This window comes from Vanellus vanellus (genome assembly GCF_965231255.1).
Source record: "Vanellus vanellus genome assembly, chromosome: 1".
Lineage (NCBI taxonomy): Eukaryota > Metazoa > Chordata > Aves > Charadriiformes > Charadriidae > Vanellus > Vanellus vanellus.
This window is the reverse complement of record NC_138905.1, coordinates 122785417-122857170: the sequence shown is the minus strand read 5'-3', so window position 1 is coordinate 122857170 and position 71754 is coordinate 122785417. Positions and strand designations below refer to the sequence as shown.

Genomic DNA, 71754 nt, shown 5'->3' with positions numbered 1-71754 from the left:
TAATATTGGTTTTTATTTCAATAAACTTTTCAGTTTTGCTTGTAAGCTGATGAATAGTGAGATCTCTTTGTTGTAGTAGCATATATCGTATAAATATCTAAAGAGTAGTTTCTCAATTCAGTTGTAAAAAGGAGATAATAGCTTTTAAAAGACACATCATTGACTTGTTTTACACAGAGGAAGGTAGTGTAAAATTACAATTCTGTTCAAATTAACCTACAAGAAAAGTATCCATGGAAATAAAAGAAAATTGGATATTGCTGACTTCTCTGTGTGTGTGCATGTGCACAGATGTATACATTTCAATTCATGCCACAGAAGTTGTTTGTTTAAACTGACTTAAAATATGATTCTCTTCTTTTGTTAAGATCTAACCAGGGGCAGTCTATTGAGTTATTGAGACATCCTGCAGTACGGGGTAGGCTGTGTTTTGAAGCATATGGAACATGGGGATTTCTGCATGGCAGGTTAATTTATGCTTATTGTACTCCTGGATGCACCTGAGGGTAGCTGTTCCTCAAGTATATGCATTGTGGGCATAAAGTGCTCTTATGCTAGTGAATAAGATGAGTTGTTCAGTTTTCTGGTTGCTCTTAAGCTAGAACAAAGCAACGCGGGGATACTTCAATTATAATTGTGAAATTTCCAAGAAACCAGATGCTGTCAGTGCAGTTATAAGTGACACATATTTGATAGCTAGAAGTATATATTAACAACACTTATTAAGCATAAGCAAACATTATTAGTTAATCTAGATTACAGACAATAATCCTGTTTCCCTCTCCCTTCCCAGTATTAATGCCCTTTCCATCATCCTATTAAAAATGACAACAAAACCCTGTTAATTTGTTTAGTCAGCAGGAGACTGTCAGGGTTGCTTAGCCTCAGAAAGGTGGCTTAGCATAACTAAGCTTTAAATATCAGTCAAGAGTTTATCAATACAGTTGTCAAGATAGATCCTCATAAAGCTGAGAAAAAGATGATCAGGAGTGAAACAACTGAACTGTTCCTTCATGTGGACAGGTGTATTGCAGGAAGAGAACACAGCCCCCCCCCCCCCCAGTTAGTTAGGTGTAATATTCTTGGTGTAAGATCAGCGATTAACAGTGTACTTGAAAGTGTGTATGAGGTGGTTATTCTTGTGCCTGTGCATCTGTTGGAGCCAATAGTGTTGTTTTAATTCCCATACCTCTCCTCCAAACAAGCTTTTTTCTTCATCACTGTTGATAGTGGTTTAGCCAGTTTATGAAGTACAGAGGGATTACGTGTGTTTACTTGATCTCTAAGAACAGTTCACATAAGGCAACCTACAACTTTTTTTTTGTTGTTCTTTTTCAGAAACATCAGAATCATGGAGGGGCTCTTGCATTACATAAATCCAGCACATGCCATTTCACTTCTAAGTGCACTGAATGAGGAGCGTCTAAAGGGACAGCTGTGTGATGTTGTTCTTATAGTAGGAGACCAGAAGTTTCGAGCTCATAAAAACGTTCTGGCTGCCAGCAGTGAATACTTCCAGACTCTGTTCACAAATAAGGAGAATGAGTCTCAGTCAGTGTTTCAACTCGACTTTTGTGAACCAGATGCTTTTGATAATGTGTTAAACTACATTTATTCTTCATCCTTGTTCATTGAAAAAGGCAGTCTTGCAGCTGTGCAAGAACTGGGCTACAGTCTTGGAATATCTTTTCTTACAAACATTGTTTCGAAGAGTCCTCAAGCTCCTTTTCCAGCTTGCCCTGTTAAGAAAATATTGTATCAGGAGGAAGATGAAAGTAGTTCTCAGAAGAGAAGCGTCATTGTCTGTCAGAACAGAATTGAAGCACAAGTGAAAAGTATAAATCAAACACAACATGATTTAAGCCATACTTCTAAGCCTTCACCCTCTGTTGCTGTCAAAACTAGCAGTAGACCACAAGCAACAAAACCAACTGAAACCCTTCACAACTTACCACTGACTGAAAGGAGATGGCTGAAAGACAGCCCTGTGAGCTATACCAAGCTTCATGAAACTTCTGTAACTGTGGAGGATCAGAGCAGATGCAGTTTAGTGAAAAGGAACACAGCACTGCCTCAAATGCCTTTAGCAGAGAAAGAAATTACAAGGGATGAACCGGGAAGCAGTGGTCAGCTTTTAAGAGGAAAGGCTGCAGAGATGTCATTAAAAAGACTGCGTCCACCAGTCTTGTCTCTGCGTGGCACATCAGAATCTACATTTTTGTTGCGAGAGGCAGGAAAAGGAAATGGTCAAGGTGAAGACAGGAATTTGCTGTACTACTCAAAGTTAGGGCTAGTAATCCCATCTAGTGGATCTGGTCCAGAAAACCAAAGTATTGACAGAAGTGGGCCGCTTGTAAAAAGTCTCCTTCGAAGGTCACTGTCCATGGACAGCCAGGTTCCTATTTACTCACCTTCTGTTGACTTAAAACCTTCACAGGTATCATCGTCCTCCTCACCGGGAGCTAATGATTCCCAGAAGACATTTAATGTTGTATCTCAAAAGTCATCCTTGAAAGAGTCATCAGAGAAGTTAGTCTTAGATGAAAAACCACAGGTAATACACCCACATCGCCTTAGGTCTTTCAGTGCCTCTCAATCAACTGATAGGGAGGTTACTTCCCCTCTCACAGAGGTGCGAATAAAAACCGAACCTAGCAGTCCGCTTTCAGATCCAGCTGAAATAATAAGAGTTACAGTGGGTGATGCTTCAGCATCGACAAATAAAGACTTTCCTTTTAAAACTGAGGATGATCATAAGGAACCAAGCAGACTACCAGCAAAAAGGAGATTTCAAGCTGATAGAAGACTACCATTTAAGAAACAGAAGGTGGATGAGCAGGGTTCTCCTGGGTCAGAAGATAACTTTGAGGAAGGCTCAAGCCCTATGCACCTTGATGCAGATTTTCCTGATTCTGATGTGAGTAAAGATGAATACAGCGAGATGGAAGAAGCAAGACCAAATAAAAAATTTAAATGCAAGCACTGCCTTAAAATTTTCAGATCAACAGCAGGTCTTCATCGTCACGTAAACATGTATCATAATCCAGAGAAGCCCTATGCTTGTGACATATGCCACAAGAGATTTCACACAAATTTCAAAGTGTGGACGCACTGCCAGACACAACATGGAATTGTGAAGAATCCCTCACCTGCTTCCAGTTCACATGCTGTTTTGGATGAAAAATTCCAAAGAAAACTGATCGATATAGTGAGAGAGAGAGAAATAAAAAAAGCTCTAATAGTTAAACTAAGACGCGGCAAGCAAGGTTTTCAGGGACAATCTGCTTCACAAGCACAACAAGTCATCAAAAGGAACTTAAGATCGAGAACCAAAGGAGCCTACATTTGTACCTACTGTGGGAAAGCTTATCGCTTCCTCTCGCAATTTAAACAGCACATAAAAATGCACCCAGGGGAGAAACCAATTGGAGGAAATAAGGCTCCTAAGCAGAAGGATCATGCTCATATTGAAAGTCCAGTAGAAAGCAAAGAGGTTTATCAGTGCCGTCTCTGCAATGCTAAGCTCTCTTCACTTATTGAACAGGGAAATCATGAGCGACTCTGTAGAAATGCTACTATCTGTCCTTACTGTGGTGTTAGATTTTCTTCTCCAGAGCTGAAGCATGAGCATGAAAGCAAGTGTGAATACAAGAAGCTTACTTGTCTTGAGTGTATGCGTACCTTCAAGTCATCCTTTAGTATTTGGCGTCATCAAGTTGAAGTTCACAATCAAAACACAATGGCTCCATCAGAGAACTTTTCTTTACCTATTCTGGATCACAATGGAGAAATAACTAGTTCATCAAGATTGCCCCCTCAGTCAGAGTCCAATAAAATGAACAATTTTGTTGCTGCAAAGGAAGATGGTGTATTCAGTGATTCATCAGAACAAATAAATTTTGATTCTGAAGATTCCTCATGCCTACCTGAAGACTTAAGTGTTTCCAAGCAGTTCAAAATTCAGATCAAAGAAGAGCCTGCAGATGATATAGAGGATGAGGTCACTGAAACGAGCAGAGAACCTAAGGAAGTAGTCTCCAACAAAGATGCTGGTTTGTGGCCCTGTGAAAAGTGTGGGAAGATTTTCACTGTACGCAAACAGCTGGAGCGTCACCAAGAGCTCTTGTGCTCTGTGAAGCCGTTTATTTGTCATGTGTGTAACAAGGCCTTCCGAACCAATTTCCGTCTGTGGAGTCACTTCCAGTCTCATATGTCACAGGCTGCAGAGGAGTCCACAAATAAAGAGCCTGAGATATGTCCACCAGCTAATTCCCCATCACCACCACCCTTACCTCCACCCCCACCCCTCCCCAAAATCCAGCCTTTGGAGCCTGATAGTCCGACAGGCTTGTCTGAAAGCTCCAGTACTACTGAAAAATTATTTGTACCACAGGAGTCTGATACACTCTTCTATCATGCTCCACCACTTTCAGCAATCACGTTCAAAAGACAATACATGTGTAAACTCTGTCATAGGACTTTCAAGACAGCTTTTAGTCTTTGGAGCCATGAACAGACACACAATTAGCTTTAACAGATACCTTAAAAAGCTAGTTCAGTGGAGGCTGTGTTCAGGATTTCAGATGTATGCCATATAAACTAGAAATTTAAGAGGATCAAAACAACAACCATGACAAAAAAATTGTAATTTGTGATGCTGCTTGGATTTGAAGATTAAGGTAAACTAACCTGGTTAGTAGGGTAGAAAGCAGAGTAATTTAAAATACTGTGGTCTGGGATCTAATAGTAACAGAATAATTTTTATTTCATTTAACACTGAAATACGATCACATCTGGATTGTATGCATGGATCTTCATCCTGTGATGATGGTGTGTGCGTGTGTATTATATATAAAGTTATGTATTAAATGAAAAGAGCAACAACAATTTGGATTCTAACTGTGAGTTTATAGTAGTGAAATACTGGTTCCAACTTCATTAATTTTTTTTTAAATAACGAAACCAACACACAAGCTCCATATAAATAGTTGCCATAGACTTGCAATTAGGGAGGAAGTGGATGGAGTGTCTTGCTGTATTGACTTAGGTCTTAGAAACCTTTAGCAATAACAAACAAACCTCAAGTTTGAGTAATCCTAATGTTGTTGGATACAAATGTTTGATATTTTAAGGGAACATAGAATTGTTTTGTTGTTATATGGAACTTGTGCAAATTAAAATAGAATCTAAAGTCAGCAATATTATTCCTAAGATTTTATATAAAAAAAGTAGCAGCAAGTCTGCTTTCAGCCATTTAATTATGTTTCTAAGGAAAATTGGGGAAGGGGGTACTTTGCTTTATATAATGTCCCAAAGACTAATTTACTATAGATACTTCAGTAGCTAAAGTCATTTTAGTAACAGCCATCATAATGCAAATGGTACTGTTTATAATATGAACTAGGACGGAATGGATGTCAGACAAGTTTCATAATTTTGTTTCCACTATTTGTACAACTGTTTGTAATTCTAACTACAAAGAAATGTATAACTATTAAATGAAAAAAAAAGAGAGCTCATTAAAGGACAGAAGATGAGTTGTGTTCCTACATACAGTAATAAGCTTGGCCGTGAGTACAAAGATATGTTTTAACAAAAACTAAAAATGTAAATATTTATATAGACACCTGTATAAATGAAGAAGTATGTATTTGAAATTTGTATTAAGCATACATATCCAGCTCGAAGCAGAGGATAAAACATCACACTACAATCACTGCATTTTATGAATACAATGCATAGAATATTTCTTTCTGCCGCTTTCTATAATTTGTGAGATGTGTTGCAATTTTATAATTTGTTGAAAATCGTGGTAATAATGGGCTGCAGATATTCTGTGTAGTTCCATTCTTTTACCTCAAATCACAACTGGAGCATTTAGTGTAAGTAGGATCATAGATATTTACCAGAAGCTATAGTAAGGGTCCAAAATTACTGTGTCAGTAAAAGAAATAATTTGCCTAGAAGTAGGTGGTAAACTAACAATGAAAAATTCTTCTGCTAGAATTCAATGGAGTGGTGATGGATTAAAGTGAATGTAAATGATGCAAACAGTATTTATGATTCTGACCAACTTTCCGCCATGTGGGTTGGGAGAGAGGGACTGCATTCCACACTACCTAGTCAGAGCCCAGTCTGTGTTTGCTGAAAGCAACAGGAATTTGGTCACCAGTTTCGGGGGGATCAGGAGTGAGGCTTTCATTGTGTATGTAACCATGAATTTTTTTTTTCAGCATCCCAAACTCAAAAGTAAAAAGAATTGCAAGCTGACACTAAGATTTAGCAAAATTAAGCACAAGTGTGACTCCTAAGAATCTGAGGATGAGCATACTTTGTTAGGCATGCATAGGGGTAGATTTTTCTCAGTGAAAGCCCAAGTGTGCTACCATTTTATTTTTTTTTCCAACAGATTTTTTTGTTTAAAAGAATTGGCTCAGGATGGACCTGTGACTTTTTTTCAGCTTCCAAAAAAATTACATTGTTAGTTTCATGCATCTTCTCTTTCATTTTTTATTAAAACCTAAAATTGTTACTTAATACTTTTAATAGTAACTTGTCCTTTTTAGTCCTCTTTCAGGCAAATTGTATCTGAATATGATTACACTAATTTGTTAGAATATCAGTCAAACTCTTCCAATGACATTGCAATTAAAATAAGGTACTTGTTTAATAGTGACATTTCTAGTTATTGACTTTTTTATTCCACCTAATGAGACTAAATTTCTTTCTAACCAGAAACAATTTCAAAATAAATTGGTTATTGTGTTTAACCTGGTTTAACAAAATTGGAAAAACATAAAGCTGTGTTAAGTGTTCTTTAAATATACTTAAGAAATCTGTGCATATAAAAGGAACCATTTTACAAAACTGTTCATATAAGTTTCACCAATGATTCCTCTACACAACAGTCTGAAAGTGTGTATGTAGCCTTTTAAAAATCAGTGTGCTTTCTAAAGGAAGATGGCAACTAGTTCAGCTATGTCATAATCATCTAATTTCTAACTGGGATTCTGCTATGTAATATGATGATAAATTCCACACACTTTAAATGAAAAGCTTGTGCAACGTTTTTGAAGAAACCTTGACCTTTTTCCTAGTGTACTATGTATTATAAAAAATCCATAACATATTTTTTGGTCTAAATAGCCTCCTTCTAATTTTTTCTTTAGTTGTTTGTTGGGATTTTTTTTAAGTTTTCACTTTGAGCGTGTTCTGTGGATTTTTTTAAATTCAGTCCCTGTTGTTTAGTAAAGGAATTCAGGATCTCTGAAGTTTAAATATGAGATGTTTATATAGCAGTTCTGGTTTTCTATTAGCTTTTATACAGTATCTTAAAAAGTCCTTGATAGAAGTGTTTATTTTGGAGGATATGGAATAAATATGCATCCACTTATATAACTTTAATATATGTTTTAAAAGTTAAATTATGGAAAAAATGTTAGTTGCTTGTTTATAAATAAAGGTCTTTTTGAAGAGTGTCTAGTTTGGCCACAGACAAAATAAGAGGCAAATTTATTGATACAAAAACCCGTCTTCATCATATCTTGTTTAATTTTGTAGCTGTGTACTAAGGAGACACAAAGTTAGAGGTCTTGTTAAATATAAAAAGTGTTTTGCTTTTTTTCTTTAAATTTGTGACAGGAATGTGCAGATGTTTTAATATATAGATTAGAAACTTTAATTCTTTCTTATTTTGCTATTTTTATAATCTGTCGGATAAATCTCAGAGAACTATCCTGCTTCTGTGGAAGTACAGTGGAAACTTACATTGCATTTAAGAGGAGCAGGGTTGAGCCATGAAATGTATTTTGTTTTGGGACTCTTTTTCCTTTCAGGCACTGTGTTGGCAAAGCATCTAAGCCTATGCTTAAGTTCCATTGAGATCAGTCTTAAATTTTTTTAAACTTGTGCTTAAATTCTTTGCTAAACTGGGACCATGATCAGCCATTGAAAGTGAGCAATGGCAGAAAAATACATACAGTTGTTGTTTTTTTTTTAAGTCTTAGAACTAAAAGTTAAAATTAATTTTCCTCTACATAAAAACTGCATATACAGCTAGGGTATAATTTTGTCATTTTACAAAAACAAAGGATGTGAACCAGTAATAATACGTCTCTACTTCTTTTATTTGTGCTGCTTTTTCTTTCTTTTTCTCTCTCTCTTTTTTTTTTTTTTTTTTTTTTTTTTTGTAGGGGGGAGTGGAACATCTTGTGACAGTGAATTGAGCAAATAAGCTGCTGAAGCAGTGGGTGACGCTAGGGTTTGTCTTGTGTATTTCAGAATGGAGATGTAGCCTTATCTGTGAACCAAAACACAGCTGTAAGAGACTTGTTCCTGCATTTCTGATTTAGGCAGGCCTTCTAGTGACATCCAGTGACAGTGATTTTTTTGTCTGATGTTATTTGTTTGTTTTCCCCCAAGTAGGGCATGCGGGTTTGGTCTGAAGCTACATGTACTCTGTTTTTGTTCCAAACTTCCAGGGATAAAACTAGAAGTTCCTCACATGGGATAAGGACAGACTATGCCTACCTTCTTGGCACTAACAGTGAGGGTGCAAATACATGGCATGAGCCTGTAGTCTGGCGTGTGCCTATACTGTTCAATGAAATTGTTTACATTTTCCTACCAGAAGATTTAGATAAAAAACAAAGCAAGCTTAGGGGTTTGGTTTTTTTAAATGTTGCTGTTAATGAATCAGTGTTAAAATCTTTTTTTGTTGTTGTTGAACACAGCCTGATAGTATTTTCTAATGTCATTGATTCTTGTTTATTTAAAAATGACTTGTGAAAAACTGTACTATAACTGTTGTACATAAAGGGACACTATCAAGAGAAAGATTGTATACAGTAAATGTACTTATCTGTATTAAGAATACTTGATATTAATAAAATCAAAGAATTTAAAAACATGAATTGACTCATAACACTTGCTGCTTGGGCATGAAAACACCTACCAAGGGCATCCTCAGTTGTTGCAAGGATGTCTGGAAAACGTGTCTGAATTCTGTGGGCTGAGCTTATTTTTCATGTTGCTTTTTCTCTCTCTATTCCCAAATAAAGGACTCAATCCACTTTTCCTTTTCCAGTTTCTCAGCGATACACATTACCTTTTAAAGACACAAGCGTCCCACTACTGGAGCAGCATCTTTTTAATTAAAATATGTACATAACACCAGAACAAAATACCTTTTTGCAATGTAACATGCAAGATACATATAAAGTACACATTTAAGGCTTATTCTTGACAGTGTCCCTTTTTAAAAAGCAGGAAAATGGGATCACTTTTAGTGCTTGGGTACAGGGGAATAGTTTCCTACAGTTTCTAGAAACTGGAATTATCCAATATATTTGCTATAGGATTTTCCAATTAGTTATACAAAATCACTTGTCATTTTAAAGGATTATAGAGGTAAGACAAAAGAAGCTGGTTTTATAATCCTGTATACCTTATAGTCATTGTATAACAATTCAATACATCAGTGTTGGATTTTAATTAAGGATGGGTTTTTACTTTTTTTTAGGACTGAGACTTAATAGCTTAGGGTAACTTTTTCTTTAATGTAATGTAAATCCATTGCTGCTTTGTACAACTTTTTCTACTGTGTGTTTTCTTTACTTAGATCTTGACTAAGAAATATTGGCGTCCAATAAACTTACACTTTGTTCCTTTTGAATTACTGTGTCTTATACTGGAATCTCTTGGCAAAGTGTGATGTTATTGTACATACCGTTGTGTCTGTGGGATGGGAATTTTGTTTATAAAAGAGCATCTTTTGATCTGTTTGTTGGATGTAAATGATAGTTTTTACATTACTAAAATAATGGCTTTTTGTTTGTTTTAGTAAGTGCCCCACTGAATCCTTCACTGCAATATACAAGAAAACCAACTGCTCTAGACGGGCTCTTAAAAACTTGAGCGCAGCCCAAATCCTGCGTCCTATGCAATCGTTAACTAAATAGGGACTTTGTGGAAGCAAGGTTATTTCAACTAAGCATCTCTTTCATCTAAAACTGGATTGAAGCAGATGTTTGAAAATACATTGTCGGGCATGTTTGTGGTATTTTGCAGTGCTGTCATCAAAAGCAGTTTTGCTGCATGTGTTTCCCTCTTCAAAAACCCTTGTGTGGGAATGTAGCGTGTGGATTCCTATGACGCAGAAAATTATTTCTGTATCTTTTGGGAACAGAGTTTACTAGGCTCCTCTCATCAAAGTAGATGAGACCTACCATTGAAAACTCTTAGGCCGGTTTTCTCAAATTCTTGGAGTCCATATTTGCTTTCCTTTGCCAATTTTAATTTGTGCAGTTTGGTTGAATCCATTGACCGATTTCACTCACATTTAATAGAGGAGACAAGGTCTCAAGAACGAATCTCCAACAAGTTTCATAAAAACCACTGACGGGGTAGCAAAGAATGGTCTCAGTGGGAGGGATAAGATTTGCAGTGAGAGCATGTAGTGAACAGTTTTCTGTGCTTTTTACCCCAGCGCTTGTCACTGTGTGCATGTGTACTGTCTTGTCAGGGTAAGTGGGGCAATAGGTCAGGTGAAACATATGGCAGAGCTGAAGTACCCAGTCTGCCAAATGGTCAGAAGCAAGGGTTGAAAGGGATTGAGGATTTGGGCCTTTGATGCTCCGTAAATCTCTTTGAAAATGGGGACAAGGGGCTCCTGGCCTGTCCCTCCGTAGAGTATCCCTGCACATCAGAAGTTACGTGAGCTGTGGAAAAGGAAAAGAGAGGACAGAGAGCTGCTGTCTGGCTTGTTCAGAGTCATAAATCACTAAAGGTTTGGCTCCCTCTTTCTCCTTTCAGCGTAAGGAACTCATCCAGCTCTTTCTGCATCCAGTTAAGATCTACTTACGGTCCTCTCTTACTGTTTCAGGGCGGTCTAACATCTGTTTAAATGCTTCACAGAAAATGTCTGCTCTAGAGACCATACAACCTATATTTGACATAAAAGCCAAGAAGTAAACCAAAATGATAAAAAGGTACTGATAACGCCATGAGCACTGTGCCTGTTTTCATGGTTATTTTTTGTTCTAATTCCAGCCATCCACTTCTAAGATAGTTGCTCTGCAAACAAATCTAGTAACTTTTACTTACTTTTCCATTCATAGGATGCTTCCAGTTATCACTTTTTTTTCAATATACAAACACTAACAGGATAATTTTAACTATTAGACCTACATGGATAATATTTCCAGTCCTGAAATACTCTGGCAATAGACATTTTCAAGGTGTTGGCTGCAATGAAGCAACATACAAATCTTTTATTTCCCCTTAATTTTATGTGTTGAACAAGTTGCATTGAAAGCAAAGCCAGTTTCTGCTAATAGTATTTGCTTTCAATCGCCTCTGCAGTTTTGATACAAACCTTAATGATTTCTTAATGTCTTGTCAGTCCAAGACCTAGGATGTCATGGAGCCCTGGCTGTAGTGCCTAGCTTAAGCTGGTATTTGAAGGCACGGGCTCTTGTACAGCGACACACACCTCTCCAATGACGTCCACTGGTGTTAAGAATGAGGCAGTAAGACCTGCTGGGATTACTAGCATCCAAAGATGCATCTGCTGGAAGGAAGAGACCACGCTGAGATTTGCAGGCTCCACAGGCAGGTATCTGAAGGAACAATGGTCAATGAGCCAGAAGAAGAGGTGGGAGAAAGTAGGATGAAGCAGCAGAAGAACATAATATGTAGAAGAGAGCACGCTGTGGCCCTGCCAAAAACGAGAAAAAAAAATCTGCCTCTGTTTTAAGTGTCATTTGTGATGAATACGGCTTTTTGGTTCCTGCTTTTTCCTTTCTTCCCTAATGAACAGCTAGGAGTCCCTTGGGGTTTGACACCTCCTAACCCTTTTTGGCCGAGAAGAAACTGCATCCATTCCTCTATGCTAGAAAGTCTATGAAAGAGTTTAAGGGAAGAAAAACTTCTCAAAATATTGATTAATAATATTTTCCCTACAATATTGCATTGGAGGAAGTTTGGGTCCTCTTGGAGCAGGCTTTGAAAACTGCATGTCCTGAGAGCTTCACCAGGTATGGCAACTATACCTGTGGAGATACATTTGTACATTTTCCAACTCGCCACCTGCACCTGTAGGTCCTAAAAAGAGGAGGATCTAAAACTGGAGGAGAACCTGTAGAACAGTAAATACAGCTTTGTTGGCCACCAACCTACTTACTCCTTCCTCAGCTGGGTAGTCCTCGGCTTCACACACATCTCTTGCTCTGCAGGGCAGCCTGCATGGAGCCCAGTTTAATGTCAGAACGGACACAGGTGTTCCCACCCATAGAGGGAAAGGCAAAAACTTCCTCTCTGCAGGGCAGCCCAGGGCTGGGATTAACAAGGCAACTGCTACTTGCTGATGCCTCTTCTCCACTTGTCACTCAACTGAACAGCCAAATGCCACAAGGAGGAAACTTAGCTTTGTTAGCTTGCATTCAGATTAGTTGTTTCAGGAGAAATTTGACTGAGGCCTGTAAATGCATTTTTTAAGAGCATTGAGGAAAAAAACCCTAAAAATACCAAACTCTTATTCTGAATATGTCTGGAGGAGAATACTAAAAATGAGATTTGAAATTGGTTAGTTTTTTAGCAAGTACTAGTAAAGGCTTAGGTGAGGAAGAACCACATAAAGCCCAAGTTTTATGGAAATGATCCTATGATTTATTACATGCCTTTAACACTGTGTACAAGCACTAGGAGGAGCCAGAAACAAAAGACTGCAACATCACATCCACCTGAAGAGCCCCACTTGAAAACATCACACAGGTGAACCCCTCTCTCTAGATACATGTATGTAAGTACATAAAAATGTGTGAGTGTGTTTAAATACTGCTCAGTTACACGGCAATTGCTGCATTTGGAGAAAATTCCGTTAGGTCAAAGGCACGTCACAATACACTTCTATCTAAAAGCTGTCTTCTCTGGTATTTCCTTCACTAGCCAGCATGGTTTCTGCCTAACTGACAGCTACTTGTGGAGAGATGAGGTGCATCTCCAGACTCTTGAATCCTTGGCTCCCTGTTGGGACTGCCAAGGAGGAGGCCAGTCTAACCCAATGGTTTCTGCAGCGCAGACAGTTGTCTAAGAAAACACAAGAGCACTGGTTGTAGCTTAACACCTATTATGACAACATGTAGTCAATACACTTGAACATAATATGAACTGATGACTGAGGAGTTAAAAGCTTTTTACTCTTTGTCAGTGGCATAACACATTGCATTCTCCTTCAAGTAACTGGCAGGATTCGCATAACCATATCATGAGCCAGCCTGTACCCATGGGCTCCAGACTCGAGGCATTTTAGCCTTAGCACAGTACCCAGGGGGGTGTGCTCTGGGATGACACACAACGCAAAACTGGTGCATGCCCTTGGATTTTCTTAGCCGTCTAGCTGAGTTGGAGCATTTTCACTGTTCTTCTAGAGGAAGGTGTGGGTTCTGAGATTTTTCAAAAGCCTTTATTTTATTTTATACTCTTGCTATTGATTTCCTACAACATTGCTTGAAATGCCGTATCTCCCAGTCCAAAACTTGACGATCTCTTTTACTACTTACCAAGTCTTTTCTTCTTTTTGATACCCAACATTCCCTAAGCCGGTTGGTTTTAGTGTCCTCAAGCATGTGTCTGAGGGGCATATGAGTCTTTGCACTGCATGGGAGAAGTACACATCCCTGGGAAGTCAGCATCTCCTGGGCTGGAGCCCAAGGTTCAGAAGGAGAGGCAGGAATCCCCAGTAGTTCCTTGTCAGGAGATTCTTCAGCTCTGTCTTGGACACGGGAAGCCTTAGCCATTTGGACACAATGTTAACTCTCAGCCTAAATTAAGCCATAGGCAAGAAACTTCATGTAGCTGGAATTGCCCATCATGTCTAGGGTGCCGTCCTTGGGGAAGGCAGCTTGCAATACTGCTTAGAACAGCAATCTCTCCCTCCCAGCACCATCACCTCTGGTGATACTTGCGCTCTCTGGTGGACAGAATATAACTGGCTCCAGCAGGTGAAAATATAGAAAAAAAAAATATATCTTGTCTGTCATGTTTTAGTTTCTAAAAACTCACAGTATTCTACTGAAGTCTAGTAAATATATTTTTGAAGAGTCATCATCATAGAAAAAATAATAATCTCAAAAATATTTTTCCTTCTTCCATTGCAGTGCCAGATACAAGTAGTAAAAGAAACAATCAGCAGTTCCAGATAAAATGTCTGTTGTTAGCCTTTATTCCTTTTGCAAAATCGTGACCACTTACGAATAGGTTATTTACCAGGTATTGGAGAGAGGGAAAAGTGTGATTCTACAGAGAAAAGCAAAATAGTTATAATACAACAAAATTATACGAGACTTCTAAAATTAATGGGTGGAATACTGATGTGCTATGATGAATACAAACACCATGGTGCCATTATTTGTATGCTTTCTCATGTTGTTTTTTTTCCTTGATAGGCTGTATTTCTGGTGCGTGAATGGCTTCAAAAGAAAGTACAAGGATCCAAGGTGTACCAACTTGGGTCCAAGGTTGCTCTAATAGAATTGAAACATGGCTTTGCAGTTTTGCTTTATATCTGAATACATAATTCGAAATTATGATTGGTCAAAATAAAATATTGTGACCCATTTGTTTTGAAACTTAGCCAATTTGTCAACAACTATATTTATGAGGCATGGCTGTTTTTTCAAGATTTTTTTAGGACCAGGCCTGTATATTAATAACATATATAATAACAAAGCTATAAGAGCAATTTTCTGATCTAATGAAAAACATAGCTCCTGGCAGTACGCCTTCGTAAGCACTTAAGAGATGTAGGCATTTGGGCAAAAAAGAACTAAATGACCTAAATGAATTGAAGTTTTTCTACTATGAAGTCATGGTGGACATATTTTTTCTTCAATAGAGATTGGTGTTTGGATAGGTCAGATATCTCCTCCTTTTGCAAAAGAATCAAAAATAAGACCAATTAGTCAAAGTGGAGGTCTAATGATGTCATCATCTCAGAGCCTTTTTTATATAGCGCAAGACTCCTTCATTAAGAAGAGGATGTTCTCTGGAAGACACGAGTTGGGGGGAGTTACTCCAGATCAAGAGCCAGCTGAGTATTACCCTCCTTGCCCCCATGCTAGCTCCTAGTTATGAAAGCTTGCTTAGTGGCACCTCCTTGGTACCGGACTGCTGACTGTCTTCCTACGAGCCTTCTCCGGGCATCCCACCTGGGCCTTGTTCCAGCTCTTTGCACACCCATCACTCCCTCAGACAGCTGTCACAAAGCAGGGGACGACATTTCTGGTATGTTGAGTCACATGAGACCAGATGGGTCACACGTGCTGAATCTCACCTAGAAGGAGGCTACAGAAAACAGACTGGAAAGTACATATAAGGGCAGGACCAAATGGAGGTGCTCATCTTCTGGCTTTAGCATTGTGCCTCTCCTTGCCTCACAACTCCTGAGCAAACTTGCTGCAGTCAGGAGGTAAAAGGACATGCTTGTTACCTGCCTCTGGCACAGCAGGTAAAACAGTGGGAGAGGGGCTGAAATGCTACATGTGAAAGGGGAAATGGTCCCCTCTTCCCTGAGAAGTAACATGCTGAGGCGTCACTTTTCAGGTGTGAAGATTAACGGGTCTACTTCTGCCAACAGAGCTGTCAATGAAGAGTGTGTGGTGGTATCACCTCAGGCTGACTGTTGCGTGAGCAAAATCTCATAATGAAGACATGGTTATAGCCACCTCACTGGTAAGAGTGGCATCACGCAGAGTCCTTGGACACTGGAAAAAGTTCTGCTGGCCAAAGTGCAGTTTTGCCAAACTAAGCATCTCTTACACTATTATACTGTCCTGACAAAGCACTTGTTTCAGACTTCATGTCAGATTGCATGTATGGCCTCTTAGGAATCTTTTCTCTTTCTGTCACGTGTGTAAAAAATACTCTGGAGCTCAGAAGCAGAGAATTAGTGGGAAAGGTTTGGATTGATTTTATCTCTGTGCATTGTAATTGTGTAAGTGATCAGTTAATTGCAGTGATTGAATGTACTGTGCTGCGTTTTTTTTTTTATTATTGTTTTGCTCACAGCTTTAAAAATGAAATTGATTAAATAACGATGATCTCATCCTGCTCCCTTTGCTTATATCTATAGCATGGGACTCGGGGTAGTCTCAGATCCAGCACTTTCTGGGTGCTACATCTGAGTGCATACCCTGCTGTGTCCCACCCTGACATACACATTTGCCTCTGGCACATCCAAGCCACCGTTCTACCCACCTGCAACAAATCTGAAAAGTCCAAACAAATAGTCAGGGTCCTAAAATTCTGCCCACATTCTGTTTGCGGGGTGAAAAAGAGCATCTCTGAACAGATGTATCGTGAACCTGGCAGCACTAGTTAATGGGTGAGATATGTCTTTGTTGTTCATGTGCCTAGGGTAGCTCTATCAGCAACACAGTAGACTAGGTCAGCATAAGCTACAGGTCTGCAGTTTTCTCCTTGCCTTTCCAACACAGAGTGAAACGGTTAACAAAATTCATACTTCAGATGACCAAGACAGGACATGTGAGGTAACCGCAATGAATGATGCATTTGTAACGAACTCTCTTGTTCCAGAACCCTTGTAAAATCAACTCTGTGTTAATCTCACTTTTCATTTTTCAACTTGCTTTGCAATCATCACTGGCAGAGATACATACTTGCTAATTAAAAGAAAAGCTGGGATTTGGGAAATACAGAAGTTGCTTAATAGAAATACAGCACATAGCAGAGCCTAAGAGCAAGTCAGAATCACAGTTCCCAGCTTCAAAGTACATGGAATTATGAAAAACTAATTACTTTACTAATCGCATCCCTAGAGCTATGCTTTGATGGGCAAGATCCTGAGTGTTCAGAGGGCTATTACAAGTTCACAGGTGCACTAAAAAGGAAAATAATTAAATATTAGCTGTCACATATTTTTGCTATACTTCAAAAGTAGAAATATAAAATATTTCTAATAACAAGATAGCTAGTAAAGTTCTGTAAAGGAAAACTGTTCTTAATATCTCAATGCAATCTTTTACCCTTTCTTGTAATTTCGTTTTCACTAATTAGACTCACAAAATTCCTGCCAGATAAAGAAAACTGTCGGCGTAGCATATGTGGGGAACTGAAACATGGGACAATGTAAGGGCAGGTTTGTCCGTCACAATGCAGTGCTGTATTAGAAATCCCTGAGCTATCTGCAGACAAGCTGGTACAGCAGAGATACTGGTTTGGATCTTAAAATTAGCCCAGCTAATCAGTTTGGTCTCTCAGCAGGGTCAATTAACCTATGTATGGAACTGTGCTAACACAGGAGTATGGCTGTGATTGTGGGTCTCTGGAGATCTCAGCAGCTTGCTCCCTGGTATCATGTAGGTGTACTCTAAATCACCTCCCTGGAATCAGGCAGGCAGAGAGCAGCTGGTCAGTGAATGGAGTGTGGGATTTCTCCGTGTCCCAGGCAAATACTTTGACCTCTGAGTAGCCCATTCTTCTTATGTCTGTACAGCAAACTAACTACAGCAGACAAAACCATGTTCTGGCCCTGTTGAGTTTGCAGCTTATAGGTGCAAATGTAGACAGTGTATTTCTAACACAAAATGATCAAATTGTTTTTCAGGCAGGAACCTGTTCCTTCTCCCAGAGGCCTAGCCCCCATATTCTAAAATACTGGATTAAATGTTGATGTAACAGCCCTTCAGGAATCCCAGGCCCCAGAGACCACGGTGAAAGTCTGGATCAAAGAAAATGTGCTCCTGGTGGAGGAGGATCAGGTCAGGGAATACTTAAGCAAACTGGACATATGTAAGTCCATGGGCCCTGATGAGACGCATCCACAAGTGCTGAGGGAACTGGCAGACATCACTGCAAGGCCACTCTCAATTATCTTTGAATGATCATGATGACTGGGAGAAATGCCAGAGGACTGGAGGAAAGCAAACGCCGCTTCTAACTTCAAGAAAGGCAAGATGGAGAACACCGGGACGTACAGACCAGTCAGCCTCACCTTGATCCCTGAGAAGGTGATGGAGCAGCTAATCCTCGACACCATTTCCAGATGCATGAAGAACAAGAAAGTCATCAGGCATAGTCAGCATGGATTCACCAAGGGAAAGTCATGCTTGATCAACTTGATAAACTTTTACAATGAAGCTACTGGCTTGGCAGACAAGGGGAGAGCAGTGAACATTGTCTACCTAGACTTTTGACACTGTCTCCCATAAGATCCTCTTAGAGAAGCTGATGAAGTGTGGGCTGGATGAGCAGACACTGAGGTTGATTGAAAACTGGCTGAACAGCCAGACCCATAGGGTGGTGATCAATGGCACAAAGTCTAGTTGGAGGCCAGTTACTAGTAGTGTACACCGGGGCCAATACTGGGTTCCATCCTGTTCAACAGCTTCATTAATGATCTGGATGGTGAGGCAGAGTATACCCTTGACAAGTTTGCTGATGACACAAAACTGGGAGGAGCGGCTGATACACCAGAGGGTCATGGTGCCATCCAGAGGGACCTTGACAGGCTGGAGAAATGGGCTGACAGGAACCTTGCAAAGTTCAGCATGGGGAAGTGCAAAGTCCTGCACGTGGGGAGGAGCAACTCCAGGCACCAGTACATCCTGGGGGCCAACCAGCTGGAAAGCAACTTTGCAGAAAGGATCTGGGGGGTCCTGGTGAACAGCAAACTGAACTTGAGCCAACACCACGTGCTTACAGCAAAGAAGGCTAATGGCATCCTGGACTGCATTAGGAAGAGCGCTGCCAGCAGGCTGAGGGAAGTGATCCTTCCCCTCTACTCAGCAGTGGTGAGGCTGCACCTGGAGTGCTGTGTTTTCACTGGAGACAGTCCAGTGAAAGGCCACTAAGGCAATTAAGGGGCTGGAGCATCTCTCATATGAGGAAAGGCTGAGATAACTGCGGGGGGGGGACAGAGGGGGGGATAGAGAAGGCTCTGGGGGGCACTTTATCAGTGTATATAAATATCTGAAGGGAGGACAGAGACAGGCTCTTTTCAGTGGTGCTCAAGTGACAGAACAAGAGGCAATGGGAACAAACTGAAAAATAGGACATTCCCTCTGAACATAAGGAAAACCACTTTTTCACTGTGAGGGTGACCAAGCACTGGAACAGGTTGCTCAGAGAGTTGTGGAGTCCTTGGAGATATTCAAAAGCCATCTATCCGGACATGGTCCTGGGCAACTGGATCTGAGTGGCTCTGCTTGAGTAGGAGGGTTGAGCCAGGTGACCTCCAGAGGTCCCTTCCAACCTCAACCATTCAGTGATTCTGTAACGTGCTCAGTTCCCTTTTCTTTTTAACTCTGCTTCTAGCCGCGAATGTGCTTGAAAATTCCCAGCAAACAAACATTTGCTGCCTGGTCTGTGCGCCCGCACGGCATCTGCACCTCAGCACCTGCCACCTGCAGGGCTCCCTCGGGAGGCACGCCAGAGCCAGGCACTGCGGGACCCCCCCGTAATTCCCCTCTGTGATCCATGGCATGTACTCCGATGGTCTGGAATTCCAATTCCCAGCAAGGAAAAGATATTTCTGCCTTTTAAGGCTACAGTAGCAAGTAGCCTAAACCTGAGTGGAGCGAGAGCTTACGATGACATTTCACTACCAACCTCAATGACTTAATCCGCTGCTTGTTTTAGCGCGTGGATTGGGCAAAAAAGACAAGTGGGGTTCATTGGCTGGGAGCTGCCACGGGGAAAGAAAGTCACCATGAAAGAAACGGAGCAGGCCAAGAAAAGCAGAAGAAAAATGAGGACACAAATAATGATGAGCTGATAAGGTGGTACTCTGAAAACAAGAGGAAATTACTAAAAATGAATGTGACAGAAATAAATAATTATGAAACTTTATTTTACTATCAAGAGACAATTTCCTCCCCTTTATCGCAAACCTCCTACTGATAACAGCAGCCACTCAGCACGGTTTGCAGAAAGTATTCCGTTCCGAATTTACACTCCAGGCCACAGGTCACAAGGAAACACAGAATTGCTGTTTTCCTCCTTCTGGTGAGTTTGACATCCTCAGCAGGGGAGATGCTCGGGCACCGGGGAGAAAAGGGAAGCTTGCCTTCGCCCTTTGATAGGAAGCAGAGGCAAAAATAAAACGTCTCGTAACCTCTTTAGCTGTTCCCGCAGTGGTGTGATGGGGTGAGCGGGAAGGCCGATCACGGACCCGCAGGTTACCCTGTTAACGTGAAGGGGTGCCTGCCTGAAATTCTCACTCGCTGCTGAGGGGCAGCGCAGCAATTTTATGCACCGGGCTTTGTAACCCTGGCACAAGCCCGGCGAGTACGCCTCAGCCTCCTGAGCACGAAGATTATGTATGAGCTTTCTTTTTGGGGGGAAAAAGTCAGGCCTGCTTTGTAACCGACCCCCGCTCTGCCCACAAGCGGGCATTAACACGGTTATCGACCGCGTGCAAAGACGTGCGGGGCCGTTCACGTCATTCTTCATTTGCAGTTGTTGCTTAGCACGCAAACGGCACCGCTAAGTCACACCGATGTGTGCGGGAACCTTCCGTTGTACGAAAACCAACAGAACCGATCAGTGCAACACCTGCGTCTTCCCCGGGGCCTCCTGCCTATACTGAAACTCCCCCTTTTCGCCCACCCTTGGAAGCCCTCTCCCCGTCCCGCTCTGCCCACCGCACCGCCCGGATACGGCACACTGTTTCTCCGGGCAGCGCCGTAGACGAACCCGCCAGGCCGCAGCCCTGCGCGCCCCCCCCCCCCCCCCCCGAGCCCCGCTCCCTCTCACTGCAGCAGCCGCCGCCGCCCGGGACACCTGGTGCCCCCCTCACCCGCTGGGCCGCCGGGCCATGCACGGCCCGGCCCGGCCCGCCCCCGCCGGTAGCGCTGGGCAGGAACCAGGGCCGGGGCCGGGGCCGCGCTTCCCCCTCGCCGCCCCGCCGGCAGGGGCGGGCCGGGCCGGGCGGTGACTACGCCGTGGGCGGGCGGGGCGGCGCGGCGCGGCGCGGGGCGGTGCGGCGCGTCCCCGGGGCAGGCGGCCGGTGGGACGCCGCGCCGCCGCTTGCCGGCTCGGGCCCTTGCGCGGGTTGCCGCTGGCCTGGCCCGGCCCGGCCCCGCCGCCGTGCGCGCCTTGGTGGGGGCCGGTAGCGCGGCTCCCATTATGGTCAGCCATGGCGTGGCTGGCGGGCGGGCTGGCCGAGCTGCGCTGGTACGGGCTGGTCGCCCTCTTCGTGGCGGCGCTGGCCACTCTGGCCGTCTACCTGGTGCAGTATGCGCTGCTGGCCCTGCGGCGGGGCCGGCCGCCGCCTCCGCCGCTGCCGCCGTCGCCGCCGTCGCGGCGGGACGAGCTGCTGGAGGAGGGCGGCTCGGTGCTAGCCTGGGCGCTGTCGCTGGGCAGCTGGCGGCGGCAGTGGCGGCGGGCCTGGGTGGCGGCGCTCAGCGCCGAGGCGGCGGTGCGGGCGGTGAGTGCCGGGGACTCAGGTGAGGGGCGGCGGGCGGGACGGGAGGGGAGGGGAAGAGAAGGGAGGGGAGACGGGGCGGCCGCCCCGCCGCAGGGCCCGGCCCGGCCCGGCCCGGGGAGCTCCGGGCGGCGGCGGCGGCGGCGGCTCCCCCGCGCCCGCCGGGCTGGGGCCGGGGGCCTGGGGCGGGGAGAGGAGAGAGGGGGGAGCAGCTTGTGGTCCTGTGCCGGCGGGGGCTCTCCCCGCCCGGGGCGAGGAGCGGCTGTAGGGACGGTGGGACTTGTTCCGAAGACATGTGGGGGTGCCGTCAGCGCGCCGTGTTACTGCCCCTCCATGTGCCTCTGTGTGTGTATGTATGTATGTATCTATATATGCGTTTATGTGTATATATAGGTATAGATATGTTTGCGTGTGTGCATATATACATATATTAGGTATGTATACATCTATATGTGTACATATATATACATAGACGAGTATATATGTGTGAATATATGTGTATATATGTATATATACATATGTATACATATATATGCATGTATATGTGTGTAAGTGGCTGTTTGGCAGGCACTTGGAGGAAGGAGCCAGCCAGAGACTCGGAGTGGGCACACGCGTGGGAGCAGAGAAGGATGGGGAGCAAAGCCGTGACCACCCCGGCCCTCGGCAGGGACTTGCGCTGCCACCAATAACACTGTTTGGGCGTGGGGAGGAGGAAACAATGGAAACTTCCTGGCCTGGGCGCCAGCATGGGGCCGGCGGCCGGTCCTTCTTCGGCAAATAACTCCCGGAGCTGGGCTTCCTTCGCCTTGTCTTAGGCCATGGCGAACCCACGCACGTGTCAGCGTAGCGCTGAGGGCTGGCGTCCTGCAGACAGCTGTGGGATAGTGGGCTTCTCAGGGTCTTGGTTGGTTTGCTTTTAACCCGGGTCAGGTAAGAAATGCACAAAACGTGATACCCCTTCGCATCCCATCCTACCCTTCTTGCCCAGTGGGCAGCGTGACATCCCGCTTGGCGGTTTGTAGTGGTGTGTCCGGGTCGAAGAGGCGAGGAGGTTAGGTGAGGTCGTGGCAACCTAATTCCCTGGTCCTGAGGACTGAACACTTGCCGTGTTAGTGGAAAATGCTGCGGCTAAACTATCTAGGAAATGACATGTACCCAGGTCTCCGAATTTGTGCGCTGCCCTCTCCCTAGGTCTAGGAGGTTCAGTTCCCGGTGGCCCCAGTGTGCTTTCTTCTTAGTGTCAGGGGACAGGCTGGGAGAGAAGGAAGAGCACCAAAACGCGTGTGTGTGAAAGATAAGGAAAGAAATTTAACGCTTTCCAGACATCACTGTAAGTTAGGGCCGTGGAAGGAAAATACTTTGGCTGCCCTTTCACACTGCACAGTGCAGTTAAGAAAAGCATGGGTTGTGTGAAGAAATGAAGGTTGGCCTTGTGCTTTTGGAAGAGGAGAGCCCAGTGAGCTCAGGCACGCTTGCTAGGAACTGAAAGCAACTAGAAATAAGGATCAGGCTTCCCATCCTGGACCTGAGTCCAAAGTCACGGCATCCTCCCTCCCCGGGCAAGCAGCTGGAGCTGTCTCTTGCCATGAGTTCACTGCCTGGCACTGCAGTGTGGCGTTGCTCCCGCTGTCAGGCTCCCAAAACAATGTCAGCGGCGCACGGCTAATGAAATTCCTGCGTGCAAAACAACCTCGGGTGACAAGGGAAGCGGTGTTGACCGCTCAGTGTGGGTAGCGGGTGGAAGATGCGAGTGCTGATGTCTCTGAAAGTATGACCTCACTGCCAAAACAGGTATACACTGTCTTTTCCTTTTTCCTTGCTGTCTATGTGAAGACTGTAGCTGTCATCACTGCCTGCCTTCAACACATGAGGAAGGATTAAGGTGGGGAGGGCTTCTTTCCTCGCCTCTGCAGGATGATGTTTGGATTTTCTTAGTTTTGGCATAGCCTAGTGCAGCTGTATGACCTTTTATTTCTTTTTATAAGGTTTGGTTATTAGCCAAAGCTGAAAATGCCTTTTAAAACTACAGCACTGATTAATCGTTACTCAAGTGGAGCTGTTTCACTGAACTCTGCCACTGCTCATGGGCTTCACTCTGTGCTGCGTACCTTGCTATTCTGCTGTGGTGAAAGATGAGTTATGATTAGGCCCATAGTTATGTCCTAAGTACAGGTTTTCAGGCTCTACCCTGTATTGTGTAGTGAGATGTCACGCAATTAATACGTACAGGTTTTGACATACATTTGCGATTCTGTCTCTGGTTCTTCCAGGAACGTCGCTGGCAGTGCATTTTTATCACTTGTTTTCAAGTGACGGGTTCATCACCTAACGATGCTTCTTTTTTTCTTCTTTCTTAGGATTCACAGTTGCTTACATTTGAGGAAGATGACCCACCAGAACCACTTGAGCTTGCAGTTAAACAAGTTGTTAGTGTTGTAAAATCGGCTCAAGAGAAGGTAAACTTTGTTTTTGTTTTATTTCAGTGTATTTTTGGGCAGGAAATGTTAACTTTTTCTATTAGCATCAGTACGAGTTTTATTTGTCAATATTTCTGTTCCCTTGACCTAAGTTTGTTGAGGCTGGTAAAAGGCTGCCTCTCTAATGAGCCCATGTAAACTCTTCACATTGATTCACTTCTTTTGCAAGTCATGAGCAGAGCGTGCTCCAGGGCTTCTACCAAATGAACAATAACCAGGGTTATGCCAAGTTCATAGGTACACCTGCAATGAACTCATACAGCAGCCCTCTCCCCCCACCCCCACCATCGTTACGATGGTTTTCCATCCTGTTGCTGAAGCGTGGCGTGGGGAATTTATGAAGAAGGAAAGGGACACTTCTCCTCTGAGACAGGAAAACATCTTTGTCTGCCTGTTGCTGTTTATGTGGCTGATTACAGGTTTGCTTTATAAGTCAGAGCCGGGTAAGGATCAGTGGAACAGCTGCAAAGTCCTGAGGGTGAAGTCTTGATTCTACTGAATCCTGTATTCGGCGAGGAGCGAATGGTCTTCTTCTTCCTCTTCCACCCCCACCCTACATACTGGGAAGTGGTTTCCCCATGCTTAGTGCATATAAAATTAAAATAAGGCAGAATGTGGCTCTTAGAAGGGGGTTAAAATGTATGTATGCTTATTAGCAATGATAGCTTCTGCATTTTCGTCCTAGTGACTACAACTACTAGTCACATCTGAACTGGTGCTCAGCTTTAGGCATTTGCATCAAATTACCCTAATGCTTTTCTTCTGGTTTTGCTTTGTTATTTTGGTTTGCTTGTCTGATTTAGATGTTAAGCTGCTCTATGATTCCTTTGGAAACTATGCATGCTTATCTGCCTGATACACAAGTTATAGGCACACCCTGATTGGTGGCAGCTGGGGATTGCCAACTTGCAAAGGTGTTTGTGCACTTGTTCTCTCTTTTTTTTTTTTTTTTTCCTTTCTCCCTACCAGTGGTCCCTGCCCCAGCAGTGGGGTAAGAGAGAGACTGGAGTTGGTAGGGCTGTGGAGTTGGTACTAGTGTTATTCTGTGCCACTGGAAGACACCATGATGGGAAATTGTAAGGAGAGGGGACTGCGAAGTCTAAAAGTGGTGTGCTGTGTAATGTGTGAAGCCAGCAACTGAGGGAGATCTGCTACAAAAAAAAAAAAAAAAAACAAACCACAACCTAGTGACTAACAGCACAAAACCCAGGTGTCTTGCAGTGCAGTGTCTAAAATGTTGTTGGAAGGGGAGCAGGGCTGCAAATGTGTTTTCATGGGAGATGGCCAGGAGGTTTGGGTCTGCTGGCAACCCTTGGCCGGCGTCAAAGTTCAGCAGGGGTGCGTGGGGCCAGCTCTGTGCTCAGAGTACTGTGCCCCTGGCTGGACCCTGATGAGAGCAGCAGCTCAAGGGTAAAACCCGCTTTTGGTTTTGCCTGCCTGCTGGAACCAAGGCACGACGCTGCAGTTCTGGATTTCCCTGAAGTCACATCGTACCACTGGGAACCTCTCTGCTGCAGTCCTCAGTTAACTTTGGTGTTGTTTACATATAGATATTGACTGCGATAGCAGCAAAGTAAGTTAGCACCTGTGGTGCCCTGTGGGCACCTTAACCTGCTGTGGTTAAGGTTGGGCAGCAGAAGGTAGCGAGCGCTGCTGGCTGCTGTAGGACTGTTGCTCTCCTCTACCTGTGGCTTTGTGATCCAGCACCCTCCCTTGTGCAGTCTGTGGTCCTTGTCTGACCTTGGGTTGAGCCATTTCAGTGCGTTAATCGAGCTGTTACACTGCAGCCAGCAATCTAATGTGGTTTCGCAGCAGCTTAAACCAATATAAGCACATTTAAAAATGTATTGGATTAAAACAGGTTTGCTTACGTAAACTGGGTTGTTCTAAACTCTTCCAAAACCCATTTCCATAATCTTGTGCACAGCTGCTGGAAAAAATTCTCTGAATTATTCTTACTCCTTCAGTTAAGGTACAACCTGAATATTTATTTGGATTTTAGTGTATAATAACAGAGTGGCACTCTGGTAGCCACTTTCCCTTCTTCCTTGAAGTGCATAACTTTCTCTAAACACCTCAGGAGTTCTCCCATACAGTAATTGTCTCTCTTACGTATTCCTCAGGTGATACCAAGGGACCAAAGGGGTTTATTTTGTGGTGTTTTCTTCCCCCCTGCCCCTGCTCTTCAAACTCTTAATCTTTGCATATGAAATTGAAATCTCTCTCTGCAGCTTGTCCAAACTCAAACTTCTGATACGCATTTGTAACTCGCTACTGGTGTCACTGTCTCTGAATGTAGTTTGTGACCATATGCTGCATGTTTATCAATGTTGTAGCATCCCGCAGAGCTGTGCGCTTGCCTGAGGCATCAGCTGGCACGAGATTATTTTCCTGCAACCAGTTCAACATGCTGCTTTACTTGTGATCTCTATGGCAAGAGCGTGTATGTGCCTTGGCTCAGCAGCCAGGGCTTGATTTATTGTATGTCGTTTCAAATATGTATTCGACCTTGCATCAGAGAAGTTGTGGTCATCAAAGGAAGTGGCGGATTGAGGGCGAGAGATCAAAATAGCAGTAAACATGGGATGTGCAGTACTTTTAATGCAGATGTGTGCTGATAGAGCCCTGTGGTATGTCTTTCGTGGTGGGTGGTCCTCTGTCCTTTTGAATGCTGGGCGGTGGAGCACACCCAGGTGGTGGGCCTGCCTGGTGCTGGGAGCGGGCTTCCTGCTTGGGAAGGTTTGCAGGCAGTCCTGCTCCGAAACATTATGGGATTGTCAGCCAGACTGTAATTATTATATTACTGCAGGCAGCCCTGTTTATGACCAGGACACACGCCGACACGTGCAGGCCTGAGGTATATACGTACTATCCTTGCCTTGAAGAAGCTGGAAGTTGTAAAACTGGTGTATGCTCCACGGTGCAGCGCTGCAGACGCGGTTAGGGAAGCTGCTGGTTGTGAGCTTGGCCAAAGCCCTTGTGATAGGGACAGAGCTGCTCTGTGGCTGAAGGTTACACCATGCTGCTTCTTGACAAAGCCTCTATTTATACGTCGCCTTCACTCCCAATTTTGGGCCAGAGCCTAAATATATAGAATGAAGTCGCCTGTTTTCATTGTGTGGTGTTGGTTGTTTTGTTTTAATAAAGTAAACATTAGCAATATTCTTAGCTAATTCTGCCAACCTTTCCATTACTGCAGTCTATTTCCAGAGGCTTTGTACTTCACAACAATGGCAACGTGATGATTGTCTTGTTGGGGTCTTGGCACGGAGGGTTTAGACAGAGCAGACTACAGAAGCTTCCCTTCTTTTCCTGCTTCATGCTTAAATAGAAAGGGCCAAAATGCCCTCAGAGCACTATTCCTTTAATGAGTGATAATCAGTTGCTATACAAGGAGTGACTGTCTTGGATCACAACAGGCAACAGCAAATATGAAAGCTTGCTGTTAATTTTTGTGTGATGATTCTTGCTGGGGTAAATGGTGCAGAGAAAGGAGGACTGTTTAGCATGCTTGTGAGAGGTCCTGTTTTCTGATGAGCTGTGCAGCATGCCCGAAAAGGCACCCACACGGCTGTCATGGCTTCATCTTGGTATCACTTCATTTGCAGCCACCCTGCTGCGAGCTGGCAGCCTGCCTCTGTGCCGTGCTGGGGCACTGGGGTTTCCAGTGCCACTTGCTCTGAAGCAGGTAGAGACATTGTGCAGCAAAGGCTGCTTTCTGCACCGGGAAAGACTGGTTTCTTGTCATCACCGCTGCAGCACTAACTGGGACCCATTCCTAGTTACGTGCGTGTCTTTATTTGTGATTATTTTTGGTGGGGTGAACTGCCCTGACCATCATGTGCAGTTCCTATTGTCCTTTAACTCCCTGTTTTGCTTGAAATGCTGTCCTAGAGCTTTGCTGCTTTAATGACTGGGGTTTTTTTACAAGCCTAAGTGAAATCATGTCCTGTGCAGCTTTCTTTTTCTTTTTCTTTTTTTTTTTTTAGTTTCTGTACTAATATAATCCTTTATCCTTAATGTATTTGCTTTTCTTTCATGGTGCTTGCTGTCACTAAATACATTGTGAAGGAATTGTATTTCCTTCCAAGCCTTTGTTTACCTTGGCTAAATAAGTTCTTACTTAAGTCTCCTTTCATGATGTTGTCCTGCCTCGTAAGTCACTCCTGTGCGCTGATTCTCTGCAGCAGCTCCAGTTAAATCCATTTTATTGAATTTCATGGCTGAAGTTGACACACGGCAGTACAGGTGAGGTCTCACCATGCAAGGAGGTTACTGCTTTTTTCTATCTCTGAAAGTACTTTCTTGATGCATTTTAGGCTTCCGATCTGCCTTTCCCGTGGCTGTTTCACTCTGTGACTGACTCTCTCTGACTATCTCTCTTCCTTTGGTGTTCTCCTAGTGATAAGCTGCCCTTTGTAGGAGTAGTATTTAATTCTCATACACACATGCTCTGTATTTTGAATTGCGTTTCTCTTCTGGACCTCAAGGTTTTTCAGCTTTTCTGTGTGATTCCTAATCTTCCTCTATATTGCAGCTTCCCAGCTTACTTTCCTCAGCATCATGCTTTCTTTCAGATTTCTCCTGAGGGATTTTGGATGTTAACAGTACAGTGGGGTTGGTGCCTGATGGGTTGCTTTGTAACATGCTTCCAGCTTTCACCTTCCTGCTCCCTGTACAGTCCTCTCCTTTTCAGACACGTCGCCGTTCCCCTTAACATGGGAATGATGGAGTACGAGCTTAATTATCAGTGGGGTGACCCTACTAAAATAGACAAGACAACGTAATGGATCTAACCCACCTAAGAACTGAGTGTCTTGTCAAAGGAAGACACCAGGGTGGGGATTTGTTTGCTTCAGTGGAGATAGTACTGGTTTTGGCACAGTTAGGTAGCCTGCCTGTCTTCCAGCTGCTACTGCAGACGTGTGTGGACCTCCTATAGGCTTGTGACGCATCTACCAGCCCGGCGCAGGGTTCAGGGATGCCTCAGCACCCTGATGGCACAATGTGCCTGTGTCTCCACGACTGAATCTCTCTCCAACCTACTGTAGCACAAACTGGCAAACCTCTCCTGCGTTTCATTGTCTTCCGTTTGTCTCTGTGTCTTCAGACATGCTGTCTCCCAAATTGTTTGTAGACTTGCGTGTTAGTGAGGCCAAACTAGCAAGTCTATTTCTGGTATGTGTTTATTTTACCCCTTCTTAAATATACGTACTGCTTTCTGTCCTCACACTGTTTGGTATTGACTTTTCTTGGTAGGTGGATTGAAAATTCTTCCTGTCCTGTCTCCTTGTACTCTCTGCTTGTTTTTTTTTTTTTATTTCTCCCTCCCCTTTTTTCCACTTTGAATTTGTATGTCTGTCGGTCTCAAAAGGAATGGATAAATTCACTTGTTTTATCACTTTCTGCTTTGTTTCTGTTGCTGACATGGTAACTCTCTCTCTCTCTCCTGCACTCATTCCATCACTCACCCTTGGTGTTTACCATCGTTTTGGAAAACTGGTCAGGGATTGTCTCATTATAGTTGTAGGCAAACTCACTTTGATATTGGCTTCTAAAAATCTGCCCTTAGCTGTGCCTGGGTTAGATGTAGCATTTGTCTTCTCTCCTTCCATTTGTCTGTGTCACTTGGTAAACTATTTGGGTAAAGAAGGAACGGTGAAGAAGCTACAGAAACCCCCAGAAGTTAATGCATGGGCTGTGGTAACCAAAGAAGATGGTGTAATTCTTCTTCTGAACAGCTGAATGTTTTGACTGTAAAAAAGGCAGAGGTTTCTGACTGGAAAATTTTCTTATGGTTACGTTTTAACCTGAGCACACAAACTGCCTGTGTGGCCATTGACAAGATGAGGTTTCCATGCCAAAAAACAGATGCTTCTGCTTCTCAGAGTAGTGCTCCAAAACAAATATGGGAAATGGTGGGGATCCTAAATCTAATGGTGTACTGATCCCTACAGTTGAGATCAAGGCAGCTTTCACTGCATGGCTGCATGGTGGTGTATACTAATTTTCTTGTAAAAATGTTAAAGGTTTGTATTACATACAACTGAGTAACCTTGAGTAACCTGCTCTTTTGGGAAATAAATACCAAATGCAGTTAAACTGATTTCCTTCCAGAAAAAAAAGCAATCAAGGCCTGTAATGCTACATGTGCAGGTGATGCAGCTGGGGCCTGGGGAAGGTGAAGAAGACCTTTCCCAGCAGGGCTGTCAGAACTTCCCCTGAAGTCATGGCCCCTCACCCTCCCTTGGCCATGGGAGGAACCTGCTGCTGCACATGGAGGGGGAAGGGAGGAGTAACCAAAAGGCCATGTGTAATGCACAAGTCAGTGGGGCGCCAGTGCCAAAACTGAAACTTCGAGGCAAGAGGGCATCACATGTGAGGAGCAGAGGCACTCTGGTGCTCCTTGAGATGAAGCAGCTTCTGCTGCTACTTCAGGAAGGAAAGAAACTGAAATTCTGCAGTTCTGTCCATAGGAACTGGAAAGGGGAAAAGTCAAGGTATAGGTCAGGAGGGCAAAGCGAGGGGAAGGGCTTTAATAGCTGTGAGTACACAAGCTTGGACACCTGAGTTTCTGAGAAAAATATAGCTGCTGTGGTTTGAAAAGGACTGTCATGGTTTAACCCCAGCTGGCAACTAAGCACTACGCAGCCGCTCGCTCGCTCCCCCTGCAGCAGGACGGGGGAGAGAATCAGAAGAGTAAAAGTGAGAAAATTTGTGGGTTGAGATAAAGACAGTTTAATAAGTAAAGCAAAGGCCCCACACGCAAACAAAGCAAACCAAGAAATTAATTCGCTGCTTCCTGTCAGCGGGCAGGTGTTCATCTGTCTTCAGGAAAGCAGGGCTCCATCACACGCAACAGTATTTGGGAAGACAAATGCCATCACTCTGAACAGACACCCCCCCCCTCTCCCTTCCTTCTTCTTCCCCCAGCTTTATATACTGAGCACAACATCATATGGTATGGAATATCCCTTTGGTGAGTTGGGGTCAGCTGTCCCACCTGTGTTTCCTCCCAACTTGCTCTGTACCCCCAGCCTGCTCGCTGGGGGGTGGTCTGAGGAGCAGAACAGGCCTTGACTCCGTGTATGCACTGCTCAGCCATAACTAAAGCATCCCTGTATTATCAACAGTGTTTCCAACACAAATCCAAAACACAGCCCCATACTAGCTACTGTGAAGAAAATTAACTTTACTGCAGCCAAAACCAGCACAGTCTTACTCCACTGTAGTGCTTTTTTCAGTCTCCTTCGTTCCTGCAGTTGTTTATCTGAAAGAGAATTTTTTGTAGTATGGTTGTATTAACGCATTTAGATACATATAAGCAAGGTACGTTACAGCATCTGCAGCTCATTGGAGCTGGGTGATGGTGTCTGGCAGATGGGGAAGAGATCCCAGCCGGGTCGAGGAGTTTTGCCACGGCAGCTCACCCGTGTTGTGGGCTGGTGTGGTCAGGGATAGAGGTGGGTGATGGGGGAGGCTGGAGGGTGTTGAGGAGATAGCAAAAATAACCCTGGCCTGGGGGTGATCAAGTGCCAGGAGTCAGATGATTGTGGGGAGGGGCAGGGGGCACAGCCTTGCTGACGAAGGCACCTGAGGAAGGGCTGGGAACCTCTTCCATGGGAGATCCCCAAAGTGCATGGAGAGACCTTGGCTGGCGATGGGGTGTTTGTGCTGGGGGAGGCTAGAGCTGTGGGGGTGCTGGAGGGAGAAAACACCTTGGTTCTGCTGGTAGAAGAGTCCTGGTTTCTTTGTGCTGCTACTTCACCTCACCGTATTCCTGCTAATTTAGGAGGTCTTGCTTGTCCAGATGTAAGACAACAAAAGAGCTGGAGTGCGACCCCTCTGGGAGTCCAGAATTAGCTGGTCACAGCTGCTATGCAGCGGTGCAAGGGCTTAATTTTTAAAGGACAGTTTGTTATAAAAATGACGGGTTTTCTAGACTCTAAACCACAAAATGTTGATGACTGGGGATATGCCTGTTAAGGAGGGGCAGGAGAGATGGGTGACGAAGATAACTGAAGAGCAGCCCCCTCCCCATCAGTCCAGGTGCTACTGCTTTCTTGTGAACATCTATCCTTCCTCTTTCTCTCCCCTGTCAACCAGAAAGTGGTGCTTTGCCTGACCCTCCCTTCTCCTGCTCTTCATCTGTGGAGAGAAAATGAATTTGAGGAAGCAGGTTGGATGGGGGCATGGAGGAAGAGGAGTGTAGCACAGGAAGGTTCAGTATTTTTCTTCATGTGACTGTGTTGGGGAAAATGTCCTACATATTTCTGCTCTGGTCTATCAAAATCATCCGCTACGCTTCCAAAGGAATGTCACTTAAAAAGGGAAGTGGGAGTTGCGGTCTCTTTGATCAACTTCTCACCACTTGTGGCAGCATCTTAGATGAAAACAGAATTGCTTTCTCTTCAAATTCTAGCTCAGAATTCTACTTGCCTCAGTATTCTGACTCTATAATCCATCCTGCTCCCAGAACAAAGGGATTCATCTGATATAAAGACATATTATTTTCTATTAACAAATGTGGAACCACTCCTTTTTCTGATTGGATTAAAAATTAGCGGACTGCTGTACCTAAAGACCATAGTTATTTTATTAAAAGTGAGGGGAGAAGTGGAGTAGGACTTGGCAGATGTCTTTGGCAGAAAATAAAGTAAGTAATGGTTTGGGCTCCTAAACTAAAGGTACAAATATAAAAAAATGCTTTTAGCATCTCTTGACAAGGTATAGAAAGAAGAGTGAGAGTTCTACCACCTGCAGTGTTTGTTTCCATCCTTTACTTAGAAGTAAACATGATTAAGAAAAAAGTGGCACATGAACTCTACCAACTCTCCTGCCACGTTTTGGTTTTCTTAAGCAGCAATCGACCATGTACCTGGCAACCTTGGCTCTTAGACATCCGGAAATTCCAGACGAATGGCTCCGTGTCACATGTGCAGCAAGTCCAACTTGTTCTGAATGCACTGAACGTCCTATGCATTTGTGGATTAAATGTGCATGGATGATAAACCACTGAATTTAGGACATGCAAGTTGCAGCAGCTTTTGCATCAGACCTGTCCTTTTCCCTCCTCTGCCCTTGAAAAAGAGGGAAGAACCTATTAATTTTCAAAGTCTTTTAAGAGCCACCATGCCAATCCATCCTTGTGAATGAAAGGAGTGTTTTATATATATCTATATTAAAGGAGTGTTATGTTATATCATAATAGTGCGTGTTCATGTTGATTATATGGGATTAAGGGTCAGAAATCACTTCTGAAGGAATGTAGATTTTGGCAAGAGGGAGAGGTGAGGGAACCTGATTTGTCCACTTGTAAACTATAATTTGCAGAAGACAAACCTGAAAAGGCAATTTTTTTTGCTTGTGGGTGTGCTTGGGATTTTTATTTGGCATGTCCACCCCCTCCCCCTGCTCCTTTGTAATTAAGTCTCTACCTTAATGGATGTGCTCTAAAGCCCTCGATAATGCTCTGGTGCTTCTTAAAATGTGTGCTATAGAGCCCAGGGAGATGAAATATATTTAAGGAGAGACTGATAAGGATCTTCCAGAAGGTACATGATTCATTTTAAAGCCTTCGGCTTCAATCCCAGTGCTCATAAGTGAAGCAGTGAGTGCACAAGCATAATTTAATAGCATACATGCAGAGTTTCCATCAAACATCTTGCAGCAAATTACTTGTCTGCTCATCACATTAACCGGGTTAACTTTGCCTGAGTCAATCTAAGGAGGGCTCAGCTATCCTTTCCAGTGGAGCTGTGGGGACCGTAACCACAGCGGGACAGCGACAAGCAGCTGTCCTCAACCAGCAGAGCTGTTTGCAAAGTCAGCTTCTCTCCCTGGCCTAATGAGTGATTTCTGACTTCTGTACCTGGGGTTTTCCTGTGCCGCCAGGCGCTTTCTGCACACTCCAGGAATTTTGCCCAGCAGCTCTGGCACCTCAGTCAGTTTGCAGAAGAGAGGGAGAAAAAACCATTCAGTGTTTGTAAACTCAGCGTGATAACAAGTTAAATTACTGCTCATGAAAGTGAGGGAGTGTACTCAACAAAGTCTGTTGCAGTCAAGTGGCATATGAACTTTTCCCAGACATTTAGCTTCGTCACCAAATTTCAGGGCCTTTCTTGGTTTGGTCAAAGATGAATAAACTTGTAAAGGTTCCTGCCCCTTTCCACCCCACTGGGAACTGTAATTACTCAGACAAAATCCCCTTTTGCTGCAGCAGGGTTCTGCCAAAGTTTCTCATTTGTAGGATACCACTAAACCAAATACTGTTTGTTAAAACCAGCTGTGCTATGGTGGGCTACTTAGTTCAGAGCAGAAGAGGAAGAGGAACAAACTTATTTGTCTCCCTTATGTGAAATTGTGATCTTTGAACTTTTAATGTATAGATACATTAAACAAAAGAGTCTTTGTCAAGTGAGGAGTTACTTTTATATTGGATAGCAGAAAAGAAATTTTGGAAAATACCAGAATTGCCAGATAGTAAATTCTGTGTCTGGAAGTAAACACTTGAACTATGATTTTTAGAAGTGAATGTACAGAAGGAGGTAGGGACATTAATGAAATTGCTTAGAAATCTCCCACCTATGGGATTTAGCGTAATTCTGGTAGCTTAGAGTCCTTCCTTTTCTTAGTTCCTTTCTTACCTTCGCCAAACCTTCTGAAGACTAAAGTATTTTTCCCTTCCTTTGTCTTCCCCCACCCCTTTCATTTCTTTAGGTGGTTTCTTGCAATGTTGTGGGCGATTCTGTTAAATTTGTTGTCACTGTCTCACATGCTTCGCCTGCAGCTGCAGAAAGTCAGTCGTACAGCGTGAAACTGTCTCCACTTCACTTGCAGGTAAAGTATTAAGCGTTATTCTCTCTCTTCTTCCATTTGTTACATCTCGTCCCGCAGCTGAGCTGAAGCTCCTCTTTGCAAAATGCCTACAAGCTCATGTTAATTCTGGTAAAACATTTAATAATATTACATTTTCCCTGTGGGGCAAGTAATAAATTCATAAATTAAGACTGAGTAAATAACACGTTGAGTGAACTACTCGGGTGTATAGAACAATACTCTTTTTTTGACTGGCATACACTCTCAAAGCTTAAGTAACTTCTGCCTTCTTAGACTGTCACTTTGAATTTACTTACTCAGAAACTGGTATCGTTTGGTGAGCATTAGTATAGAGCTTGACCTACAATTTCTTTACAGGGCTTCAGAACACTCTAATAACTGCTTTCCTATCCACAGCTTCAGCTCTGTGTGAAAGACAAAGGAGAAGATGTCAAAGTTGAGTGGTTCCTCATTAACACCGATGAAGTCAACTTTGAAATCCAGCCAACAGCGCAGGAGGTCAGTCAGGAAGTTTTATTTGTTGTAATGGTAGAGAAGGTGGGTCTCCATCCCTTCGGTGCAAAACCTGGTGTAATGCTTTAGGTTAGCAGTAGAAGTGTGAAGAGCTAAGGTAGCAGGAGAGGCTGGAAGAGCTGAAGCAAAAATGCCTTTCTGCTGGCTGCCTTTGGTAGAAGCGTGGGGCAGTTACCTGTCGGCAGTGCCATCTTGAACTGCTTCAGTGACATCTGCCATGGCTCATCCATCAAAACCTTAAATCTCTGAAACGTAGGAGCATATCTCAAGATCACTGAAGCATTAGAGATAAATCAAGTCTGTAGTTGACAGACAAATGACTTTGCAAGCTTTTTTCATCCAAATTCAAAGGCGTGAAAAAATGTCTGTTCCTAAATACCTTCTCTCACACCACTTCTAAAATAATAAAAAAAACAATTGTAATGGTATTCCTGTTAAAGTAATTACAAAGTTGCCACTTCCTTAACTTAAATCAAGTTTGACATCTGGCAACAATAGTTCAGAAACAGCTCTGAAAAAATACAATTATTTAAGGAAATGATGGGGGATCTAAAAATATCTTGATGCTTTTGGAATTGTACCTTATCTTAGTATATAAACACCAATTCATTGGGGTTTTTTTATTGGGACATTCCCTGAAAGAATTTCTTCATGACTGAGACTCTCTTTTTGCTTTGACCCTTCACAATATTTTTTTTTTGGCACAAACGTGGTGACTTAAGCCTTTCTTACAACAGTGGGTAAAGGCTTGCTTGTGTTTTGTGAAGTTGTTTTATTTTCACTGAAGGCCTCGTTAAAAAAATAGGTTTATTGTATAGTAGAGCTGCTTCTAAAGACCTGTACTGAGTGGCCTAGAATTGTAATAATTTATTACCACCGTTTTTGTACACAAAGATGTGAAACTCCTAACTAAGGACAGATGAGTCTTTTGAAGTGTGCTTTAACGTAGATTTTACTGTGCACGCATAGCAGTGTAAATGGCCTTCACGTGTTGGGGTGGCATGCTGATTATCCACATATTGAACAATCATTAAGTACTTACTGGCAAATGCAGATGACTCTGGTGCAGTGACTGGGCTTCACAACCTGCTTTATGAGAGGTGCCTGAGTCCAGGGTTGCAGAGGAGTTGCAACTTGTTGCACTTTGCCTGTGGTTTTCAATTAAGCCTGTTAAGTTCTTAATAGTTAAGGGCTTTATTTTCACTTTGAAGTTTCTGTTAGCACTTAGGGAAGAGGGGAGACAGTAAACAAGGAGCTAAAACCTGTGAGCAACCTACACCCCAGAAATTGCATCTGATCCTAAACTTACACGTCAGCTTTTGTGCCTTGTTTTTTCCTCTTTTGGAAGCAATGCTGTGTGTACAAATAAATACCTTTAATTGCTTGTGATTATCTACACAGTGGTTTTGTCATCAGTCAGACAAGGTGGGTGTAATAACCTATTTTCTCTTGATAAGAGCTGGGTGAACTTGAGTTGCGTTTGGCAACCTGGCTGACTGGCAGGGCTTGGGTTTGCATGCGGTTGTGCTACTGTGGCTTCCATGTGCTGGCATGTCCCAAGCTAGCCATGGAAGCTGACTCTACACCCCTAGCCCATGTCAAACCCGACGTAAAATGTGGTGTCTTAAGCTTTTTTGGTTGGCATTTGAGCCCTTATGGCTTACCTTGTAGAGGGTGATGTGGTGGAGCGTTACTTTCCGAGTAAGGATGGCTAAAAATGAGGTTGGGCTGACAGGAGCTTTCCAAAGCAAACTGCTTTCCAAATAACTATGGAAATGTCAGAAAATACCTATGAGTAGAAGTCCAGTGACTATTGTTGCTGTTGTTACAGTTAAATAACCAAAGTCAGATGAGGTTGATGGCAAAGCGAGACGCAGCTGGGATTTTACAACTTGACATTGTTCTTCATCAAACAGTGTTTAGATAAAAACGGGGGAGGGAAATTACCGCCAAAACAGTGAAAACTAGCTATGATTTATCTGATTACTTAAATAACATAAATAATGACATTACTGAAAATGATGCTTTAGACAGCCTAATTTACTTCATTAATATTTTTAAAAGTGAAAGAGTATTATCTTCAAGTTGCAGAAATGTGCTGCTGCCTCTTTCCTTGGCAGTTGTTTTGAGGGAGCACAGAGTGAACAAAGCAGAGTTTCTGTGGGACTGGTCGATGCTGTTGTACGTTTTGAACCATAGCAACCTGTCATCAAAGGGTGGTTCGGTAAGGAGGCAGTGACACAGGATTTCTGTACACAACATTCCTGGGATTTTTATGAAACACCCTAAATGTTTCTGTCACACCTGGGTAATTGGGAAAGGGCTGTTACTCCAAATCTGTTTGACCTGTTGTGCCAGCTGCAAGCAGACCTTTAGGAGTGCAGAAGCCATTGCAGGATCGTTCTCCCACACCTAAGAAAGGACCTGAGGCTTTTGAAACTACAGATTGCCTCTCATGCCGAGACCTCTCTTGTGATGGAGGAACGCGGTGCGGGGTGGCAGAGCCTGGGTCAGGTAGCGCTGGAAGCTGGTGGTGCGCAGCCGCAGAGTTATCAAGGCAGTCCACCAGGATTAGGCCTTCAGCCCCCCACTTCATCCCCCTGTGGGTGCAAGTCAGGTGTCCTTGTCATCGGTGTGCCTTGTCTTTGCGGCAGAGCCTGGTTTGTTGGCCTTGGCACGCTGGTTGTAGGTGGTGTTCCTTTCAGACAGCAGCATGCAGAAGGGTACCTCTTTCCTGCTTTGTGTGATTATCAGATTCTCCAGCTATTCTGTATCTGCATCTGTAAATCAGTTCCCTTTCTTTTAAAGTCTTGTTTGGTAATAGTAAAATCTCTCAAGTGTAGTACCAGGTAAGAAAAGATGGATGGGTCTTCTGTTATTTAGGTCAGATCTTTGTCTCCTACTTCACTTTTTTCTTTAGAAAACAAACTTCACTGAGATTTCTCTTGGGCTACCTTCAGAGCAGCTGGGTATCAAACTGCCCTTTCTGTGAACGCTTAATTTAAAATCCACTCCCTGTAGGCATCTGAGCAGAAGAGACTTTGTGAGCAGCGTAACGTGGGAAGCAGGCTTCTCCAGGAGCACTGGGAGGGCAGGGGTGGTTCGCTGTCTTCATACACCTTGCAATTAATTGTGTGAAGCTACCTGTGTAAGCAAAATCTGTGGCCCGTTCTGATCCCTCAGAGATAGTGGTGTTAAGCGCAGATTGCCATGAGATTTGTGAACGGACAAACATACGAGTCAGTCCCCCAGAGCTGCATGACTATCTGTCCATCCTTTTCAGCAAGGTCGAAGACCTCCGAGAGGTGCTATAATATTTTTTTCAGTGCAGCACAGAATTAGCTGCTTCTCAGCTGTTGAAAGCTGGCATAACTCCCATTAAATTATGGAACAGTGCAGGTCTGCTTATCTGATGACCTGATCTGCTCTCTCAGAGGGGTGCAAAGCAGTGCAAAAACTTTAAAACACCGTCATAAGATACAATCTGTTAATGAAACTTCTGGTTTTGTGGCTAATAGCTGTGCCTTCCTAACTCTCAGAACAGCATCTGACTTTTTCAGTCTATATTTCTAGTTTTCCTTTAGTGCATAATATAGAAATTTAAGTAATTATTTGCATGATCTTTTGTTACATTTCGGTGTTGGCAACAGAAACCGTGTCTCTCTGACAAAGTTAACGTTTGGTAGCTTTGGTGGTTTAGAAACACCAAATAAATTTTTGCCTTAACTTCTATTCTTCTGAGTTTTGAGAAGCATGATTGTTTGTTTCCTCTTAGGGACAGACAGCAGGGACATGTGCAATATCTGAAACGCTCAGAGGTGTTTTGAAGAACCTCTTTAGCTCAGTTTCTCCGTCTGTAGTGTTGACTACGAGGCCTACAGATATAAAGGAGGTTCAGGTAAGTCTTATTCCTACATAAATATTTTAAGAAGTCTCCTTCTGCTTAGTGTTTTTATTATATATTCATGACTCGTAAATTAGTAAGTTTAACACCGTTTGGTGATCAGAAACAACCGTAACACATTCTTTAAAACAACATGGCCTTTGGCGGTGAAGGCTTTGTGATCATAACTCCCATGCAGCTATCTGTTGATGTTACACCCCATTGCACGTCTGCTTCCCTATATCAATGTGACAGAAGTTCAAAGTATTTTGTTCTTGCATATGTGCGATCCCTCTTGTTCTGCTTGTTTTTCACAGAATGTACAGAACATAAGCCTTCTCCCTCAGGGCACTAGTCCGCCTAAACCTCCAAGGGCTCATGAACTCAAACTGCTGGTAAAGAACATCACAGTAAACCTAACTGATCCCAGTGCTGCAGGTAACATAGCCCGTGCAATGCTGCTCGTTTTCAAGCACGGTTGGTTGGGTGGTTTTTTTTTTTCCTTTTGACTGAAATCATTTGGAAGTTCTGAGTTAAAACGTTGTCTCAAAGCAACATGTAAGAAATTGCATGACTCTGAGAAACAGACTTAGTCATGCTTGTACAAAACTGTATGTTTTGGTTTATTTGAGTATTAAAACAGCTTGATCGTGTAGACAAATCCATCATTTTTGAAAACAAATTGAAATGAGCATCTTTATAAAGTTGGTTGACTATTTTCTGGAGTTTAGTTTTAATTTCTAAAAGTTATCACTTCGGGTGTACCCAAGACTGGGGTCTGCAATCCAACTCTCCATTAACTGCTAGCAATGACATTGGTTTGCTTCAGGATTACCTTATTTTTACAGCTGCTTTTCTTCACTTCTGAGCAATTTGCTGATTTATCTAAAACTCTCCTCCTGTGTGTAAATTCTCCTCAAAGGTGGTGTGTTGTTGTTGTTGGGGATTTTTTCCCCCTAGTACAGTGGCTGTCTGGGTAGGGGAGGAGTACCTCTTGCAAATGGAGAACGAAGCCAAAAAGGAGGTCACTGCCTAGTGAAATTGCACTGTTGGTTTGAGAAAGAAGCACCAAGCCTGTCTAGCGAGTATTTGGACTTCTTCAAGTGCAAGCACGCCTGCGTCACTGATTAAGGCATGAGCAAGCATATTTCAGATTTTGTCAGCGGAAATATAAATTTGAGGCTCTGTTATTTATGGTCACTAACAGTTCCGTAAGAGTCTTTTTAGTGGAAGTTTGTGGCTGCTAAATTGGGCAAGGCGCTATTTTTGGATAAATATATCCTACTTGCTATACTCCTTTTTTCAGTTAGATGTCATAGATTTCTGCCCCAGACTCTTGCATAATGCTTCTTTGCTCACTGGTTGGAAATGATTCCCCTGTAACTTTCTGCAGACTGTTTTTTAAAACCCAGTTATTTTTACAGCAGTTCTGGAACTCTTTGCAGTGCGACGTCCTATATAAATAAAACTGTGCTGGAAACTGTAGATTGCAGGAAAACGTCAATCAGAATTTGTTATTACTCTACAATTTTGTAGTGCAAACTAAGCTTTTCTATAGAGCAGATCATTTTGGCTGGCTTTAAAACTCATGAGATGAAATGCCTTTATGTGCATACCATGCGTGCAACAGAGGATTCATCTTATGGGAAGCTTCTCTGCCGGCTCCCTGAAAATGAGAGGAAGAGGGGACAATTGATGTGCTCTGCTTTGGGAACCCAAATATTGAGGGGCAAAATCACCACTTGCTCTTCTAAAAGGAGATGGAGGGAATTTTGCCGGTTCCCAAGCAACTCTGGGAGTGTCAACGCTTTGGAACCGAGTATGAGAAATAAAGCTTCATAGTGGGGTTTAGCTGATACACTGGAAATCCAGTGGAAGTACTGCACAGCTGGGAAGATGCTAGCTTCTGGACATAGCTTGCTGCCTTTTAATTATTGTTCCCTTCTCTTTTCCTGGCCTTGTCTTGCAGCAGTAATTAATTATCCTGCTGCAACTTTCAGACTCAATAGCAGTGTGCAATACGGCCAGCTAACCTGCATAGATACCTAGAGGATTGGGGAGGGGTGGTTTGTCTGTCTTGATCATTATCACCCTATGGATGCTAATGTGGCTTATAGGTGCTTGTGGCGTTCCTGTAGGTATGTTAGTTCAAATGGTAAGTAACCAGTAGCAGAGCTCGCCTCTGCTTATGGGCTGTGCCCATTTTTATCTCCTTAGTTTGTGTATGTAAACAAAGATTATCCCAGATTTAGCGCTATATGGTCCACAGTGTATCATCTAGGGCAATAGTGATTTCTGCTGTTAAGGAAAAAATTGTTAGTTGTGTGCACTAGGGTGTGGAGGGCAGAAATGTTGAAATACCGTCTCAGTGGCTCCAGTGTGATTTCAAGCAGAGCTACGCGGGCGTTTCTGGCCCGGGCTGCTGAGCACTGCTGGCAGCAAGAGCTGGCTGCAGAGACATATGGCTGGGTTAACAGAAAACCACCCCAGGTTCATTAACTCAGGCTCAGTGTGCTGTGAAAGCAGCTAAACTACTTTACTCTGGGGTTAGCTTGGATCCCAAATAAGCTGCCCGTACACAGTGCTTTGTCTCCTCTAATAACCTTGCCAGGGCCAAGCTGCTTCTGTGCCTGAGACAGGACTCATCCACAGCCACGATGCACCACCAGAGAACAACTGAGAGTTAATGATAGTAAATATAAACCTAGATTCTTCTGGAGAACTGGAGGCAGTGTATCTTTTGTTTGCTTTGCACACAGTCAATACAGAGCTTTTTGCCGCTTTCCTTGATATTTTGGAGCGCTGAAATGATTTCTGATGCTGTGAAAGCCATAGAAAATTTTTTTAAGAGTAACACATTGTGCAAACTGTTGCCCCTTGAAGCAGCAATATAACTACTCTGATATGCTGATTTGCCACGCTATCAAATTCCAAGATCAAGGTAGAGATAATTCTGCACCAGTACTCTAAAATGCCATGAAGTTGTTAAAAACCGCAGTCCACAAAGCCATTGTTAATTAACACTACTGTCATCATTCACTTGCTAGCAGAAAAAGCTTGCTTTGATGTCCAAAGAAACAACCGTGGCTGTGGCCAGTAGGAACTTTGAAAACTCCTGGGATTATTAAAGCAGCAGAAAGCAACTTTACTCCCTCCCCTCCTCGCGCTCACACTGCCATCTCCTTGCTGTTCATTCGGTCTCTCCGTCCTTTTTGATCTTTTTATGCCTGCACTTTTTTGCTTCATGCCAGAATTTAAATCGGGTAGTCATGTTTCACACTATGCCGGAAAACTGCATCCTGGGGTGCATCAAACCCAGCATAACCAGCCAGTCGAAAGAGGTGTTGGATTGTCCTCCTGTATTCAGCGTTGGTGTGGCCTCACCTGCAGTACTGTGTGCAGTTCTGGGCCCACCATTTAAGAAGGCTGTGAAGGTCTTTGAATGCATCCAGAGGAGGGCAACCAAGGTTTGTGAAAGGCTGGAAGGCATGTGCTGTGAGGAGTGGCTGAGGACCTTGGGCTTGTCTGGTTTGGACAAAAGGAGGTTGAGGGGCCACCTCATTGCTGTCTACAGCTTCTTGAGGGGGGGAAGTGGAGAGGGAGGTGCTGAGCTCTTCTCCTGGGTATCCAGTGACAGGACACGCGGGAATGGTTCAAAGCTGTGCTCGGGCAGGTTTAGACTGGACATTAGAAAGAATTTCTTTACCAAGAGGATGGTCAAACACAAACAGGCTTCCTAGAGAGGTGGTCAGTGCCCCAAGCCCGGCAGCGTCTGAGAGGAGAATGCCCTAAAGAACTTGCTTTAACCTTTGGTCAGCCCTGAATTGGCCAGGCAGGTGGACTAGATGATTGTTGTAGGTCCCTTCCGACTGAAATGTTCTGTTCTGTTCTACTCTGTTCTAATGTAGGACAGTGCATAAGACGATGATGACCCAGTCTTGACCATAGCCATTAATGTAGATGGTGTACAAACTGAGGGGAGGGAAGAAATTTATTCTGTGGGTGGGTGAGGATGCGTTTCCAATAGTCTATTCAAAAGCACCATATGTAAGGAAGGGGGTTCTTGGCTTTCTTTTGAGTAAGTGTGCCTCCTGGGGATGTAATAGTAACAACTGGATATTGATTTTTCTTACCCTTACAGGCAGCACAAACCTTGCATGTATAGCTCAGCTGAATGACCCTATGCAGAAGTTTTCCAGCTCTGTAGCCAAAAATGCTGCAAATCCCTTTTGGAAGGAAGAGTTTATCTTGTAAGTAACTCACCTACTGAGAATACTTTTATAATAAACCATCTTTTTTTTTTTTTTCTTAAACCATGTGAGATTTCAAGAGAGAATGGCATTTTTTTAAATACATCCTGTCAAATGGCCTCAGAGAAATCTGGAGCTGGTAGGGACACCAGGATATCTGATTACCCTCTGCATGGATATGAGATCAAATGGGTCTCTAGATCTTCCCTGGTAGATATCTGATTCTAGTAAATCACAGTAGTAACAGGCATAATAGATCACCACGCACCGTACTGCAGATACTGCTTGTTTTTTTTTTTCCTAGCATATTATTAATGTGAAAGGCATTTGATGTGCAGTGGAGTCTCTCTGGTTCTTTCTGTAGCTTTCCTCTCCCATCTCAGTTCCATTCCCTTCTCTCTATACATAAACAATACATATTTCAGAGAGTAGTGCTGCTTGTTTTCGTGTGACATTTATCTTCACTGTCTAGTCACAGTCTGACATCCACTGTATCCATTCCCTCTCTCGCAAAGCAGAGGCTTATCTTACAAGGAACTGAGCGTGTGTTCAGACCGGTGTCTGTCCATGCTGAGTGCCATCTTCCTCGAGGAGCAGCGTGCACTTCTGTGTGCTCCTCCTCAACTTGAAGGGGGAGTGAGTGTGCAGAGCACAGATCTTTTTCTGCCTCCTCATCGCAGTCTGCTGGACTGCACCTGTGAGTGCTACGGACCGAGCGCTGCAGAAACAGGAGAGCTGAGGGGAAACGCGGCAGGGACTGCTTGATTTCAAGGAAGGTGCCAGGATCGGTCATCACAAGTTGTACAGGACTTGGAGAACTGCAGACCCCTCTGCATGTGTACAGGGAGTGGAGGTGATTAGAAGTCATTATAGTCAGCAAAGAAGAAATGGATGTTGTAGAACAACTCTAAAAGACCTTACCTTTTTATGTGGTCTGATGGAAGTGTGTCCACCTGGTTTTCATCCTGCTGTCAAGCAGAAAAGCAGCTAGGAACATTTCTTCCTTCAGACATGTTACAGTCCAATGACTTATAAAGTCTGATTTTAGTTAGGAGGACCTGCAGCTTTTGTGGAAAGCCACAGATCAGGTGATGTTCTTCTGTGACAGTGTGCTGCATTACCATCAAGACTTAAGTACTAACACGATATGGTTTCTTCTCCACAGTAAGAAGGGAAAAAATGCACTTCTGTAGCAGCTTTGTATTCTGGAGTATCTCAAAGTGCTTCAGCCACTGGGTTTGTGAATCACTTCAGCCATCTGTTGGTGGAACAGCATCCGTGCTCAGTGTCACAGAGCAAACACGTTCCCAACGATTTTGGACAGGAAGTTTGTAAGAATAATACCCTTTCCAACTGAAAGTGCAAAGAGAGGGCAGGCAGGATGTGATTAAGTAGACTGGAATTTCACCTTGACGCTAGGGATAATACTGGGTTTTCCACAGCGTTGGCTGCTTTTCAGAAGCGCATGAGGTAAGCTTGGGGACTTTTACAGATGAGTGATCAGGATTTGGCTGCATACCTTCTTTCAAATTCACATCTCACCCCCTCCCTTTCTTTCTTCAGTAATGAAAATACCCACCAGTCTGAAGACCAGTGTACTGGCCACCATGTCAGGCTCTGCTTTAGCTTCGTGGGAAGAGCAGCAATAGTACTATCAAGGTGGTTCCTTGCAAGTTTCGGAGGTGCAGGAGGGGATGGTAGTGGCAGGGAAAAGCTTAAAACCTGCTGCATAGATGATGTCCCACAGCATCTAATGGAGGTGGGATGCCTGCAACCAGGATCACATCATACTGAAATGGAGACATACAAAAATAAAATACATATATGTGTGCCCTTAAGCTTTTTGGCAGAACACCTACCTGAGAATGTTATAAAATCAAGTTTTACTGGAAGGTTCCTCAGTAGCTTTGCTTCACTGTCTCAATTAGAAGAAAGGTTTTGTTATCTGTTGTCTAGTCCATCTTACAAAGTACTGCATATGCCAGTAATTCTGCTAATAGTTCATGTTGGTTCTGTTACACAGAAACTAGTTCTTGTTATCTTGCAACATCCTTGAGTCTTATTTTGGCAAAGTAATACTGACTCTTCTCACTTAAGACTATAACTACTTTTATTTACTTGTATCTATCCTGCTTTTGCAGGACACTTTCCTGCTTTGACAGGATACCCCACAGCTTTGAATGGGTTGTTGATTGGACCTGTTCCAGCATCTTGACTTACAAATTTGATCCTACCAGGAAAAAATAGCTTCTTAGTGCTGTGGTGTAGCAGTCGGGGTTAGGTACCAACATCAGCTTGAAGGGGAGTGTTTGTCAACTACTGGGGAGAAGAAAAGCTTCTGAAATTTTAGGCAATCAGACTTCTGCAACAGTGCTGGAGAGAGGCAAGCCAAGTTTTTCTGACTATGATCCCTTTAATCAGTCTTACCTGAGGTCAAAAAGACGTTACGTACGCAGCGTGGCCGGCAGTGCTGCCATGTAGTGCTGCCTGCCTGGGTGAGCAAGTTGTGCTGCTTGGCTTAGTGCAGGCTGGGAAAAGTTTGGGTGTTGGCAACCACAATGGGAAAGGGGAAAACCTAAGTGGGGAGGAAAATCTGCTCATCTGCAAAGACCTAACATAGTTTTGTTTACTTTACAGTGAACTAAGTGCCAAATCAAAAGCGTTGCAACTGCAAATAGTAGAAGATGGAAAGTTGGATAGTAAGTATTAAAACTGAATTATTTTGCATGATCAACTCATGAGCGTTCCTAAATGTTGACATAAGTCCTCTTTCAGTTCTACCCAGCCTTATAGCCATACAAGAAACTCCCAGATTTCTGAACCTGCATTAAAGCGTAGATGTCTTATGCTGACTTGTCCTGGTATTGAAATCAGGTATGCCTCAAGCATGGATGTAGGCAGCCCTGAGGGGAGGAACAGCTGTGGAGGGGAGATCAGCTGAAAATAGCCAGCCAAACTTGTATGAAACAGACAGCTCAGAAAAATTTGTAACTTAAGTTTCTGTTTTTAAACTCCATAAGCCTGTCCTTAAGTTAATGTCCTAGGGTTGAAATCCGTGGAGAATCACGGAGTTCTTGGGCAACGCTGATTGACCTGGGTTAAGTGCTGTCTAGGTACACCATTACTCCCATCAGTAGCCATGGACAGAAGAGGCAATACACTGTTCACATGTCTCTGTCCTCCTTAGAGTTAAGGTTACAGAGAAGCCTTGAGTTTCTTTCTAGACTGTCAATGTCTTGAGTCTTCCATCTGCTGATAGCCTAATTTTTCAACCTTCTAAACTTTTAATAGATCCACTGTGAGCAATTTTGGTTTCAAGTTAAGCTTCCAGGTCTTTCTGTGGCTGAAGGGGAATCATGGGTGTTAATCCTAAATCCTTCCTTTTCAAGCCCCAGAAGCTGCCTAGCAATTATTAGGTATAAAACACACTAATTCTGATTATACTGGATTAAATATAAAACTTGGGGGCTGAAACTTTTTTACTACTTAATTCTATTGCTGCAGTTTGCAAGTAGCTTTTAGTGGCAAGAAAACCCCTCCACTGAACTGTTGCATTTGGTTTATTTGGAGAAGCATTACCTTCCGAACAGGGGTAAGGGGTGGGTGGGTGCTGAGACCAGGCAGCATGTTGAGGTGTTTGCATAAGCTTTGTAAACTTGCTCCAGGTACTTCATTACTTGGGCTTTACTGAAGGGATGACACAACATCATAAATTTTTCTCCTATACAGGAGAATCTGCTGATACAGAGCTGTGCTGTAGCTAGAAATAGTAACTGTATTGCACCTCATGGATCCATTTGCTTTTTCCTTCTTATGTCAGGTTTCAGATTTAAAACAAACACGAAAAAAGCATTAATTTTTGACACTCAGCTGTTTCTCTGTGTTTTAGTACTGTCAGTTGTATTCAGCTGAGTTCAGGAAAAAGTTATAAGTATTGGCCAAAGCTTTCCATACTTAGGGATTAAAAAAATATACTTTTGCTCATGGTGTCTTGTGATAGTGGATGAAGGCTTAGCCAATGATTTTTTTAAATAATATTTTATCTAAGCCATGTTTAATAAGTAATACAGCCAAGTGGACTATGTTTGATTTTGGTTTGGGGTTACTGTATTTTTATTTTAAATAATCTACAGATACAATGTCGCAATACCTTGTGTGTGATCTGCAATTATTTGAGGGATTGGGAAGTCACATTTAGGCAAATGCTTTAAAAAATTTCTCTGATGTGTGTTCCAAACAACCAGTAAAATTCTACATCCTATTGAGAGTGTAACTACCAACCTGGTTTCTTGAAGAAAAAAGTCCCAATTGATTGCACTGCAATCATCTTTCTTCCCCTTTATACCATCTTAGCTGTTCTTCTCCCAGAAATTTGAATAGAAAACTCAAAGTAGAATCATATTAGTAAGGAGAGAGCTGAGTAATATAAATATAATGTAGCTCTCTATTTGTCTTTAAATTCCGCAGAAAACTAGGATTTCATCCCTGAAATCATGCAGTAATTTTACTGATACTTTGCTCCAGTCTAGTGTAGCTAATAAAGGGGAGGAACAAGAGAACTGCTGGACCTGCACTAAAGATCGAATTAAGAAAAAATATAAATGATGCACCAGTTTACCAGGAATCCAGAGTATTCTCTGAAATGAAGCATTAGATGTTTTCTTTTCCCCCTAAATGTTCTGCGTATACAGGGGAAAATAATGGCCAGAAGTAGTGCCAAATACGTAATGTTTCATGTCTCCATTCTTCCCTGTTGCACAGTATTAGGCTGGGCTGAGGAATGGTCGTGAAATGGAAAGCAAGCTGTGAAAACTGCCACGTTTCTGACCCATGGTGTAGGACCAGTTCTTGTGATGAGCTGCCTGTGTTCTTCCTCCTTCTTTCCCATCTTCTTACCCTTAAACATACTGACAGCTTGGATGTGCGCCGAATTTGTTGATTTTTTTTTTTTTTTGTTCTTCCAGGACCTTTATCCTCAAAGGTGACTGTACCTCTAGACTTGTTCAGAAAACAACCTTCTGGCCAGCAAAGCTTTGCACTGAACAGTGGGGCCGGCGAGAGCAGCTCAGAGCCGGGGCCCAGGCTGGGATCCATTAGTGCAGAGGTACTACTGCATTTGGATGGTTTTACAATGGATCTTTTACTTCGGGAAGTACTTGCAAATGCTCATTTTATACTTTGGACTATTGCTTTCAGCGCAGTGCTGTTCGTGGTGGAGTTAGAGTAGTGCATTCAGATTGCACCGCAACACGTCATATGGTATTTGTGTCTATCAAAAGAATTAGCTGTTTGGCTCTTGAACATTCGTGATAATGTTAAAGGAGTACTAGCTAGAAATGATAGTGTCCTTCTTACTTGACTGCGCTTCTCAGGTGACATTTTTTTGTCTTCCTAGTTCTCTTTTATAGAACCCAATGAATTAAAGACGTGGCAAGTCTCTTCTCCAGTGCCAGCCACTAAAATAGAAAAGGATCGCACTGTGATGCCCTGTGGGACTGTGGTCACTACTGTAACTGCTGTGAAAACCAAACCTCGTCTAGAAGGGAGATCATCTCCACTGAGTACAGGTGAGGAAGTCCACTTCTTTGTGTTCACTCTTTAGGTTATCTGTGGGGACCAGGAAAAGTTGGGAAAGGGGGGTTTTAAGGAAAGGACCAGGGGAACTTGTGGGGGAAGTGGGATGTAAGGAGAGGTGCTGTTGTCCAGACTTCTCTGATGTGGCTGGGGGGTGTGGAGGGTGTGTCATTGCTTGTATTCTTCAGAATCAGGTTTTTAATTGTCATGAAACCTTGTTCTTACAAGAGGAGTGGTTAATGCTCCTTTTAATATATGCTGTAAAGCTTCATGGTAGGGTGGTAATGCAGAAGAGCTTGGGTTTGATGGATGGTTTTCCACATAACAAAAGTATCAGACTCTTACATGTTTGCTGATGACAGACCACCCTGTGCCTACTAACCTTGATCTGTATTGTAATCTCTAATGAGGGTTGATGTCATCTTGTGACAAAGTTGGGTTTTTTCAGCATGTCTTCAGGAGTAGATTCTCTGGTTCTTCTTGGGATAAGTATGAAAGTAAAACCTCTGAACAGTCTTTGTGTGAAGTTTCACAAACAGCTGCATTCTTTTAAGTTGTTAAAGCAGACCTTTTCCTGAAGTGGGTGTTGTCTAGCATATTACAGCAAAATGTTTAAAAACAATAAGTTCCTACACTTCACAGGTCTTTTGGGGTCAGGTTACCATTGCGAGCATGTGTTGAGAATTCATAATAAACAACTTTCTCAAACACTTATGAATTGAACAGGCTTTAACATTGGTACAATAAATTCTTTTTATTTTCATAATAAATGTCTCAAATAGTTTAAATAACCAAAAAAATTGGTCCTCAGATTCTCCTGTGAAAACTCCAGTTAAAGTAAAGGTGATTGAAAAGGATTTCTCTATTCAAGCTATCCATTCTCACGGTGCTCCAGTCAGCAAAACTTTATCGTCTTCAGATACAGGTAATAGAAATGTTCAAAGCTGCTAATGAGAATACGTCTCTCTCTGCTGCACATGGGATTAATGTAATCTTGTTAAAATAACAGCAAACCCATATGGCTACTGCCTTTCAACAGGCACTGAGATGTTTATGTTAGCAAGTACTGTGGTTAGGGTTATAGCAGGCTTGCAATAGAAGTCTGTTTTGAATTGGTGATTTAAATTACTATGTTTGAATAAATAACAATGAGCTGTGGTTTGGAGAGGGGAGGTGACTGTAGAAAAGCCGGGCTGTCTTTTCTCTTACTTTTGCATGAAAGATTCCTTCTTTATAAAGGCATGGGGGGGGGGGGGGCTGCACAAAATTAAGACCCTGTGAAACTTGTCTCTGAGGCCATTGTGTAGTCCCCCCTGTCTGAACAGAAGGCATGAGGCTGGACTGACATAAGGAAGACTGAATGCTCTTCCTACCCTGCCACTGGGCTTTTTTGTGCTAATGCAAGTATACAGTCTTGCTGTGCCTGTTTGTCCACCTTTCTAAGTCAGCTGGCATACAGCTGAAGTGCCTTCAGAACGTTGGGTGGCATTGATAATAACTTTAATTATAAATTCACTTTGACTGTATTAAACTTGATTTTGACTCTGGAGCATTTTACCTTTTTGAGTTGCAACTCTGAATCTTCAGCATATTTTTCAGTCCTGTGTGTGGTCACCATTCAATCTTTCTGTAGCTCTGCAGGCAACAGTAATGAAAGATGTGATGCAGTCTAGCTGCAAATGGTGTATGATATAGAGTTCAGTTTTCTTTGTACAGATTTGAGTACTATCTCAATCTGGAGGTGATCTGGACTGCTCCTGGAAGAGTCAGAAGGCTTGCTGAGAAAGAGAAACGTATCGTCCAAAAGACAGAAATCTGGGGAAGAGCATGAACCAATAGCTGTGAATAGTTGTAATAGCACTTGAATCTTTCCCTGGCTCTAGACTAAGAAATACTCTGATACCATGAAGCAGGAGGGATATTACTAAGCCAATTTGGGAAGTGTTAAGATGGTGCTAGACTTTTAACTCTCGTAACTGTTTATTATATTACAGATACAAAGCACTTACTGGCAAACCCATCTGAAGGCAGCTTAGAGCACATTGATAAGGACAGTGTTTTTCTCTTTATGGGAGCGCAGGGGAATTTCTGTGAAATGTTTATACAAGACAGCGGGAAGAATTACATATTAGAACAGAAGTTTAAGCCAAATGAAAGCAATACAAAGGAGCATTTGGTGTGGCTATAACTTAGGTAGTAGTTATTACAAACATCGTGCCAAAATAGCAACAAGCACTATGGAAAAGATGCCGTTGCCGTGCCATGGTTTTAAGTGATGACAATAAGAATTAGCAAGTGCCACTGTTGCTGTCCTGGATGCTCTCAGCTGTTCCTGGGGGCTTTGCAGTGGCAAGGGAGATGGAAAGGTAGAGGTTTATAATGAGCGTGCAGATACGCGTGGGCATGCATACCTCTTGTGCAGGCATACTCTTAAGTTCCAAAAGTATCCGAGTTACTTGGTGCAGCGTAATTATTCAGGTCTTGTCTTTTATTGCATTAATGTCACGGTAACAAAAGACATTGCTCAGTTTAATTAACATTGGTGCTATTCCTGGCTGTATTCTTTTGTTGTTCAAATTCTTATTAGAAAAGCCCACCTCAAACAATTAAATATGGGGATTTTTGTATTGTTAACTTTCTTAGCTTTGTTTGCTCCTAAGCTCGACAAATTTGATTAGTGTGCATTTGCTGTGCCCAAAGTACTTGTATACTAGATGCCAGAAATGGCCATGCTTAAAAATAAACTTGTGTTTGTCACTAAAGAGCATTTTATAAAGCAGGTCTTGTAATCCTGTGCAATGTTTGGAGGGGAAAAGGGGATGCACTTTACAGGCTTTGGAGACAGCTGATGAAGAGCACAGTGACGGCCACTTTGCCTTCCCCATCCTCTAGTAATGCCATAGCAAATCTGGAAATGCCAAGCAAGGATGTCTGGAAAAAGAACAAAATGGCTACCTGAAAAAGTAGTAGCACGTGCCAGCTTTGTACTGTGTTAGAACTATGGCTCTTCATGACTATGATACCTGATGCTCTACCCACTGCTTCTGGATTATAGTCACTGCAGTGTACCAATGCATTGAAGTAATTGGATGTGTTGTCTAGGCTTCCAAAACCTCCTGTGTGCTCAGAGCAAGGGTTTGTAAGTGCAACTTAGGGATGTTTTCTCAAAAGACTGGGTAACAGAAGGGAAAGCCAAGACCCAGTAGCTGGATGGTGAATTGGAAGATGTTTTTGTATGCCTGGTGTTTGTACCATTTCTGCTAATTTCCTTACATTTTAAGTCAAGAACAAACTCTGCCTCTCTTTGCTCTGTTTTTTTCCTGTTTTTCTTTCTTCCCTCTGAAATAATGCTTTCTTTTCAGAACTGCTGGTACTGAATGGCACCGATCCTGTTGCAGAAGCAGCCATTCGGCAGTTAAGTGAATCTGCAAAGCAGAAGCTGAAGTCTCCTAGAAAGAAAAGCACCATTATCATATCAGGGGTGTCTAAGGTAGAGCAGAAAACAACACTTATACTTAATGCTTAGTACTGTAAAGTCTTCGGTGCACTGAGCGCAACATTAACTTAATGTGCGTTCTGTTGTCTTCCATTCAGCAGTCTCTGCAGGATCTAGGTCTGTGTGCTAGTTTGTTTCCTTAACTGTTTCAGGTTAAACCAAATCAGGGTGGGTTTGGCGGGGAGAGAGCTGGGTTTTGATTGTTAGATTTGACAGCCTGACTGAAAATACATGGTATCCTTTGATGGGAGTGGGATGATGAGGGATGTGGGAAAACCAGTTTAGGTGAGAACAGAGGATCACTAGTCCTTCTCTGTGTTTTGCCCATGGTGGAAAGATGCACAGAAAAAGTAGGAAAGATTTTTCTGTTTTTTTTCAAAGTTGTTAAAACAAAACTTTCTGAAAAACATCCTAGTCCTCTGGGCTCTGTTCCAGAGGGAGGGCAAACAGAAGACTGTTTCTCCTGTGGTACATAGCATTCCTCCAGACTTTCTTCATCCACAGCCTCAGTCTCTCATCTGATCCGTGGTGCCTGCCTGTAGTCCTTTCCCTGCAGGCTGCTGTATGGACATTTGATGTCAAGTTTTCCTGTTATGCACAGGACCCCTAAAGAGCTCTGAGTGAAAGCCGAGTCAGTGGGCATGGATCCCTCTGTGATCGCTGTGCTATGCTGAGGGCGGGGAATGAGGGTCAGCTGCCACAGTGATGAATGTATCTGCTTGGGAAATGGGGGCACCGGGACTGCATGGATTTGTATTTAGCTGATATAGATGCCCAGAAGTCCTCCTATGAGATAAAACACTTTGATGTTTATTTTCTTAAAAAGACCAAAAGATAATTGTCTATGCATGCTGATAATTCATTACAGCAGCACATGTGGGAAAGAGTCCTGTTATTAGCAGTGGGGCCAGGAAGAGGTGGTAAGGATGTACTTAAATATTTTTCCCCAGTCATTTGGCGGTAATGACATTATTAAAACTTGGCTATATGCTCCTCTCCTTTAGTGGAGCTAAGGTAGCCTCACAGTGGCTTTCTGATAGCCTTGAGCAATACAAGTAAAAGCGTAAAGAAGAGAAAAGAACTTTTGCAGGGAGGCTTGGTTTTTTTTTTTCCAGCAGAGCGGCTTGTGTCAATGTTGTCTCTTATTTTCACTGGACAGACCTCTTTATCTCAGGACAGAGAAGCTGCACTGATGATGGACTATGCTGCAGCCATGGACAGCTCCTGCAAAGAATTAGATCCACCCACTGTGGAGGAAGCTGTTGCAAAAGCCACCTCTGATGAAGGTACTTCAGAAATAGTACCTGATACTGACCCACAGCTAAGTGCCCATAAGGCTTGGGGTTTGGAGAATGGCAGCCAACAGTGGGACACCAACACGCTCTTAGACCAGACCTGTGAAGAAATATCTGGGAGCTCATTAAGTGTTTCAGAAACTGGGAGCATGAAAAAATCTAAAGGTATGTGATCCTTGCCTCTGCTTTAGTGAATGACTGCTTCCTCTACATAATTGGCAGTGTCATGCGACAGTCTAGTAGTTCATCCTTTCTTACTGATTGTCATCCTTAAACTCCTTGTGATTGTGGTCTTGGTTGAAGCTGTCTTACTAGCAGCCATAAAGAGTGCAGTCCTCTGGCTCTGCAAGACGTGGCAGGCTCTTTTACACTCCTCTCCATCAAGAAACAGAAGGACTTACCCTTAGAGATTGAAGGGCAGCTCATGACACCCAACTTAGTTATCTGGGAGAGAAATAACCAGCCATATTGTCAGTTCCTCAATGAAAATTGTGTTCTTGTAAACAAGGATTTGTGCTGTATTAGCAGCCCCATTGCTAACAGGATGGCAGGGTCCCACAGTTGCTTTCTGATATGTTTCTTCTCTTCCTTCATGTCTTTGAGCACAAGATTCCCCTGCCCTCACTAAAGTGTGTGTTCAGAAAGCACCACAGCTAAACCAGAAGTATGCTCACTCTTAACTACCTTGTGAACAGTTTCTCCCTTTGCACTGATTTCATTAATACGTAGTTTGCTAAAGAAAATGGAATAAAGGGTAGTTTAATAAGCAAATAAAGGGTCAGATCATTTTGCTTACATAGTTACGCACCTGGATAGCTGCAGTTTGAAAATGTCTTAGGATTCTTTGTGTTTCCTTTATAAATCCATTAACCTCTGAAGCTGTAGCACTGGTGTGTGGCCGTTAGGAAGCCTGACACAAGAGCTAGTGCAGTGGACTATTGTCCTGAACAGGTGGCACACCAGTCTCACAGGCTGCACGTAGAAGCTGCAAAAATTGTTGTTTCTCACCCATATCCATCACTCTTTTGCTTTATTACCTTCTATTCTTTCCTTACCCAGAGATACTGTAAAATTGCTTACTACAAAACCTCAGTATTTTACTGGATTACTGTAATCCCCCCATATAAGGCATACACGGGACTTTGCCAAGGCTCTTCCTTAGAGCATTGAGGTTTTCTGGCCTTTTCGTAGCTGTATTGTTCCACCTGATAGATCAGGATGGTCCGGCAACAATCAATTTGATATAGATGATCAGGCATTGGAAAGTTTTGGGTGTGTTTGGGGTGGGGGTAGAGGGTTAATTGTGAAGGGATGTCTCATTTGGAGCCTGGAAGAGTTTAGGAAGCTGCACGAGATTTTGCAAAACCTCTGGACTCTTCTTTAACATGTTATTCTAAACAAGCAAGTGGAAGTTTGTATGTGAGCTGTTGTCTAGTTTTGTTTTTCCTTGTGCAGTATGTTGCAAAGAGACCAGGCTTCTAAACATCCTGTCTACATGGTGTAGTATAGAAGTGCTAAAAAGTGCAAAGTATCTCTTCTATTTGAGAGTTGTCTCATCTCGAAAAAAATATTTTAAAAACAGCTCTCAAATTGCTTTCTTAATACACAGATCTCTTCGTGGAAGTCTTGTATCTCTGCTTTGTCATAGCTGGGTAACATTTTATGGAGTGAGATAGGAAAACATTTCCACATTTCTGCCCTCCTGACTTCAGTTGGCTTTGAACAGTTCAAGGTTTATGTTTTGTCAGTTTCCCTTTAAAAAAAAAAAGCACACAAAATCAAACATAACAAAAAAAACACTCCAAAACCCCTAAGCAAAACAAAACCAAACCCCCTCTGCTTGAAAAAGCCTTACGTATGGTATTAATGTCTTAAAGTTAGCACTGTCTTTCTTTTTTTCTACTCTTGCATGTTTTTGGTTTTTACCTTTCTGACTTCCTCTTTCTTACCCATTCCCTTTTATAAACTTAAGAGGACTACTATGCCAACCAGAATTAATTACCTACACAGTAAGTTATTTTTGTCTTATTTTTTTTAAGAAAATGTAGCTTTACAATGGTACACTCATTGTAAAAACTGAAGCAAAAACATAGTTCGGCACCCGTTTTCTTCTTCCCCCATCCATTTCTTTCCTCCCTCCAAAATTACCTTCCTGCACTTAGGGGTCTTAGCAGACAAGTCTGCTCTAACAGGTCATTCTTTTGGTGGTCGTGCTGTCCAGGTGGGTCACGCAGAATGGACAGCAAGGAAGGCTTGGAGGGGTGCTCAACATTCCTGGTCTCTCTCCATCATGCCCATTCTTGTAGTATTTGGTTATCAAACAGACATCTGCTCATGCAAACCACGTGTGACCCGCATAACTGTAAATGCCTATGCAGGATGCTTATTTTAAAACCTGCTGCTTACAGTTTTCTAGATCTGTTTTCTAGCCTAACTCGTAGAGCTACGAGGGCCTTAGCAGGTATTTACAAAACCACCTGGATAAAAACTGTTTTGGAAGTTGGGAAGGAATGGAAAAAGCCATCTCTATTCATATCCCTGTAGATGTGGAAGGAAATCTTCATTAACAAAAAGGAGATTCAGAAGTGATCCTAGCCCCACAAGTATTTTCAGAACACCCTAGACTAGTGTACAGGAGCCTATGAAAACTAGACAGTCTGTACAGCACTCTTGACATGCTCTCTGCTTATCTCCTGGTGTTAGGGGCAGAGTTGGCATATGGCTCCTGTTGAACTCAAACAGTAAGCATGCAAATAGCACGAGCATCACCAAGCTTGTGATTTGCCCTACCCTGCCCTCGTAGCAGGGGTGCATGCCTCCGCAACAGCTGGAGCCGCTGTCAGGCAGCACGTACCCAACTGGCTAGAGACTGATGGGTGGCAGCGGGAACGTGGCAAGCTTCCAGGTAGCAATGACCTCAGTACCTCTGAAAACACAGAGAACTTTCATGTCGGGGAGGGAGAGGGGGGCTGCTGCTTCTGCTGAGCTTGTGGTGCTCTCAGGGAAGCACTGCCTGCAGTTTTGCAGCTGCAGCAAGTTGTCCCAGGCCACCGGCACAATTTTTGCAGCATTCTTGGTTCGGTTCTATTTCCTAGTATGGGAAATCAGTCTGAATGGATAGGACTAAATAGCTGCTTACGGATAAACCCTTCTATCCTACTCCTTCTGTTGGCACAGCTTCAGCTGCAGCTGCCAAGACTGCTGGGCAGAACAGCTGACTGCTAAAACAAAAGCCGCACAGCAGCACGGCCTCATCAGTCCCCCCCCAACCTTTGCATATTAACAACTGTCAGTATCCTGCGGTTGAACACTGTTTCTTTTATGCTGTTGACAACAGCTTGAAGTGGTACTGCCTTGCCAAAAAGATCAATCAGAGGGTGATGGGAGAGCAGTCAAGATTCAAATCCGTGAGTTGCAGTCGCTTTCAGCTGACTTCTGCTTCCATCCCATCCCATCCCATCATGTCCTGTGAGAAAAGTCTCAGCAGCAGCAAGGCAAAACATACTAGAATACCCTCCCAGGTGCTGAGTGCTTAGTCCTTAAAATACAAAATAATATTCCCAAGCACATGTTTGTAACTGCTCCAGCCTCAACAAAGCAGCATCTGGCTGCGTGCAACAGAGCTGCCACGCAATACCTATGCCACAGCTGTCCCTGTGCAAAATGACAGGCAGCCTGCGTCAAGTCCTTGGCGGACAAATGCATCATTCTAGCTATTGCACAGTATCACATGAAAGAATTGGTCTCTGTGTTGCTCTTTGTATCCATTTGCAATGGAAGGAAAAGCAGAATCGAGACCGTATGGTGACAGGAATTAATAGCTGAACTGAGAAAGAATTGGGAAACCTGATAGTGCTGCGGGAAGGAGGTGTGGAAGCTTTGCCAGGGAGATGACTGTCCTCACGTACTAGTCTGACTGCCAGAAGGCTCCTGTGTCGGCTTGCTACCTGGGTCCTCCTTCGTTCAAATTGGCTCGTGCCACTTGGACAGCAACACTACCCAATTCTGCACAAAACTATTGCTATTTTAACATCGGGCTGATGGACTGACACCAGGCTGAGTGTTGCTGGTGGCTCGGAGTGGTGTCCCTGCCGGCTGCCACCGAGCTGCCTTACACATCAGGCACATGTGTGCACATGGAAAGGGAAGGTGGAATTTGGCAGAACGGTGGCTGCAAAAACAACCCAAGCTTGCAAAGAGAGAAGAGTACTGGTGGCTGGTGTTGGCGACATGAGTCCTGAGTCCCTGGTGAGATGACAGCTGCAAATGCCTTGGCTGCATAATAGGTTTGACATGGGATCAAGGGAAGAAATACAACAAAATAAAAGGACCTTCTTCACAGCAGAAGGGATTTGAGCAGATTTCTGAACCTGTTGGAAGCAGATGTAATATTATTTTTAATCTGCTATTCCTAGCAAGATTCTAAAATAGCGAATGCTTCATGATTGTTACTGTAGATGGTGCTACCAAATTCGTATAGAATACATGCTGTCTGGCTTGTGTGGGCCTGCTGTGTGCAGGTTGACTGCCAGGTGCTGTTCTCTGGCACCAACAGTGTCCTTCACCTCAAATTAAAATGCCACATTCACGTTGTGCATCACGGGCCAATCTTTTCATTTCAGCTCCTTTATCTTGGAAACAACAGAGAGTAACATTACTTCCTCTATTTCACTCTTTTTATAAAATACTCAGTACTTTTATTGTATTGGAAAGATCGGGTATGCCTGTTTGACATGTGAGAACCCAGTGTACAACCCACACTAAACGCTGTGCATGTGTATGTTTGACCACTAACATAGCTTTCAGAAAAGCATTTGAAACTAATAAAGTGTAAGGAAGGAGACTTCCGCTAGATGTGTGCATTGGCTGTAGAAGCTCAAATCAGAGGATTAATATTTGGTTGCTCATAGGCATGTTTCACAGTAGCTTTCCTTCCTTTTCAACAGCATCATTTCTGAAAGAACTAAAGGAAAAGTCCTTTTTTCTTTAGTGCTCATCTAGCAATATATGTGAGCTCTTCTCTCCTGAACGTTTTTGCTAACTGTACAAGTGTGCGTGTATGCATATATCTAGAACTACCACAGTCTGTCATGATTCAATTTGCATGACGCTTGCATGGAATGAGGAGAAGTGGAGAAATACATACTTCCATGGAGTCTGAATTTCTCAGTGGCGTTCAGTTGGGAGAGAGCTGGATCAACAGCGGGGCAAGGAAGGTTCAGTAGCATGTAGTGTACGTATGTGCGCCTCTGGCTGAAAGCACGACGATTGCTCACGTTTGCCAGTATCTGAAAGCACTTGTTGCAAGGTGGTACTCGTACTATTACGGCCTCTAGGTTAGAAACCATCAATATTCTTGCTTTAAATTCACCACGCTTTTAGCTTTTTGACATTGTTTGAATAGTTACTGGGGTGATGCTTAAACTGGAAGTGTTAAGACCAAGGCTTTTCTTTTAGTCGTGCTGCAGTTACAGTTAAAGCTGAGCTCCAAGAGGAAAGCAGCCTGTTCTGTCTAAAGTGTCCTGCACCTCTGCTGTTTGCTTCTGCAGGTGGGATTTTGAAAAAAAGTGCGAAGCTCTTTTTCCGCCGGCGACATCATCAGAAGGATCCAGGAATGAGTCAATCGCACAACGATCTTGTCTACCTGCAGCAACCACTGTCAGAGGAAACGCGCAAGAAGGGAGGCACGCTTTCACGTATTCTGAACAGAAAGCTCCTTTCCAAAAACAAAAGCAAGAACAAACTGAATGGTGCTTCATCAGAACCATACGCATAAGACTGAACACTCTCTGAAGGGATACTTGCACATCAGTTGACCATTTGTTTACAGAGCAGTACTAGAGAACAAAAATACAGCCGATGGCTTGCATAAAATGATGTTCACTAATACAGTGGTCCAGGAATAAACAGAAAGCTTGTCTCTTTTATTTATTTTTCCAGAACGCTTTTTCCCTCTGATTATAAAGTTGCTCCTCCAAATACAAGCAGCGCTAATTGTATCATGCCAGCTTTTGGAGGACCATGTGGTTTATTGTAGAAGATGAGGGAGGATGGGCAAAGGTGCAGGTGGGGGGGACCTGTGTGTAAGCACCTAGTTTACATTAACGGGGAGCTAAGAACTGAAACATCATATCTGCTGTGTGAGTGAACCACTACAAAGAGAGAATATACCACTGTGCTTCCTTACTGCACCCTGGAATAGTAGCAACACAAGTCTCGACTTGTTTTTCTAGTCAGGCTGAAAGGGAAAAGAGAGACTCGTATCCAGTTTGTATTGCACTTGGAAACGGGTAAGTTTTCAGAAGCAGAACTAAAATGCTGATTAAGATATAGCCTACTGTAGTAGCTGTAGCCTGCTGTAATAACTGCTCAGTCCATGTAGGTGGAGAGATGCCTTTGATATTAGCCATAAATCAATAAATTATGCAAATACTTATACTAGCATATTGTTTAATGTTCTGTGCAGAAGTTATGCTTAAAAAATCAGAACTTTTTAAAAACTCTACTTGAGGCTACTCACAAACAAAACATTTAAAAATTCTTATATGTAGCTTTTCTTCCCTGTGTGAGAAGCTGCGTTGCTAATGCAAAAACCTATTGTAGGGGCTCTAATTCCTTCTCCCAAGTACTTGTTAGACAAGTGTATTAACCATCATATCAAATGCAAAGCTAGGAGCAATAAGTGATGAATGGAGCATATTTAACCCTATAATGCTTTTCATTAGACAGCTTGTTTTACTTGCCAAACACTTACCGAGATCTTAGAAAACAGCTGTGAAGAGAGCTTTTTAAAAAAATAATAATAATCCCCTTAGTGGTCTTTCAGTTTCTAGACCTACCAGTGTTGTCATGTGGTGAGTGGTTGGTTGGGTGAGGTTTTTTACTTTCTTTCCTCATTAAGTGTTGCAGCTGGCTCCTTTAAATTAAAAGGAAAAACTGATGGAAGTAAAGGCATAGTTCTTGTTTTGGCTATTAAGAAGAGTGAAATGTCAGTTAGTATTTCGCAGGTACCATCTTTCGTGCATACCTGTACTTTTCCATCATCTACATTCCTACTGAGGACAAAGGACCAAGCCTGTTCTATTCAGCCAAGAAAAACATCCATTCCATCTAAATTACTGACGTGAATGGATGATAGATTTGTGCCTGCTTTGCCAACAGTGATTTCCCCTCCTTCTTTCCTCCCCTTAAGACATCCAAAACTTTGGCAGATATTTGGGCTTTCAACTTAAACCGTTCTTCAAAAATAGAAAGTCACTGAAGAACAGAAATACATTTCAAAAATTCTGATGGCCTTGGTAAATGGTTTTACAGAGAATATAGAAGTAGAGGGGTTTTGATTTCTTTTTTACCAAGAAAGTATTAGAAGAAATGAACTGTCACAATCTTTTAACTGAGCCTACTGTTTAAAAATACTGTTTATGCGTAACCTCCTAAGATCACTGCGGTAGTACAGCAGTCCAGACTATCAAATAGTTGTACATTTAAGCCTACTGCTTATTATGAAAATACTTGAAGGCATTTTAATGTTCTGTATTTTGAAAATTGGTTACAAATGAGTATTCTAGAGCTGTAATGTGCTTAGAAATCCCAGTTCAGTAATACAGGTTTGTCCAGCTTGCGCTTGAACACTTTTGTTTATTGCTAATTTAATACTAAGTAGAAGTTATTTTTCTTCGTTAGTTCTACAGTGCTTCATGATATGAGCCTTAAAAACCCTGATGTTATGTTCTCTCAACATACACTTTTCCCCTTGACTTTACTAGGAGCTCTTTGCATGACAAGGCAGGGTGGGGGGGTCAAATCACTGCCAAGTTTTAAATGCTTGGTCTTGTTTGCTGAAGGAGAAAACCACAACTGGTCACTGAGTTCAAGAAATCAAAGTGAGACTGAGCTCCATGGATAGCACCCGCTTACACTAACAGTGAAGAGCTGTGGAATTGGGAATGTAAAGAGAGCATGTAACACTACTTGGAGTCTACTTAAATTACTGAACTGGGATTTTAATTTACAGGAGCTTTATCGTGTACTGTAGAATGGGGTGGAAATAACACTCAGTCACTTGCAGAATACAGGAGTAGGGTTTGCTTGTCCCTTACCCCAAAGAACAGGTATGCACTGAAGAAGTGTGGGTTTGGGTCCTCTTTCTTAAGGTCTTGGTTATTGCCTAAATGCGTGTCTTGAAGGTGGGAACCAAGAACATTCTATACTACAAACTGTGTGAAGGTTTGGGCCTGCTTATATTGAGAGAGAATGAATTATCAAGATGAGGAAAGCAAGGCATTTGGGGTAAAAAAGGGAATCTTGTTTTTTAGTTGCCTTCACTCCTCAGGAAAATAAACATTGTTTGGTTTGATGTTTGACCTCCATATCTGGCTGGTGTGCTTCTCACCTCCTCCTACTCCTCCACAAATAATTTATGTCCTGTCGTAAAAAAAAAGCTAAAGCACAAGGGGACAATTAAGTTGCTCAGTCATGACAACCCAAAAGACCCATAATGTTGAATCCCATTCCCACCTTCCGAGATTATTAGGTTGTCATTTAAAATCGGGAGATCTGAGTACGTACATTTTTTGTGTACTAGTATTTAGGTCAGTGAGAGTTGGATCCTGAGAAACAGTGGGAGCTACACTACAGGTTTGGGTAGGGAGGATTTGTAAACTGGTGTAACTTAACACTGCAGCGTATCCTGTCAGGTGCTGCATGTTTCCTGTGCAGTTGTGTGAAGGATGCCAGAGGGAATCATTTTGTTCTTTTATGTTTTGCAAACTTGTCCTGGTTTGAGGTAACCACGACAAAACTTAATTTTAATAACTACATGTTTGAAGAGTAGGACAAATCTTGGCATGATGTTACGCTGTAAACGTCTTGTTTTCTGTCTTCCAATTTAATTGTTTCAGAACAATAGCTTGGAAACCACCTGTGAAATCTTTCTTCCTTTTTGCCCCTTTTCTCACACGTCTGTGTTTCTAGATGATCTATACAGCAAAGAAGGCATGGTATTTATTTTATGAGGACTAAAAGATGAAGGCTTGCTTTTCCTTTCTGAAGATTTTTTCTGCCCATAATTGAACATCCTTAATCTGTGTTCGTGGTTTGTTTTGCTTTATGGCATTTTGTTTTTTCATATGCCTTGATGGAAACAACCTGCATCCTTACCTATCCAAGATTTGCCTTGGCTTTAGCGTGGATTTTGACCGCATAAGTAGTACAATAATTAAATTTCTCTTCGTAGATTAAAACAATAAAACTACCTAATATCTCAAGTGTGAATACAAGCTAGGTAGTTTTCTTTGAGTGACTGAGATCGCTTTAAAAGTTACTGTAAAGAGGAGGCAGTCCTTTATCTGGTATTTTATATCCAGTTCACCGCAGAAAGAAATGACAGTCATTTCACTCCTAACTATATATGAAACTTGTGAATTTTAGGCAGTAGGAAGGAGAAGGAATGTCATAGTGGAAAAAAGTTCATATTAATTTAAAAAGCAGAATACCTTCGGCAAACTTCTTCAGCTTAATGGACAGGTCATAAACTGCGCAGGCATAAATACTGGGCTTTATTCTTATGCTTTTTGTTAGATTTTCTCTTACCCTGCTCTTTCTTTGGGAGAGAGGTTGGGGCTGCAGGTCATACAGACCTGTAGTTATTGTCTTGCTCTCGAGAGGACTTGTCTTACAGTGCTGCTTTTTTCAAAGTGTTCTATTGCCTGGCAATGATACCAGATTTGAAGATCAATGAAATTTTACAGCATTTCCTGGTACTGCATCCCCTCGCTGGTTCTAGGTGGTTTTCAAGTGAAAGCTTTCTGCTGTGTATTTCTTGTAAAGTTTTGGTGTTCTTGATATGCAAAGTATCATAGGAAAAAGCAAAGTCAACTACATAAAATGCCACCAAATGTGTACAGGGAAGCAAAATAAGAATCTTGCTCTTGTTTTAACATCTTTTTCAGCTCTGGTAGCTCTAGGTGTTACAAGGAGTAAGAGCTCTACAGGAGGTGAGAGCCGCATGGCTTTTTCATTATAGTTTATTGCAGTTTTTGAATTGTAGAGCTGAAATTTGAGATAAGTGCTTATCCTGGTACAGAATTAAGTATACCGTAGCTCCAGGCTGAGACATTCCCATGGTGAGTGGGAACAGCTGACCTCATGCTTTGACCTCCACAGACCTAAGTGGATTTATTCATGTGTTTAAAGTCAGCATATGCTTCTCCACATTGCTGAGCCGCAGCCTTGGTGACAAACAACTCAAGATTAACTATGTTACAAGGGTGATTACTTTAAGTTAAGGGTGAATAATACCATTTCACTCAGGATATCCAAACTGTTACTATGCAAGGTGCTGGCATGGTGTGAAAATAGCTGGGAAAGATGGGTCTGAGGTCTTTCCAATACTGTAACTCTGTATTTCCCAACAATGTATTATGCTCTGATATTCCAGGTGGGGTGAAACTTTTTTTCTAGCATTCAGCTGTGATAGTCACTTCTTCTGTGGTGGGTTTGGGATTTTTTTTTTCTGTATGTACACAAAATTAGATCGCTGCAATTAAGAAGTCTATGATGTACAGATTTATTATATCACTAAAAAGCCTGAGGATTTTTTTAAAGAAATAACTACTGCTGTACATACAATAAAAGCCAATTGTCTCTGTGTAGTGTGCTGTCCTACATACCTAGTCAGCCAAGCGTAACAGATGGTTTTCTACTCTCCTTCACTAATTTGACCTGTTGCTTAACACAGTCCCTTTACTTGTTTATTCAGGAGCAGAGTTCTCCACCTACGCTGTGCTGACACTGTGGGTTTTTTCTGATAACCTCGACCTTATCAGGTGACCCTTTCTTGTTCCTTGAGAAATCGCCTGAAACATGGACTGGGTGGGAATCTAATGGAAGAAGGAATTGTGGAACTCATTGTGGTTAATCATTATTTTTCATCTCAGTTATGGTTTTTTATCCTGAGTTATCCTCAGTTATGTTTTTTTTTTTTGTAATTTGGGGGCAAAGAGGGAGGAGTGTTAGGGCCTAGATCCTATATAAAAGACAGCAGTACTAAAATAAGCACAGCCTGGGAATAACATTCTCTTGTGATCATTTTACTGAAAAAGTTATGTTATAAATTAATGCTGCCACAAAGCCCTACCAGACTGAGGAAAAAAAAATATCAAAAAAAAGGCACTCAAATTAAAATAGCCATGATAATGCTTTTATTTCCCTTCCCAAAGTAAGCGCTGTACTGTCTTTTGCAAGGAAATTGTACATTGCCTCACTGGGAGTTACTGCCCACATTTCTGTGCCTGTTTATTTCATATTCTTGAAGCGCTTAGCTGAAATTTCCTAACAGTCTCCCAACAAACCTTCTTACTTTTCCTTCCTGCTGTAATCTCATGTGAGTTTTTTTTAACTTGTGTGATGCCATTTGTATACGGTAGCAAAAGTGACAAGACCTATCAGAGAGAGAGCAGCAATGGATGTAGCACTAGGTCTGGCACGATGCTCCTTCCTCCAGTTCATTATTCTTAAGCAATGAATGGAAGTGATTGCCTTTTTTTTTTTTTTCATCTCTCTACCCCAGCAAGCCTGGTGTAAGATGCAAGTTCACTGTCTGATGTTAACTCTTCAGAAAGGTAGGAGTACTGACAAAAAAAAATTAAATATCGTTTTGGAGCTGCAGGATCCAGACTCACATGCATTGTTAATCCGAACTGCTTCACCTAGGAAGCATACAGATAACTATTCTGAATTAGTTAATACTTATTCTGACAGGGTGAATGCACTGCAAGTAGGGTAACCACGCTTGTGCACTGGATGCTGCAGAAACGTAGGTGAAAGCCCAAAGGCAGCATTATGAATGTGACTATGCACTGAGATGTACAGTGAAAATAAGTAAAAGCAGACTATGCAAAACAGGCCAGTTGGCTTCAGTCTTTGAAAAAGCAAATGACTTGTACATGCGGTTAGATCCTTGAAAAAATCCCCTTACTATTCCTGTGCTAAGTGAAAACTTGAGTCGTTTTTAAAGAATAAACAGTTCCTCCTCCTTAAATTAACACTGTTTTGCCAAGAGGCAACATCTTCAAAATTCAATTGCTGCACTGTTTCAGTTTACCCAAGCACTTAACGAGAGAGTCACAATACTCTCTACGCCTTCCTCTTGAAACTGGGTAGTTGTGCTGAAGGGGACGCGGGATGGATAAGGTGAGAAGCAAGAACGGGCCTGGCCTTATGTTAAAGACGTAGCCATGAGAAGACCACATCCACTGGAGAGGATAGAGTTGGTGCCCGCTTCCCATCATTGTCTTGGAATCTTCAGGGGTGCTCCTACTGTGAAGACTGGCCAGTCCCACCACAGCGACACGGAGCCCTGCAAGGAGGCTTGGGGGTGGGGGGTGGAATGGGCTCCGTTGTAGGCGACACTTCCTGCCAGAAGAAAAAAGTTGGGGCATCTTGCATGAATACAAAAAGCATGGGTACCTCTTGGCCCAGGCCTCTTGCCTCTGGAGGGGTGTTCTTGGTTGCACGGCCAACAAAATATGGCAGGGCCGACAGCATGCTGGCTGCCCCATGCGGCGCTTCCATAGACCCTGATGGCCTCCTGGCAGCCCGCCTGTGGCACCCCTACCTCCCGGCCGACACTGCCCAGCAGAAGGGAAAAACCCAGGCTGTGCAACCTGCGTCCTAAGCCCAGTTCAATGGCAGCCGCCCTCCTCCTCCTCCTCCTCTGCCGCCTCCTCCAGCCCAGGGCCGATGCGCAGCACCCGGGGGGAAATGGCGGGGGGACGCCCCTCGCACAAGTGGTGTGCCCACCGGAGAACGAGCCCGGCCGCGGGGACCCGCTGCCCTGACAGGGGCGAGCCAGTACGATGAGGGCGACGGCCGAGGGGCTGCGCCGCCTCACCCCCCCGGCCGCTCCCCAGACGCCGAGCGGACTACACTTCCCGCACTGCTTTGCGCCCGCCCGCGCCGGCTTCCGGTGGCGCGTGGTTTCCGGAGCGGATCGGAACCCGGAGTCCGGATCCGATCCGGGTCTGGCCATTCCCCAGGCAGGTAACGCCGGTTCCCCGCGCTCCCGCCCGCCGCGCCGCGGCCCCCACACCCCTCCCCGCACCCCGGCCCACGCGCGGGACACGCCACGCGGGACCCCCGCCCCGCCGCCCCGCGCGCGGCCCGGCCCGCCGCCCCTCTTCTCGCCGCCCCGCCGCTCCCCAGGGCGTGCGGGGCCGAGGCGGTGGCGGGGGTTCCCGGGGCGGCGGCGGCTGCAGTCCTGCCGCCGCCTCCTCCTCCTCCTCCGTCGCCGCTTCCTCCATGCCGCCTGTTCTTTGTTACAGCGGCCGCGCCGCGGCGCGCGGAGGGAGGGCGGTAGGGAGGGGGGCGAGGCGGGTCCGAGGCAAAACCCGGCGGAGCCGCTCCCGGATCCCAGAGCCGGGCCGGGCCCCGCCGCCGACGCCCGCCCGCCCGCCTGGGCTCCTGGCCTGGGCCCACGCGCCGGCCGTGCCCGCGGCGGGCGCGGGGCCGCGCCGACGCCTCATCCCGCCCCACACCCGCTCACACGCACCCCGCGGCACCGGGGGACTCTGGCCCCGCTGGGGCGGTGTGTCAGGCGCCGGGCGGCGGCTCGGGGACGATCGGCTGGGGCTGTGTAACGGCTGTCCCCACAGGCGGGGCTCGGCCGGTAAAGCCGTTGGTCTGGGGAGGGTGCCAGTCCTGTGAGGGAAACGGTCAACTGCCCCCCCGCCTCCTCTGGGGCTGCAGGAGCGAGGAGCGCCTCGGCGGGGCAGGGATTCGCCTCGCGGGGCGGGGGGGGGGGAAGCTGCTTCCAGGTGCGAGGGCGGGATCCGAAGGGAAGAGGGTGGGAGGAAGAGGAGGAAGAGGCGGGTCTGGGAATCGGCCCTTACCGGCGACGGCGCCCGACGGCTGCTTCGCTGGCTGGCGGCTGTGCTGCCCTGGGTCTCCAGGTGTGTGCCCTCTGGAAGAAGGTGGGGTGTGTTGGTTACAAGAGGAGAGGAAGAAAGCCCCGGCCTGTAGTGCTGCATACGGACAGTTTTATTCTGCAGTAGGCTTGTTTTCTGCTCACCTTCATTAAACGAACTTTGCACGTACTTCATTCGCCCTGGGCAGGTTGAGCACGCTCGCAGGAAATGTTGGGAAGAGCAGGTGGCATCAGCTCCACACTCGCGCTCTCTCTGCTCCCCCTAATTGGTACTGAAATTGTTCCCCGCTCTCAACAGTAACTGATAGCACAGTCATGTACTTAGAAGTACAAGGCCTCGCTGTAGTTTACCAGATATTCTGCCCGATAGCTTCCGATTACTTTGAGCAGTAGCGTGAACAAATTAGACTTAAGAAGAAAACAAAGGGTATTTTTAAGTGCATTCTGCAGGTCACTGTATTTGCAGTACCCATCCGCTTGCGTTTTTCAGGTTCCTTATTCACACTAGTAGAAGCCCATTCCAGAACATCAGTGGAAAACTGAAGAAAGGGAAACTTTAATTTTACTTTGTTGGTCATCAAATTCAAATACAAATTGATTTGGTTTATTTTTTTTAATTCTTACCTATTTTTTAAATCCATTTGCAAGATCAAAATTACTCAATTTACCACTGGAGCCTGATTTCTTTCTTCAGCAGTTTACTAGGGGAAAGTATGGTTTTACACCAGGTCTTACATTTTTGGCTAGCTTATGGCTCAAGTGGTTCCCTGATGCTAATGCTGCATGTCATGTTCCGCAAGCAGATACCTGTGGCTTTGCAGACGCTCACTGTCTTCATTTGGCTTCCCTTGAGTTTCAGCGTGTTCAGAGGCCCGTGTTGCAGCTGGAGTTTGTGTGCTTAGCAGTATGTTCTATTCTCAGGTACAAAATCACTCAGTTAATTATACAAGCAGAAAATTCTGGTTTTCTGCTGGTTTTCTGCAGTCAGAATTGGGCCTTGTACCTGTGGTCTAATTTCTTCTGTGTAGCTTTTCACCTGGTTATTCCATGTCTAATGATTGCTCTCTGTTTTGTAAAAAAATATCTGGAATTCCCGGAAGCTTCGGTTATCTCTGCAAGACAAGAACATAATCATGTGCAATGCGACTTAAAGGAATATTTTTCTGATACAAATGTTTGAAAAGAAAAAAATATCTGACATAGCCCAGAACAACAGCAGATGACGGTATAAAAACTCAGAAGTCTATCTTCAGTGCCATCACATGAACTAACATGGCACTTCATGACTCCATTTACCAGCTGGAACAGGTGGCATAATGTCATTTATTTCAAAAACTCTTGGGAAATACAGTTGAGATTTTTGAGGATTTTTGAAGCCTATGCGTGAGAAGTAGTATGTATCTGCAAAGCAGAATTGTTAAACCCATTTTGGGGCAGTTCTTCCTTTCTTACACTTTCTGTAAAGTTGGAATGGAGAAAAAAAGACCACGCAGGATTTTGTAACAGGGTGCAGGCACTAATGCAACCTACTCCTCTTTTTGCACCTGCATGTTGAGGTGTGAGTTTATTTGATACGCAATACATTATCCTTTCCTGTTTACTGCAGAGCGTAGCAGGTCATTGTGCTGAGCATAGGAAAGACGGATGACAAATCAGAAATTTTGTGATGTGGAAAATTAAAGTACTTGCTGCAAAAGTGAAAATTGTGCTAATGCAGATAATAACTGAGATGTAGTGTCCTTATTAACTACGGGAGGTATATTTGAGGGACCCTTACACTTTCTCCCCATCACCTTGAACAACATTTATGCCACTGATTTCTCCGCCCCTCTGCTGCTATTCTCATCTGATGGCCCCTAGAACATGACTGACGTTGCTGCTTCTGTAATGCCGCATGTCATCAGTCTGCTGTTTGTGAAGAATGCGACACAGGAAAGTCCTAGAAGGTGAATGCCTTTGACAGGCAGGTCACACAGCAGTATTGCTGGTCTTGCGGCACTGCAGCCCCTGCGTATCTGAACCATTGACCAAGAAGGGTATTTGTTGATTCAGCCGTATTTTGGATTAAAATCTTGTCAGGACACAAACTGTCTAAAAATAACTGGACGTACATCTTTTGAAAGAGCACAGAGCATCCAGAAAGCATCTTGGTTAAAAAGCAAAACAAACCATTTTTAACATCAACCTGCGATGCACTTTCTGTGGCTTGTATTGCACCCTTATATTCTGGGTTTCCCTAAATACCTGTTGCATTGTTTGCAGTGCTTTCAGAAAAGACCTTTGGGAAATTCCCTGAATTGCTGCTCGTGCTCAGCATTGGGCTTTTATATAAATGTTTAAGTGTTTTGTTACACGATTTTTGTCCCTAAAAGCCATAGCCAAGGAAGGCCTAGCTTGTGCCACAGGTGGGCAGAGCTAGCCCCTTACTGGGGAAGCAGGTGTTAGGAGGGATCGTGTTGTTGACATTAGGTGGAGTTGGGGAGGACAGTGCTTGGGACAGGTGGTGGGGGCATGTCAGGGTGCCCAGATGTGGTGACCAAAATCTTCCTTATGCTGTTGCTCAGATAACTGAGCAGCAGGATCCTTCCTGCTGTGACCAAGGGCCGCAGTGGCCAGGTGTCCCATTATATTTCCATCAGTTGACGTGTTGGCTTTCCACCCAGCACATCTCTCTGTGATGATGGACTGTCGTTTACTAATTTGGATTAGCCTACGGATTGGTGAAAGAACCTCTGGTGGAGGCTTGAGGTGCAGCTGGCAGCTGCATTGCCTGCTGGCATGTGCAGGTGCCATCGTGGTGCTAGCAGCAGACGGTGCAAGTATAGACCCCTTCCTGAAACAGTGAAAGGGGTTGTGTGGGACAAGGACTTCACGTGTTCTTAAGTCAGTAGAGCCAGTACCTGTGCAGGAGTAGCTGCTGCTCCAAGCTCCAGCCTGAGGTATATTTCCACAGCCCAGCCAGACAGAGCATATGAAGCATCCGTGTTCAAGAGTAAACTCATAACAGGGAGTCCTGCTCCTACGCTGATCCTGACTAACGGCTGTGCTTGTGTGTATCTTTGGCTTGGCTTTTGTCGTAGTAGCTTCATCTTTTTTTCGAACAGGGCTCTGCTAGCTTAGCGTGTCTTCGTCATGTTTCCTCTCCTCTTGTCCTCCCTGTCACAGGTTCAGTCTCCTACTCCTTCCTATTTTCTTCTTGACCGATGTGCTTGCTGTTTCTGCAGCCTCATTTTCTCTTAGACTTGGGTCATGATCTTTGTGTTGCTTTGCCTCTCACTGGGGCACTGGAGAAACTGAAAGGAGGAGAACCTTTTCATGGTTAGAAGAGGGAAAACTATCTTCTAGATCCTGCAGGTGTCATGATCTTAGCCATAAGTAATCATGGACTGCTTGTCAACCATAATTTAGATTGTCTAGACTTCACTGAGGAGCAATAAATAGTGTCTACGCAAGTTTTTAATACATGCTGCCAAATACATACTGATTTATAAAAGTGAATATATATTATCCTTATTTTATGGGTGAAAGCAAATTGTTGAGTTACCATTTCATGGAAGATCAGTGACAGAGACGGGATTTGTTTTCCCAAGTTTTCTGATGCTTGTTATCACGGTATGTGGTATATCATGGTCTTCAGAACAAATCTGTGATCGTATCTGTAGTTTTTAGGTTCTTAAGTTGTTTATTAAATAAGCAATCTGCCGTTCAGAGACAATTTTTTAAGCTACTGTTCAATAAAATGTTGCACCAAACCAGATGGGCCTTGTTTTTGCAGTGGTTGTTGCTGGCCTGGATTACTCCTCTGGCCCTGCTTGTTCTGAGACTCCGCAGGAGCTTATAGCAGGGCACACACAGGAATGACTGGAGGTTGGCCAGAGGAGGGATGGGGAACCGCATGAGGTGGCATTGCCTCAGAGAGAAATGCCTGCAAACCTACAGACATTTAGGCTTCTTGGTAGTGATTTTAGCAACGCATGTTATGCTGGTTTTGGCTGGCGTAGAGTTAATTTTCTTCATAGCAGCTAGTATGGGGCTGTGTTTTGGATTTGTGCTGGAAACAG

The 71754-nt window shown here is 43.6% G+C and overlaps 2 protein-coding genes across 2 annotated transcripts in view; both read left to right on the top strand.

The window, feature by feature from the left end:
• ZBTB21 (zinc finger and BTB domain containing 21) overlaps positions 1-4558 on the top strand; it is a 13381-nt gene extending 8823 nt beyond the window's left edge. The window contains exon 2 of the mRNA XM_082490874.1: positions 1339-4558. Within this exon, the coding sequence (XP_082347000.1) occupies positions 1352-4528 (3177 nt within the window). The 5' untranslated portion in view covers positions 1339-1351 and the 3' untranslated portion in view covers positions 4529-4558. The remainder of the gene's footprint in view (positions 1-1338) is intronic.
• A 16550-nt stretch (positions 4559-21108) lies between these two features.
• C2CD2 (C2 calcium dependent domain containing 2) lies at positions 21109-60169 on the top strand. Its single transcript, XM_082482335.1, is given in 15 exon segments — positions 21109-21454; positions 21456-21464; positions 23800-23898; positions 34639-34758; positions 35155-35256; positions 39047-39169; positions 39472-39592; positions 43296-43404; positions 46042-46103; positions 48369-48508; positions 48800-48971; positions 49790-49903; positions 52341-52468; positions 53634-53934; positions 59319-60169. Coding segments are annotated over 15 exon segments (2127 nt in total). The 5' UTR covers positions 21109-21154; the 3' UTR covers positions 59546-60169.
• The last annotated feature ends 11585 nt before the right edge of the window (positions 60170-71754 follow it).